The sequence below is a fragment of the Thermobia domestica genome, chromosome 4 (assembly GCF_964235325.1).
Source record: "Thermobia domestica chromosome 4, izTheDome1.hap1.1, whole genome shotgun sequence".
Classification (NCBI taxonomy): domain Eukaryota; kingdom Metazoa; phylum Arthropoda; class Insecta; order Zygentoma; family Lepismatidae; genus Thermobia; species Thermobia domestica.
The window spans coordinates 186,875,307-186,947,395 of NC_137457.1; positions in this window are offsets into that span (position 1 = coordinate 186,875,307).

Consider the following 72,089-nt stretch of genomic DNA (forward strand, 5'->3'; position numbering starts at 1 on the left):
TTAGCCGTAGAGCGAGGAGTAGGATGTGGGATAAACTCGTTCCTTGTGTTGGAATGTATATTCCAACTCTTCCGGTGATCATGCTGGTTTCAATTCACGTCACTCAAGCTCTCGCGCAGTACGTTACTTCCTGCCCATCTATTAGAGATTGTAAGACTTAATTGTTACATTTTACAATTTCATTTTCACTTTTATTCTTTCGGCAATTCAAACTATAATTCTTGAACATCGTTTCCTCATGAGTCAGCTAATATCATATGATCGCTAACAATATTATCGCAATCGATAACACATGTAAGTGCACCCTGTATAGTTTTGTAAGACTAGTAATTTGATGTTACGAGAGCAAAATCTGCGTATCATCTAGTAGCTTTTCCCAAATGGTCCGTAAAATATCACGGTACTCGCACAACCCTTAGCAATTCGGTAGTTTTGGAATTGACTGTACAGCTTCTAATCCAACCCTTGGTGAATTTAGGTGTTAAGTACTGTTTAGGATCGCAGTCTAAGGTCAAAAGGCTCACCATATAACAGTAAATAGTTCATGTCCCTGTGTGGGAACAGCCAAAGATATAACATTATCAGTTTTCGGGTGTCAAATTATACTAAAAACTGGGATTCGAACCAATATGTCGCGGTGTAAGAAAGTTAAGACATGGAGATAAGGTTCTTCTCCGTATACCCAACGTCACTGACGAGATTACACGGTACAGGTACGGCGTTACAGTAAATTTTATTGATTAATCAACTCAAATAGCCTTGGTTCGGATAATGATCATATTTCTCATAACCTCGGGGAGAAATCCACAGAATTAAATCATATTTAAGTTGATCAGTCAATGGTTGTCTAGGAAGCCAGTGCAATGTTGTACTATACTACACCAACTGCACGACAAGTAAATCAATGGAAAATTCACAAAATTATATTCAAACTTTACCTAAGATATGTTGATTAATAAACATCACAGACACATTTCAATATTAAATAAACAATAAATTACGCATCATGCACACCAACGAAACTATTTACCCCATTCAATGGATCTAACCTAATTAATTTGTATTGTAAACAATGACTTCAATGTGGCCAAACGAAAATTAACTGACGTAGGAATTATTGATTTATTGTAACACTTATAACTTGAAAGCACAAATATATACTGCACTGCAAATATGCACTATGTGGGTATTCGTAATTACTGGCCCATAATTCCGATCCATATTCGCGCGCGATTACTATTACCGGACCCACTGTCCGTGTTACGCATATATGACGGTATTGAGAATCGGTGATTGAAAATGTAAACACCATTCACTTATTTTTCCATGATAAGAAATTTACATTTCTTTCTTCTTTTAAAAAGTGTCTCTTTGTAGATGGCTATTGTCTCACAGACAGGCTTGACGATTGGTCGACTCATTAGTCTAACTCGCTTTCCTTCATTTTCTTTTATATTAATTTTGAACATGAAATGCCTTATTAAACAGAGCACAACATCGAACAATATCGAAAACACTAAATTTCTGTTATTTTCATTGTTGATAGTTAGTTTTAGTGGGAGTTATCGAAGACACTTAGCGCGGTCATCTGCTCCCATTAAACACTATTCGCGCTTTTTTAAAGCGTCGCAATTCTCTTTCGCAATGAAGGCGTATGAATATATTAAATCATTTAGTCACATGGCAATATTAATAATAACTATTTAACACAAAATATGTAAATTATAACATAGAGTCCAATGCTGCGTTTTTGCCTCGCAATTCAGCTTGTACAGGAGGGGGGAGAGAGTTAAGCTGAGCCAAATTCTTCTTCCATATTAGGCTATGCGGAGAGAAAAGTGGACGAACAACCACACACACACACATAGAAAGACTACTGAGCGAGAAAGTTCACGGCTTTTCTGATTTCCGATATTTCTATCTTGCTTCCGGGCTTAAGCCACACCCGAAATCTTACTACAGTAAAATATCTTCCAGAATTATCACATTTCCAGGCAAAGCCCCTCCTAAAGTTAACAAAGGCCTCCCCGAAACAAAATCGGAAATACACCACTGACGGTACCTTATTTTAGAGCGTTCTCCTGTAACGTGTTCTGACGAGAGGCAAGAGATGTCAATAAAACATGGAACGTTGGCGGCCCTCAATGTAGGTCAATTAACCCGTGTATTTTCCTATATTATGTCAGGGTTTTCTCTAAGGTTCACAATGCAGTTACCCGTCCAATATTTTCTAAGATATTCCATGCATTGTTCTAGATTAGCAATATCATAAACTTTAAGCATCAGCTTATGCAGGACGTCTGGTAACAAACAAATTCTAATTTTATTCATTAATTCATGTTTATTGATATGACCTCGTATAAATTTCAGGTCCTTTATTAGTATATAAAAAACTCCAAACCAAATTCATTAGGCTGCTGATTCCTCATCTCTAAACCATATTCTAAATTCGCGGTTTAAGCAATGCTACGGAGAGTTTTTGAAGTTTCACTTTCAACTCAGCATAACTTAAAGGAGGATAGTTTGCTATATTTACTTGATTAAATGCGAAGGTCTCCCCCTTGAGGCAACAAGGGAGATAATCGACTACCTGTGTATCTGACGACTCGTATATGCCCGACACTAATTCATATTCTTTTAGAAAGTTTTCTAAACATTTATATTTTACACCAGAAAATAGTTGGATTTCGACATTTGGAAAGATCTTAAATTTCTGCGGTTTAGCAAAAATAGTAGAATATTGATTGTCAACCTTGGTAGGTACTAGCTTGACCTGTTTCTTGTGTATCTTTAATTTTTAGGTTTTTCATAACTATATTGTGTGCAAGGTTCGGTAGCCGGACAAGTTTTAAAATCCTGTTCAGATTTTAAGTTCATGTTAGAACTAAGTTCAGGACCGAAAGGGGGAAACTTTAGTGCCTGCTTACCATATTTTCTATCTTTACCAGCTGGATGTTAAAATGTCTCATGTTTCATGTCTAGGGAACTATGTGAAGAAACTGTGGTTTTGCTATGTTCTGAAACGGACCTAAAGTCCGTATCACTTCTGTTTCTACTTTCTATCTCTGAAATCTATTTTGGAATAAACTCTGATGTTTCTGACCTCTCTCCATCGCTTTCTATCGTTATTACTACTAACTGATCTTCCTGTCCTCTCCCCATCACTAAATTATAATTTTACTACCGCTGACATGAGACAAAACTATGGTACTAGGTGGTGAAATAAACACAATATGTAAGGCTTCTAACTTTTCCTCTTGTTGTTACTTTTTTTTTCATTTCCTTTGTGGCAGGTGATTCGCTATTCTCAAACTTCGAAATAGATTTAGAACTAGAACGGGCTGGAGTCTGCATTTTATTGTTACTAAAATTGTTAGTTTCTTCGTTACATTCACTTTGGTGGGAAGGGGGTATTGAGGGAACATTCTTATTTTCTAACTCCTCTGAACAAATTAATGACTCACCGAATTCCGCGTATTGAAAAATTTAACCAATATCTACTTTTTTCTACTTTCAGAGTATGAATCCTTGTCTTCTTCTTTTTGCTCTATTTCATCATGGTGAAGAGAGGCGACGAAGTAGTCATTTTGCATCACTTTCTCTAAAATCCTCTGAACTGGAGCAGGGGTGTGGAAGTTATCTCTTTCACCAGAAGGAGGGTCCCAATGGTTAGAACTGAGATCTTCTTCAGAGTTTTGGGAAGGCTTCTATTCTTCTTCCAGACATGGCGCTGGAGTTAGCTCAGAACTCTTTCCTTGAGATTGGGCTGTTTCTTCGCCTTCTAACAGCTTTAGTTCGTAACCCAGCCAAGCGTCTTTCACTCAGAACTTTTGTTTCTCTTCAGTGCTCTCATAATCCAGAACAGCTTATAATCAACATACCTCCCCCGATAAAATAATTTAATTCTAAATATTACGTCAATTCTAAATATTATGAGACTTATTGTTATTTCAATGCCTTTTCTAACTCTTTGAACTTCAACACTCAACTTCCCTTTCTGTATATTTTTGCTTTTTCGTTCTTAAAATGAAACTGGTTAGATTTCTGTATACCTACATAAAATGTTTATTTATTTACTTATGATTGTATTATTTCTATAATTTTTGCATTATTGAGATTCAACCATTCAGTCATGTACCTGCAAGTTTTTAGCCTTTTCAGCAGTAATGGTTTTAGGCAGTTATTCCCTCGCAGTCGGCCGGCCTTACACTTTAGTTATAGGAAGGTCCTGCTGCACTAGAGATAAGATCCTGTGATCCCCCTGAAAGTTAGGAGTAGCATAGGCTGTTTTAGGGTTTGCTAGTACATTAGACAAGGTTGAATTATATCCTTACTCTCGCGTCTTAATTATACTACACAAAAGAACCGTCTTCAGGCAGATTGAGTCTTCCTTTGTGAAAGCATAGCCAAAATTTCATTTAATTATGACAACATAAAGCGAGAGAATATTTGAATAAGAAAAAAGTTCCGTCCACAAACCACTACCTGTGTGACGCACCACTTAATGCAAAACTACTATACTCGAATATCACAGTTGTAAGCTTAACACCTCCTGGGAGAAGTACGGCGCTGATCTAAATGACTTTACATTATATTAATTCACTGCCTTTGTAATAGAAAAGAAAACTTCGGTTATTTTATTCACTTTAGCTCCGCACAGTAACCCTAGCACTTAATCGAAAACTAAGATAAGCTTCACTCGCAACTTCCCTAAAGCAAAATTGAGATTTTCACTTCACTGGCAAAGTGATAGAGCACTATGGATTTGATTTATAGTTTCAAGAACTCAGTTCTTTACCCAGAGGCGACTCCATCATAAAATATATATTAACGTGTGCTTTTGTAAAATGTTTTTGTTTTAGTGACTATTGCCTTTCTCTTTCACCCAGTATTTCAATGTTGGTACTAATGATCCCACTTCATTTAAGCCTCAGTGCTTAGTACCTCTTTAGCTTTACTAGTTAGAACATTATGAGAATTACGCAAATAGTCTCAATAATGGGTGTTCGGTGTATTTCACAATGAAAGCATGTACCGTGATAGAAATTTACTACTATAGATAGATAGAGATATAGCTACTATAGATAAAGCTATATATATATATACTATAGATAGAGCTACTATATAAATTTAGGTTCTTTTTTGATGCTGCCAGTGATTGCTATTTAATCTAATTTAAACTGCAACTATACGATCAGCGAACGTTTTCTTTGGATGACAGCATATACATCTTACTCAAATACGCACTGTTTAATAATAATATTGATATATTTTCTTGTAATATTGCACTATAATTCGTAATTATATACCTGTAATTTAATGTTAATAATTTCTTTGAGAGGAACTGCTGACCTGATGAAAGTGTCGTCCTGAATGGAAATAACTAATCTGCTTTATAATAAGTAAATATCCATCATTATATGGCTCAGTGGCATTTCCAAGTATTTGGGACACTGTGTTCCTTGAGAAATTTGGAATATTGTACAGATCAGAAATGAAACGAAAGGCAAAGGTGTGTACTTTTTTCCCGAACTCACTGCAACTAGTATTTTAGCATCACTGTGGCTGTCTACATGTTCTCCCGCTGAACTGGTATTATTTTCATTACAAGAGCGGGAACTTAGAAACAAATAAGAACTTGATGCATTGCTTGAAGGCGACACAGTTTCTATATGTGATGTATGTATAACGTTTGCTGTTTTGCCTGTATTTCTTTAGTAAACGTAAGTTAGTGAAATCTTCTACATATCTCTCTTATACACAATAATATTTATTTATATTTTCTACTCAGTGAAATATTTTAATGTATATCATAAGATTATCTCTTAACTGGAACTTTTTCTTACATTCACAACAAGAATATTAATTTTGTATTCAGTAGTGTGAAAATTAAATTTATATCGAACTAACCAAGGAGAGATATGCAAGCTTGGAAATAAATTTATAAGTACTTCCAACCCGTTACATCTTTTTTATTTTCTGACACCTTATTATGCTAGAGTGGAACTAAATGCAAACTGCTTTGTTTATATCTACAAATCGTTTACATTGAAATGTAAATCATAAATCATGGAAACAAAGTGATACGTATATTTACGTTTTAGAATTACTTATTCGAATGTTTTGTTATGAAGTTACACTGCAGAAAAAATATATTAAAAAAAACAGGAATGCTTCATAAATATATCAGTAAAAAAAAACTGAACTTTTAATTTCCGTATTCTACTTGGTTAAATTGCATACTACACACGTTTCAGCGTGACATACTGACGTTTTCATTAGTGATGCACATACATGTAGCCAAGATTTCATAATGTGAGGTCCGTAACATGAAATACTGTGTTTATTATACAAGAAACTCGATCAATCTAAACTATTTTACTGGCAACATATATTGGCATGTTATGAGAATAAAATCAGGATATGTTAGTAAGTATTTTAATATCAAACTATGAAGAAATCTCAAGTGAAAGAATTTACAAAGAGATATTAGAATATCTATAAAAAAGATTTTACAATATAAAAAATATTTTACAATATCTACGGGTCTTCCTCTGTCCATTTAAATATTACAAGTTTCCTTTCATTATGACACAAACTATTATAAAATGTACATATCCACTAAAATAAAATGTACATATTCAATAGTGTCTTGTAAAATATTTAGCAGTATCTGCGTTCCTTTATCTGTTGAATCAATTTTTTTAGAACTTCCTTTCCAGATAACATTATGTTTTTATTGTTCTATCAATTACTGTCTGTATCAAGGGACATATTAAAGGATCAGTAGAAAATTGTCTCTGAAATAGAAATTGTGCATGCTTGACAATGCAGGAAAGAGATGATGAAAAATTATAATAAAAATGTCCACACTATTACAGAACTGCACTGTTTTCGAAAGCTCGAAATTTTCCAGAGTAGTAGCAGGAATTCTAAGAATCACGTAATTTTTCTAGAAATTTCAAATTAACTGACTTTTCAAGGATTTCCTGCTCCTTCTCCACCATGCTTGCAAGTAATTCGGCTAATGCCTTCCTCGTAAGGTCGGAGTAGAGAGGAAACAAACACAAGGGCATATGGCAACAACAGTGTGCTCAAGTTTGAGTATAATTGCGTTGATGTATCTTTTCATTTTTAACGCTGATTCTTCTTTATCTCGTTTTTTCTACTTCATCCTTTCTTAATTTTATCATTTCTGGGTAAGAAGGAGCGTCCTGTCAGTAGAGATCAGGCTCTTCGGCAGAGCATGAGAAAATGTTCTATATGAAAACTGAGCTGTTACTAGGCGTATGTAGGCATAGACGTGTTGCTAAATGTTAGTACTCCCCGTTTGCACTTTCCCTGGGCGCTGGTTGGTTAGTTGCTATGCTGGAATAAAATAGTGCTGGAATAAGGTAGTATGTTCTTGGGCGTCTACCAGTTGTATTGGATAGTTTTTACACCCCCTGCCCCAACCGAGACGAAGAGCGTAAATGTTCATGGGAGCAGACTATATGAAATGGGTCATTTGATGGAATTGGTCTTAGTTGCTAGGATGAATATCGTATTTCATGACTTTTTTTGAAAACGTGGAATGAGAAATCGGATATGCAGGTGCCCCACAGACATTGAATATGAATTGGCCTTTTTTCACGAAGAACTGCAGCATCGGGTGTTAGCCTTGGTCCTATTGTCCCGTGGATGCCTGTATAAACAAGATGAAACATAACTTTCCCTGGTCTTGAGTGAATAGTTTTATTATTTGGATTCCATTGAGCGTGATCTAAGAACGGAAGATTCTCATAGTATTTCATAGTGTTTGATTACGTAGGATGAAAATTTGTGTACTCAAGTCTTCAGAGGCTTGTTTTGCACGTGATATCTATAATATGTGGTGATGAAGTCTGTGTTAAAGCTGTGATGAGATATTTTAGAAACACATTCCCATTGTTCATTGTCATTTCTTTAGTGTGAATGACTTGGAAAAATACTCAATGCATAAATCTCATTGTAAAACCTCAGATTCTTGTTCTGACATGCTTTGTTGAAGGTATTCACGTGTGTATATAGGATGGGAATTGAATAATTGTAATTGAGAAGTGACAGAGTGTGCTTCTTCTTCCCCTTGAAAGTTGTAATAGTGAGAGTGTGTTTGGTGTTTCGCCTCCCGCTGGATTCAATAGCTGTGAATAGGTGTGATTACCTCGCGTTTTTATTAAAATAGGTAAGTAAAAAATTACCTAGAGATATTAATATATTAATAAGAATGTTATGTCCAATGATTATTCCTGAAACAATAAAATAGTGTGAATATCTTTATTTAACTATAAAGGAACTCACAGGAATAAACCTATTTACTCATAGATGTTTCGTATTTGGTAATGACAATGAACTCTCTAAACTTTAAAAACACATATACATATAAGTGAATCTGAATGAGTTGTGAATGCTTCTTCTCTTCGTTGTACATTAAATTCAACATAAAAAGGTGTTTAGTTTCAAAAACAAAAGATAAGGTAAGATGCCAGATTATTTAGTTGTGTGTGTGGATTCCTTTTCAATTCGCTCATTGCTGTCATAAGAAAATGCCTGGAGTTTTCTATAGAGCAGATGCTGAACACTGAACGAAGAAAAGATGTATCACTTGTAGTTGTATGTTAAAATAATTCTACGAATAAAGATGTGTGTTTATGTGTTTTAGTTTTGATAATAGCTTTAGGTTAAATCACAAAACATACAGTAATTGTTTCTGACATCCCACATACGAATACTCACCCGTATACTTATGTAATATAAATAAAAGTGTTTATCTGTCTGCCTGTCTGTTATTTGTGCTATGGGACCACCAAACATGATTGTTTTAACATTGAACATCTGTACCATGGTAGAATGAAGAAGAAAAAGTGAGGACACGGAAGAGCCACGAGAAAACCCATGAGCACAGTGTTTATCCACTACAAAGCTAATACGGCTCGAGCTGGGATGGAACTAAGGACCCCAAACACTGGTGGTGAACACTCTACCATAGTTGCTACCTTGCTTCAAGTGAATGATAATAGGATAATATGTGGAGCGAGAGACTACATCGAGAAAACTCACAGATACGATGTTGTCCACCACAAATTTACTCGCTCGTAGAACGAAGTACAGATCCTAAACACCATAGATAAATACTTAATTATTGAGACACAGTGTCCCCGTAAGAGAGAGAGACGTCTCGAGCTGGGGATCGAACAAAGGACTCCTAAGCACCGTAGGTGAACACTCTACCACTGAGCCACCGTGCCCCAAGTGGATGAGGATGGAATAAAATATGGAACGAGTAAGTACATCGAGAAAACTAAAGAATACGATGTTGCGCACCACAAATTTACTCGCCTATGGATCGAAATTTGTATTCTAAACACCATAGATAAATACTTTATCATTGAGACACACTGTCCCCGTAAGAGTGAGAGAGGGAGAGTCGACTCGAGCTGGGATAGAACCAAGGACCGGAGGTCAACATTCTACCACAGTTGCCACCGTGCCCCAAGTGAATGATGATGGAATAAAATGTAGAACGAGACTACATCGAGAAAACCCAAGGACATGGTGTTGTCCACCACAAATTTATTCGCTCGTAGATCGAAGTAGGGATCCTAAACACTATTGATGAATACTTTATTATTAAGACACAGTGCCCCAGTAAGAGTGAGAGAGAGAGAGAGTCGGCTCGAGTTGGGATCGAACCAAGGACTAGCATTGGAGGTGAACACTCTACCACTGAGCCGCCGCGCCCCAAGTGAATGATGATGGAATAAAATGTGGAACGAGAGAGTACATAGTGAAAACTAACGGATGATATTTTGTTCACCAGAAATTTACTCGTATGGAGGTAACACCACGGATAAGCATCCTTTTTTCATTCAGACACTGTGCCTCCTAAGGCGGAGATGAAACCTTTCAGTTTAACGTCCCCTTTACGCTAGGGGGATGCATACAGTGACGCTTTCATGTGGAAAGTTAATAATATTAAGCTCTATCTATTGCAAGTAAGTTTATGCTGATGTAACGTAATATGAGTATGTCCTTTTGCTAAAGGGAACAATGGTAAATGCAAGTGAGAGGAAACGGGAGTACTTTGTAATACAGTGTAGAAAATGACAGATATTACTATTGAATTCACGATTGCTGAGATCAATGCTGAAACTCCGCATGCACCCATTGCATTCGACTACAATAGGGAATAGGGACAGCAGGATATGTAAAACGGTCGAGATTAGTGTCAAATACATATGTTTCGTGGTCGCTTAAATTAATTGCGAAACTCTGAAAGAATAAGTATAAGAAATCACAGACAGAGTAATTATCCATCAGAAAACACACTTGAAACAAACTGTGAGGATACACTTGTTTCTTTCACGTGTTTATTTTATCGCGGAAGTAAAGAAAATAATTTTTGTACACGTGCGATACTAAAACGCTATGCTTTTTGTTTCCTTGAAAGTTTTGTCTTACTTTTTCTTATAATGATTTGAAATCTATAAGTATATATACTGTTTTATAATTATTGGGAATATATTTATAAGTAACGAAATGAATTTCTTGTTTATTTTAGGTTGAATACAAATAAACAAAGGCAAGTGTGTACTCCTTTTCTTATGTATATCCTCTTTTACATACTCATATATTTTGTTGAAATACTTATATATACCTTTATATATATTACGTTTTACATACAAACTTATATATCCTGTTTAAATACCTGCTATACATATAGGAAAATATGCTTGTTTAAGTACTTATATACGTATAGCAGGAATAAAATGGAAAACAAGCAGAGTACGCAGAGCTATTAAAAGTGGTTACAGACTTTATTAACGACATAGAAGAACAAGAACAAGATCACGTATGAAATAAAGGAACGAAAGTTTTTCTAAGGGAAATAGATGACGCAATCTGGATAGAAGAAGAAGAAGAAGAAGACGATCATCACGAGAGGAAGGAAGGAATTTATAAGGAAGAAGATGATAAAAAGAAAAAGAAGAATGGAACATATAAGGAAGAAGTAAGATTGCCAAGAGATGCCATTGCTCATGAAGAAGAAGAGGATGTAGTTATTGAAATTGAAATAGCAGAAGATGAAATGAAGAGATTATGAACATTGTCGAAGAAGAAGAAGAAGGAAGAAATGCAGTTAATGACATTCAAATAGCAGAAGAAGGACAAGAAAAAGAAAAAGAAGAGATGATGAAGTTGTAGAAGATGAAGAAGAAGAGAGATAAAAGTACTATTAGAAACATTAGAAAATGCAGGTAATAGAGTGATAACACTAGAAGAAGAAAAGGACGCATTTGTCTGTATTTGAAAAAAAATAAAAAAGTTTACAAGAAAGAGAAGGAGGAGCAGAAGAAGAAGACGTCAAATAAAGGTGTGCTAAATCTTACGTTTCCGCAGATAATAGTAGAGGCTTACAATGAGGAAGAGAACTACAGAAGAAGAAGAAGAAGAAGAGGTTTACTGACATGAATTACAAAATTGGATTAACAATTTATTCCCAGTCGACAAACAGAAGAGGAGAAAAGAAGAAATATATCAATCATTTATGGAAATATTAGCAGAGGCTAACACTGAACATGAAGAAATAGAAGTTGATTTAGATTAAATAGAGAAGAGAATAGATGAATTGTTATATTAATTTAAAGCAGAGCAAAATACAAATGTACAAGTGGGATTTGGAAATAATCGGAATGATGACAACAAAAGGTTTCATGTTATAGAAGAACGTAGAAGACAGTACAGAAGATACAATATGGAGGGTACAATGCCAAGAATCCGTTTAGCCCCCGTGCGTGCAAATGAAAGTCCTTTTACGGCAATTGGAACAAGTTTAAGTACTCTAATAGATCATTTGCTACGTAATGTGGACCAATATCACTACGTAGGAATAACAATCACAAATGAAAGAGAATTCTTCGCCCTTTTTAGTTATCATTCAGAGAAGCTAGAAATCTCTCAGCAGAAGTCTATGGATAAGTTATGAGAAAGTACTGGAAAGTAACGAAGCTTTTCTCATAAATGAAGATTTATCGTAAAGTTTCATCATGTACGCATGCCAAGAGAACAAGGCAGATGTTTGAGAGAGCATGTTATGAATACCAGTGAATATGTAAAGCAAAACGGGGTATCATCACAATTACGAACAAAGGTATTAGATGTTTAGCACATGCAATCGTTGTTGCCACAAGATTTAAAAAAAACAAGGGGAAAAATCAAACCGAATACAGTAGATATAAAAATCAAAGTAATATATATTACAAAAAGATGTAAAAGACCTGTGTGAAGCAGCTGATGTGGTTCTCAGTCATTGTAGTGGATTCCTGAAATCCGTAAGCTTCAAGAACAATTAGAGGATTATAAAATCACAGAATATTGGGGATATTCAGAAAGTGATGTTATGTTTGAAGCACCATCAAGTCATGAAGGGAGAACACGTTTAAACTTACTTTTCATACATAAGCATTACAACGTAATCGAAGGCTTGACAGCATGCTTTAGCTGTGGTTATTATTGCAATCCAACAAAGCATGAACATTTGAAACATTATACAGCTTTATGTTATCGATGACATCAGAAGCAGCAATGTGATTTTAAAGTAATCCATATTGAATTCAATGATTGAAATCGAGAATTTTATGGTCAGTCATGTTATGATTATCTCAAAACAGCTCCTTATCAAAATCTAAAGCCTTTATGTTAAATTGTAAAATATTGTGTCCAGTTTTTGAAAATGTATGTGGTGAAAGGAAAAGGATCTCACATATGTGGAGAAACATATTGCAAAATTTGTTATACTGTAGCACCTCCTAATCACGAATATTACATGAAGGGTGAATGAAAGAAGAAAATAAAAAAAGATAACGAAAAATCATCATGGAGAAAAAAGCTATGATTTTATGGTATGCTATTGAATGTACACACAATACGAAAATAGATGATGAGGACGCAAACAAATATGAACATATACCTAATGTCTTGGTAAATCAGCATGCATGTTACCGTTGTTATGAAGATATTAATATGAAAAATGCATCACTTGTGGAAAACGTGAAAATATATTTGATGGAGAAAATGTAATAGAAGAGTCTCTAACACATTTACAAAAACGACGTCCAAACATTAACACAATAAAATGCATTGCACAGAAACCGAAGGCTTATGATGCTCATTTCACCATTAAGACCATGGTTGAGAATGTGAATTGGACTCCAGTAGTGATCAAGAATGGGTCGAAAAGTCTATCTCTTAAAACAGGGAACGTAACATTCATTGATTTCCTAATTTCTCTTCCTATGCCCTTAATTAAATTAAGTGGTGCGTTGGATCTTCAATCCTGCAAAGGATATTTTCTACACTTTTTGAATTGAAATGAATAAAAAAACGCATGAAGATACACTTCCAGACATTAGGTATTATGGAGCATATACCATGAAAGTAGGTGAAAGCCTCAATGGTATACTGGATGGTATACTGCAATGGTATACTGAACATCGAAATCACACGTTTGAAATGAAAGAACAGCTCATCAAGTATTCTGTACCGGATGTCGAAGTTTTACGTCAAGTATGTATTTCCTTTATGAATACTTGAAACGAATGTAAATCGCTTACTTGAATGTATTATAATCCCTAGTGCATGTTATTTAGTGTATCGAAGAAGTTTCCTAAAGGAAAATACTATTGGTATCCTACAAAAGAACGGGTATCTGTGTTGAGATGTATAATAAATTAAAGCAGTACAATTGATAATTTGGTAAGAAAAAAACTAGAAACATTCAAATTGCATCAATGAAAATAGATGTTCAATGGACAGACCCCAATAACGGAAGAGTACACGTGTGGGAAGATGAAGTGTGTTTTACACATGGTTGTATTTTTTGCTATCTTAATGACAGAAATAACCGCATATACAACAATGCTACATATGCCATTTAATTTCGGTATGAAGCAAAAAAGAAGATTCAAAAATTAACAGATTTTGGCTATCAAGTTCTCGAAATATGGGGCTTCAATTTAAAAGAAAATTGGCAAGAAATGTAGAGTTGAAGAAGTATGTTACTAATTATCCGTACGCAAAAAGTAAGCTGAATTCTCGAGATGCGTTTTATGGTTGACGTGTGAATGCCATACCTTTGTATCATAAAGTACAAGAGTCTGTATAAGAAACAGTATATTACAAAAATGTTATTAGCTTGTACTCTTCCGTTTCTAAAATTAAGAAATTTTCAGTTCGTCACCCCACTATTTATTTGCCTGGAGATTCAAATATTTGCAGCATTCAAAAAGTAGAAGGATTATTTAAGTGAAACATTCTTCCTAAAAAAAAAACTCTCTTCCATTCAGTGCTCCCTTACAAATCAAACGATAGATTAATGTTTCCACTTTGTCATACATGTTGTGATGAATTAAATCAGGCACCTTGTAATCACAATGACAAAGACCGAATTCTACATGGTACATGTGTAGCAGATGAAGTAAGAAGAGCATTCGGAAAAGGATACAAAATAATGGATATTCATGAAATTTGGGCTCATGATGTTGTTAAATATAACGAAGAAACAAAATGTATCGGCTTATTTGCATAATACATTGACACGTTCCTCAAAGCAAAAACGAAAGCTAGTGGCTGGCCGTCATGGTGTGAAACAGATGAGCTAAAGGAGAAATATATACAGCAATTTTATGAAAAGGGAGGAATACGTCTAGATGTAAAGGAAATTAAATATAATCATTAGGAAATTAAACAGCACTTAGGAGTTTAGCTAAATTAATGTTAAATTCGTGTCGGGGAAAATTTGGTCAACTTGAGAACATGGGTCATGTAAGCATCATTAAGGACCCCAGAGAATTATATGATGAATTAGCATCCCATGATATAGACGTACATCAAATATTTCCAATAAAGTATGACATGTTATATTATATTCACAATAAACAGACGGAGTTCCTATTTCACTACCAACAGTAAACGTTGTCATAGTCGCATACACAACAGCAGAAGCAAGATTGGAATTGTACAAGCACTTAGAAGAACTACAAGAAAGAGTATAGTATTTTGATATTAATTCAGTAGTTTATGCTCTAAAACCTGGTGAATGTACAATTCCACCTCTTGACTTTTAGGTGATTAAAGAAATGAATCACTTGAATATGGTAAACAGTCATATATATTCTTGTGTCCAGGTGGTGGAATATGTACCACCTGGACACAAGAACTACACGTTACGTATTTGTGATCCCAGTACGATTTTTGAGCACAACGTCCTTGTAAAATAAGTTTCCGCCTCCTTCAAATGTCACACATGCTTTCGTGCCATATATCGTTTTAATTATCTCACAGTTTACAATAAGAAATGCTTCACCACTCTCTAAATCTCCCATTTTTGTAAAAGGAAGCAATGACGTGATATTAAGCTTATCTAATAAATTCATTGACCATGCCATCCTTAATTTGACTTTTCTTCCTTCGCAACAGCTGCTAATGGAATGATCTACACAAACACATAAGTATACGCTCTACGTTTAGTTTCCGAGGTCACCATTCTTTCATTCCCTACTTTTCATCATGTGATCCACAGCTATTCACTCAAGACCTGAGAAATGTCTATTGGACATAGCAACGACCAATAAGTAATGTTTCATCTTGTTTATACAGGCATCTCCGGGTTAATAGGACTAGAGCTAAATCTCGATGCTGCTACTGATGTTGCATCAACTTTCGCGTGGTACCCAAGGCTCTTTGTGGCGATGAACTTAAAATATAGTTATCTTTTGATCTTAATCCAGGAAAGTTGAATTAATGGGTTTATTCTACCACTTTTATCCTCTTGGTTTGAATAGAGTTAGCAATAAGAGAAGGGAAATATGTAAACGATGAAGACGATGCTTACTCAGTGAAGATAATTGATAATACAAAAACAGGATCCTTGATATTGAACTATGACCGCAACAACACAGTAACATAGAAAATTTGGTCATTGCTTACGGATGCTTGGACGCGTGACATTGCATCATGCGTCGGATATTGTACACGTGTTCATGTGTCATCTGTATCGAATCCTGGATGCAGCAGTTGGTGAGAAATAATGAGAAGGCAAAAAGGGCAATAGGTTTCCAATTTATGGACTGATCACCACGAGATTTGGGTGTGACCCGATATCCTTTAAAAGTATGAGGAATCCCAGGCCTCAGGGATTCGAGAGTCAGCCCTCAGACGACAGTGAGTACGATGACCATCGGAGTAATGACTCACTCAGTTTTACGAGAATTCAGCAAAGTACGTAACAAAGATTCTTATAGCACCATTCTTTTCTATTGAGAATGCCATATCAGATTCAACTATGTTTTGCCTCCCTACATGTCGCCGTCTATTCTCAGAGAAATTTTGATAGTAAAGTAACTATTGTCAATACTCAATAACAATCAAAGTAATGAACTGTATGTTGCTTAATCAATCATGTAAATAAAACTCAATTAATAATAACAAGAAGCTTTATTCAACCCCTAGGTTTAAGTTCCCATTAATCCCAAGTAACTCTAGAGTATTTACCAATACTTTTCTCTTGTGACAACCGCTAAGTGTTAGCGTGATCGGTTCTCCAAATATGTGGGAAAAACGAGCAAGATGAAACTAGAGAGCCGCCCATCGTCAAAAATGAGTGCTGGTCCATTTTCTTTTCTCCCTTTTTAATTTCTCAGGTTGAAAAATTGTGCGGTGCTGCTATGACATGCCTACTTTTAAGTCTTAGTATGTTGTTCATTGTTCATGTTTATTTAAGTTAATTACTAAAGTTAATTACTTAAGGATGTCAATCTGTAATTATTAAGAGAAAACAAAGGCATCGAAACAGGAAGTTTAATCTTTAGTATTTGCCAAACCGAGAAGAACAAATTGTACTGTATCTGTCACATGTTGATTTCTATAATAATAAGCGTAAACCTAGAGTAAACGAAAATGATTGTTCAACATCTGACCACAGTACTGAATCTAACATGGACAAAAGTTGTTTAGTGCCCAATAATTCAGGTTCTTTCTTTGAAAGTGATCCCCCTTTATCCAGAACTTGAAGAGTGAGTGTCCTATTTTGAAAATCAATTGCATTGAAATTCAACCATCGCGGAATTTAGTTAGAAGTGCAGAAAGTATTCTAATACCGGCTGGAAAGCTGGGTTTAATAAAACTCAGCGTCTGCAACCCCATTCTTGGAGACTATTATGTAGAACCGAATGATGTCTTACATAGATAACATAAATGATTAATACCACCCACAATTATGAGGAAGAGACAGGGTTTGCTAAACTTCCAATATTTAGCCTTAGCGAAAGGGATGTAACTGTACCCGAATCGCAAATTGTAGGACATTTGGAAGAATGTTTTCCTGTGTCAGAATCTGCATTGATATTTCCCCAGACCTTATAACTGAAGATCGGGAAAAGGTTGTAAAACTATTAAATGAATTTCAAGATACTATGGCATGAACTATAGAAGATATGATGGTAACGGATGAATGTGAGCATAGCATATAATTCATTTCGAATATCCCAGTATATTCCTCTCCCTACAGAGGGACCTTAGAGACTAAGAAGGTCATGAAGGAAGAAAAAGACAAGTTGGTCAAACAAAACATTATTTTTCCTTGTAAATCTCCTTATGCGTCTCCTATCATTTTAGTCAATAAAGAGATAATTCTAAGAGGCTCCTAGTGGATTTTCCCCTCACTGCTACGCTCTCCCGTTAATCAACAACTTAATAGAATTATTCACAAATATCCAATTCCTAAGCTCGTGTGACCTTAGATCTGTTTCTTAATCCCCTTAAGGGAAGAGGATTATTTGGCATTTTATATAATGGCATGCTACATGGATGATTTGATTATCTTCGAAAAATCTATGGATGAAAAGTTGGATAGACTTGGGAAGGTATTCACACGCCTTCGGAAACCTAATCTAAAGTTAAATCCATCAAAATCTAATTTCATGTATTCTGAATTACCGATATTAGGATTCATAGTAGGACGTAAAAACTGATCCCAAACGAATTGGGGCTACCACTAAATTTCCCGAACCAAAATCAGTTCGTGATGTACGTAGCTTCGTTGGATTGGCCAGTTACAATCTAAGGTTTATCAGAATTTTTCAACTATAGCGAAACCCCTAATACATTTAACCAAATCAATTGTACACTTTCATTTCGAGACAAAGAACGTCAAGCATTCAACATTTTAAAGCAAAAGTTGGTCACTGCTCCTGTATTACCCATCTTCAATCCGGAAGCAAATGCTACCGAGTTGTATGTATTTGCATGCGAATACGGGATTGGTATAGTATTAATTCAAGTTAACAAAGGAGAAAAACGACCTATTGCTTATTATATTAGAAAAATCTCCGATCATAAAGCTAAATCCCTAACTATCCGAGAAAAAGAAACTATGGATTTAGTGCAAGCTGTGTTGAAGTTTCATGAATGTCTAATAGGACTGCCTCACTTTACAGTATTCAATAACAGTTGCTGTTTGTGTTATTTGAGAAATATGAAATATCTAAAAGGAAAAATTAGGTTTGGTTAATTAGGGGGGAAACAAATAATTTCACACCTAAAGCAATAAAAGGTAACGAATCAAACCGGCATAGTGATTATATGTCGAGATACACCACACAGACCTTAAGTGAGAAGAGAATGCGAATCCAGAAGAAGGACTTTTTATAGAAACTATGAAAATTGACGCTAATGATAGAATTATGGCTCAGGAAGAAGACGAATATTTTAGTAGGATACGTGAGTAGTAAAGATATATTCTACCCATAATGAAGCCCGTCCTTACTTATTAGTGGATGACGTGTTATCTCGTAAGTCTGGTAAGGAAATAAAACAATGTGTTTCCCGAAGCATGGTCCCAGAAGTTTTATAACCGCACATATATCATGTTTAGAAGGCGGTCATTTTGTGTACATAGAACTATTCCTTATATTTGAGAATTATCAAATAACAAAATTCGGTGAACGATCTCTAGGACTCATTGCAAATTTTGGTGTCCCTCTAATGGCCAAAAGTTCAAATTTCGAACTATATTGACCTATTTTATCTTCTTTGACACGGCATTATTGTTGAATGAGTACTGTATTTGTTACTTTTTTCATAAGACACAGGTGTATTTGTTCACCAATCTTGAATTTTGGGAAAGATACAATTCTTATTGTCAAATCAATAATTGGTAATTATTGTTAGAGTTTCGTGGTATCTCATTCTTTGGGTAAATCATTGTCAAATATTAGTATGATCAGTTATTGTCCTATGATGGAATTATGGATCCATGACATTGGTATATTGATACGTTCTTCTTAAAGTTTGGGAAGATAATTTGAGAATTGCCAAATAAAATTACGTTATTTTGTCGTGATTATTCTCGACTATGGGCAAAAATATAAACAAAGGCAATACGTTGTACCATGTGGTTCACCATGATGAGGTAGTGTACAAGGATTCATTTCCTTTTCAAAATTCATATGAGTTATCAAATAACACACTTGTAGACAACAGTTATTTCTGCTAAGGTAAACAATTGATGGAGGTTATTGACCTCACTGAACATATAATTATATAGTTATTATTATATAGTTATAGCCAATTATATAGTTATTTAGGTATATCGAGGGACGTACGTAGGACCACTCTTTAAATTTGGGAATTGTGTTAAACAAAATTTTATTATGAAGCACGAATTTGAAACCATATTTTGAACTTTAGTCACAGCTCATAGTCTTCATCTCAAGATCATTAGTGGTGGTTGATTTTACCTTGAATTTTCAGAAATCTGGTAGGTAATCTTATTAAATCTTATGACTAAAGGCAATGTACGATATCTGATATGCTACAACACAGAGATTTAGTCACAAGGTGATGCAAAATGATCACTGGCAAAATTATTGTCGATGCCATTTGATTGGACGATCACTGTCTTTCATGCAATTAGATTGGTTCATGAATATCTTTCGTGTAATCTGATTGGTTGTTGATTTTAAGATATTTGCGGTATTCACTTTTAAATTTTGTTTAACCCGTAAGTACTATGGACCGTCTCTCAGACCGCTGCGACTTTTTCTATCATTATATTTCCTACACTCTTACCACTACCAGTGGATCTTTACGTCTACCTTCCTGTCTACCAAATAGTTACATATTGTGAAGTTTTTGTTATAGTGCATCCCCTGTGCGCGGCGCTGGAGGGGTCGCGCGCTCTCACAGACGTACTGTAGTGAGTATCTTACGGTTTATCATTCTTTCGTTATCTGCCAATTATTACCAGGTTGTGTCTTACCGTGTGGCTCGTTTGGCACCACACATCAAATAATAAGCCAGTGACTGGAAAACCTAAAATAATCATGTATTATAACATGACTACAGGCTGAGTGGATACTGTAAACTAAAAATTTCACGTCAAGTCGTCGAACAAGACGATGGCCAATGACAATTTTTTACGCTGCGTATGTTGGATGTTGCGTAAGGTGTCAATGCGTATCTTTTGCATCAAAACTAGGCTAGATCCGCAAACTTGATTTCATGAAAATGTTGGCAGAAGGACTTCTTAGGCATCAAATGGAACGAAATTTGTTCATCGAACATCTCCCACAAAGGCTGAGTTTTTCAATCAAGAGCATACTGCAGATTGAAAGTGAGCTTTCCACCATCCCGGACGAATGAGGAGTTCGATTAGAGGAAATCATGACCTTCTGTTCACTGCGTCCTAAACGGAAAGCAAGATATTCATGCCATAGGTGTGGAGTGCATATGAGCTTTCAGTGCACCAAAAAAAAGTCCCAAGTGCCTACCCGAAGAAAGTGCGTGAAGTCGGAAATGTTAGTACAGTGTTTTCTTTACCGGTGAAATGCATTTTCTTTACTTTCCCTATCACATAAGAACGAAACGTTAGTTTTATTCATTACCTTTTCATTAAGCAAAAAATATATTAATACTTTCTTGCAGGTTTGAAAAAGTTACAATTCCATGTTTTTTCTCGGTTTTTAATGTATTTTTTATTATCAGTGCATTTATAAGAACAATATATTTTGGATTAGTGATGTATTGACTACATAGAAACAGAAAAATAAATTGAACATTTCAACAATTAAAATTGTAGAATAACAGTGAAAGCCTTGTTGCAAATTTTGACTATGTTCTCTTTCTCATTGTTTTAAATATATAAAGCTCTTTTTACATCGTGAAATTACTATGCTTTATTTTTCTATAAACAACTAAAATATGTAGGATAGCATTTTTTAAAACTATATAATAAAACTACTTTTCAGAAAATGTGAAACAACGATGCGGTCTGCAGACTACTCCATAGTAGTTATGTGATTATTTTCGTCCATAGTATTAAAGGTTAACATTTATCGATTACTCTCTAAAAATCTTGGTTTGAATATTTTCGTACAACATTTTGCACTCACTGATAATTATGTGTAAAACCGTGTGTTAATTAAATAGTTAAAAACTAGATAACAGTTAATCGTAAAACGTGAAATTTTTGTTTGAAATGTTTTTCATAAATTTGTTTGAAAAATTCGGTTGAAACTTTTGTTTGAAAATTTTTTGCTTGATTTTTTTGAAAATTTGAAATTTCGTTTTAATTTTTTTGGAAAATTTTGTTTCTTTTTTCGTTTGAAAATTTTTAAAACTTTTTCGTTTGAAATATTTTTGAAAATATTTCTATGTTTTTGTTCAAAACTTTTTTTTCAAAATTTTGTTTGAATTTTTTCGTTTGAAATTTTTGTTTAAAAAAATTTGAAACTTTTAGTTTCAATTTTTCATTTGAAAATTCTTGAAATTTGTCACTCATTGGTAAAGAACTGTTTTGTAACTATTAGAACAACATTTTTCATGGTACACGTCAGAACATGGTAATGCAACGTCATCTGTCTTGCATCATATATAAGTATCTTGGTATTCATGATAACGTCATCATGGCTACTTGTTTGCAGTTTCTAAGCGCACGTGATGTGCTGAAATTATTTACCAAGATTACTGATTTACAACAGAAAGTACCCTATATAATCTCACCTTGCAAAATCATCCCTACAAAGTTTGGATTAACAATGGTACTGAAGCTTGAAAATGATAAGAATATAATTTTAACACCAAGATCTTTACCCATGCAAACATCAAAACAAGAAGAATTATTACATTTCTTAAATACTGGATCTCTATCTTTATGCTACAATGGATTCATGGGTCGAAGTCATCAATTTGAGCTTAGTACGCAGCCTCATCTATAACTTGGTTTGGTTAGCACATTCCTTTTCAATGACGTCAGCCATAGCTTTATGACTTGTGATGAAATCATCAATGCAGGTGCCAACACATTCTGTTTCAGCTTGTAAGCTATAACACTTGAAATTAGTCGAGCAAGTGCGGTTTTGGAGGAAAGATATGTACTTTTAACGATAAATGATTTCCCTTCCGGAGCTATTATCTGGTATTTGAAACAAAGCATAACATATAAACATATAAGGTAATAGTTTTTCATCCAAGGGGATAAATTGAGCCAGAAACCAAACACGTGGTACAACGTATTGCTTACGCTTATATTTTGGCAATTTTACCCATGATAGGGAACGATGTCAACCACCCAAATATATAGTGATATATACTAGGGTTCTATACTATTATACCAAATTTTTAAATTTGGCAATTTGAAAATTTAAGGGGTCGGCCAAGGTACCCCTCCCACAATTTTAAAGGGTGCATTAATGTACCCATGTCTTATGACAAGGAATGGATTCCTGTACACTCCTATATAACCACATAAGGGAATAGTACCTCATCAAAGGGGGTCAAAATCCTCCGAAATTTGAATTTTGGCAATTATTTACCCATAGAAGGGAACAAAATGGACCACCAAAATTTATAGTGATACATATTAGGTTTCTATACCATTATACCAAATGTTTACATTTGGCAATTTTCAAAATGTAAGGGGTGGGCCAAGGTAACCTTAGCAAAAATTTAAAGGGGTGCATTAACGTACCCATGTCCTATGAAAGGGAATGGACTCCTGCATACGCCTGTATAGCTATGTAAGGTAATCAGACCTCATCAAAGTGGATTACTTAACTTAAAACCCTCCGACGTTTGATTTTCTGGCAATATTTACCCATGAAAAGGAACGAGAGGGACCCCCAATACTTATAGATGTGGTCGTAGGGTACAATACCAAATTTTTAGATTTGGAAATTTCCAAAATTTAAGGGAGGTGGTCCTATTTACTCTTGCCAAAGTTTAGCAGATGGACCAAGGTTCCCTTGCCAACATCTAGAATGGGTGGTCCTAAGTACCCCTAGGTCATTGACATTAACGCCGGGGTGCCAGAATCAGGGGCGCAAAGGTTCAATTTAAGTCATGCAGTTACTATTGTAGAGAATTGAAGTTAATCCCTAAACTTGGAACTTTAGAGAAGTGGGCGATCGAAACACTGGTACTTGACAATTGCACCTTTATTTAGCATGTCTTCCAACATAGGAAAGAAATTGACCTTTCTACATATCATTTCCGAAGTTCTTCTCGAGAAATTAAATTAATCCCATCGATTAAGTAGATTGATTAAGGAAGTTGTTTCAAAAAATACAAAAATGGGTTAACAACGTAACACTTGGTTACTACCGTGAAGGATAATCTCGATCTCATTATTCCAGTATCATTATGTCTAGTTTTCCATATAACCTTAGTGCTGATTATGAGTTTCCTTGCAACACTAGAACTAATTACACAACCTGATGTTTAGCCTTTAAATTGGGCTTGGGCCAAGGTTTACAAAGCATTGATAAAATTTAATAAAATGTTACAAATCATCGTAATTTGTTTATGTTTCCAATAGTCTGTTATTGATGATAATTACCTTTAATTCAGATCACTCGATCACGATCCAGTGTAATTCTCCTTGGAAAAGGCTTACTAGTCGTGCGAAACCTAAGTTTTAAGGAAGCTGTAAAAAATGAAATAACTCTCAAAATTGACCAAATTTGTTCGGATCAACTGGATGAGTATACGCTCTTCGAGCGGTATTAACATTGGTGCTAATAGTTTGAATTCAGACTATCAAGAAAACAAGACTAAAACTTGTTTAAATTTATAGAAGTTGTTAAAATCTGTGACAAAAATGGACCTTATCATTAGATATCCCTTTTCGACGAAGACTCGAGGTGCAGTGGCTTCGCAAGTGCTGCTTATTCGGGTGAAAGGAGTGCCTTTAGATCATATAAGGAAAAAGAAGGAACTATGAATTGCGTTAGGCTCATGTGGTTAGCAAAATACATAAGGCGCACGTGCCTTTGGGTTGAGTATCAAATTGGCATTTTGTATTTTCCCTCTTTTTTCTGACTAGGCGAACATTATTATGTGGTATGTTAATGATTGAATTAATGATTGATTGATACAAAGAGGTCTGTTACACATCTAGTTTATAAAGCTATTAGGTAAGCGTCGATCTGACTTCATGTTAGTTTAGGTTTCTCTAGAATTGTCTCTCTCTTAAGACCTTCAGGCGGCAATATCTCTGGACTGGATTCTATTAGTAGAATTCTGGGATTGGAGTGACTTACCTCTAAGACTTGGCTAGTGAGTGGCTAGACGGAAGTGCTCAATAGTCCTAAAATATATAGAAAATTTGTAATTTTTCGTTTATAACATTTACATGACTTTATGTTTACATGGGTGAGATGTGATTTATAGTGCTTGAACTACTGAAAAATTAATGGAAGAAATTCAATTTATTCAAATTGTATTTGATTTCGCATACACTAATTTGATTTTTCCGCTAAAGTAATGTGCTTTCCGCTCATCAAGGGAATGATTGTAAATCAGAATATGTACGAATAGATAGAAGAATATTGCATATGAAGCTCCACTCCTAAATTCTGGTTTAATACAGACACAACTTGTTGGACTCTAATATTTGTCGAATGTCTGTAGAATAAAAATATGGGAGGATACAAAGAATAGATGTATAAATTGATTGCCAGTCTGTGAATTATATGTGAGTTACATCTTAATGTAAACGATTCATAAATGTAAACGAGAGAAAAAGAGAAAAAAAACAATGTGCATCTAGTACCTTTAGCAAGCATAATATGGTATCAGAAATTGAAAGATGTAACGGGTACACTTCAATTTATTTTAAACTCTGAGAGTCTCTCCTTCCGTGGCTAGTTGGAAATAAACTTCACTTTCACACTAGAGAATTGTAAAAAAATGTTATTTTTGTGCATGTAAGAAAAAAGTTGCAGTCAACAAGTAATCTTATTATCTATCTATTAAAATGCTACAGTACCAATTAAGAGCGACTTTTTTTTTGTTCGACGTCAGGTTTAAAGGGTTGTGCCCTTTCTTCGGTTAAGTGCTGTAATGTAGATCAATTGTCTTTATGGAAATGTAGGTGCTCTAAGGGTTGTCAGGTTTATTATTTCTTTATTAATCATATTTATATTAAACAGACATGGATTGCAATTATTCCAGAAGAAAAAAATTATTAATAATATAATATATAACACAAGCAGTAATAGGTTAATGGCTAGAAGTGAATATTGGCAGTTATTACATAACACAAATTATGAGAGGAAAAGAAAGTTGAGGGCTGCAGTAAGAAAATGAACAAATGTAATGAATGGATGAAATGCAGTGATTTGGACGTCACATCACAAGGTTATATTAGTTAAGACGAATGAAGTTATCTGCTGTTCCTAGGACGATTCAGGAAGTGATGAAGGCGGAGGATGCTCTTGTTAATAGGTATTACTGTGCATATGATTGATAGATATAAGATGAAAGTTCATGCGGTCGGTAGATTGTATAGATTTCGGGGTTCAATATGTCATAATGTAACTGTAAATGATACAATGTCATGAGGTGTTGGAGAGGGGTGTCAATGAAAGTTGGTGGTGCATCGTTGTCACGGTCGTAGCGGAGTATATCAAGTATCATAAGATGGGGCTGTGCCATACGTTTGCTGATTTAACATATACGAAGTGGTTCGAGGTGCGTTAATACTGACGGAAAATCGATCATCTCATAAAGTAAACGTGTTGGATGCGGTAGGCTTATGCGGTATGATAGGCGTATAGCATGGCGTTCTAGTATAGCAAGTTTTTGATAGAATTTTAATAGCGCAGATGCCCATGCTATATGTCCATAGGTTAATGTACTCCACATGAACGTTTTATATGTATTGAGAACCGTATGTGCCCTTACTCGCCAGGTTGTGCCCACTAATCGCTTGAGAAGATTAAGTCGAATTTGCGCTTGACCTATGAGTTTGGTGAGATGTGGAGTCCAGGTAAGATGAGTGTCAAAAATGACACCGATATACATAATTGTACTTGAAATTGGAATAGGCGTAAGATCAACCTGAAGGCGAAGTAGATTCGGGTTTCGATGCACTCGTGAACGGCGTCGACGTGGTAAAAAAACTATGGTTTGTGTTTTGGAAGAGTTAATATTTAACCTCCAAATATGACACCATTGCACAAATGCATCAATGGCTACTTGCATGGTTTTATTAAGTGATTCTACGGTGCGGCCAGATGTGTAAAATGCAGTGTCGTCAGCAAACTGAAATATTGTGGTGTTATTAGGAATAACAAGATCAGCGACGTACAGTAAATATAATAAAGGAGACAATGATGAGCCTTGTGGTACACCAGATTGCAGCAAGATAGGATCAGATAACGTTCCTTTGATTGAAATGTAAGCTAGTCGTCCTATTAAGAAGGAGTGTATGAAGCGGATGTACGAAGTTGGTAGGAGATAGTTAAGAAGTTTATATAGTAAGCCAGGGTGCCAAACTTTGTGGAAAGCCTTTTCCAAATCAACTGTTACAAGGCAAGAAGGAAAACCTGTATTATATTGATTGTAAATAGCTGTGGTGAGACGGAATAAATGATCTTGAGTAATAAAATTCGGTCGGAATCCAGCTTGGTGTATTGCAAGATGATTATGTGAATAAGGATGGTCGTGCATGCGACGGACAAGGTTTCTCTCCAAGATTTTGTAGAGACAACTAGTGAGGTGAATAGGACAACAGGATGTGACTTCTGATGGGGGTTTCTTTGGTTTAGGAAAGAGAAGCACTTTTGAATATTTCCAGTCGAATGGTTATATATCCAGTTCGCAGAATAAAGGTATAAATGGTGCTAAGAAAGAGCAGAAAAGAGTGAGGCACTTGTTTGATGAGTACATATGTAACAGAGTCAAATCCTGGTGCAGTATTCCGTTTACCTTTAAGTGTATTACTAATAGTTTCATGTTGAATCGGCATGGTTAGATTATTATTTCGTTCTAAATCATGATCAACAGACGGACGAGAGAAATTAGAAGCTGCATCGGTATATCGCTTTACAGTTGATTGCAAGCGATCTGGTGTAAACTAACCGGGTAGAGGTGTAAAGATATCTTGAAAATAGGAAGAAAAAATATTATCCTTTTCTGCACCCGTAAAGACTGCTTGATGATTATGAACAATGGGGTAAGTCGTACGATGAGAACTCTAGCTGTTAATGGATCGAATTAGCGCCCATATTTGGTAGGATGTGTCTCATTAGCTAGTGTGTTGTAAGTGTAAATCCAGTGGCGTCTCTTGAACGCAACGATATAATTATGATGGTACTGGCGATGAAGCGATGGTACTATCCTTAGGTACTGGCGATGAAGCCGAAGCGCTTCAAGGTTACCCGTAGCGAGATATTCACGGAAAGCCCTCCGGGATGCTGAAATAAGTGGTAAATGTTGAGGAGATAACTTAGGTTTGTATAGCTGAACTTCCATTGCTGGGAGGCAACGTTGTGCTGCGTCTTGAAGGGCTGTAGTAAGTCCAGTGATTGTTCGATCGAGTTCGTATTGCGTACTAGGCATTGTGAGCGTAGTTACGGCAGTGTCTAAATCTATGCGATATTGTTCCCAAATTTTCCTTTGGTATCCTCATATATCCTCATAAATTCTACCATATCTCATCCTATATTCCTACGCACTGGAGTGCTTCAAGGCTCTGTTCTCTCCCCGTTACTGTATATACTTTATGTAACAGATATGGTAACCCTACAGGCAAATATTCCCTTATTTCAATATGCGGACGATGCCGCTTTTTTGACTCTTGGAAAATCTATTCAACATATTAATCGCACTCTACAACCAGCCATAAATGCTTTTATCAACTGGTGTGACATATGGAAACTCTCCGTCAATGCCTCAAAAACTCAAACCATCATTATTCAAAAACGTCCCTCCAAAATCCATCGAAATCCTAACCTGCTACGTCTTTCAGTTCAAGGCACTCCCTTATTACCAACTTCCCATGTTAAATATCTCGGAGCGATAGTAAATTGACTTCGAAGCCCCATTTGCAGAAGATACATACTCAAGCTCCTAAACGTCTAGCTTTACTGAAAAGCTCAGTAGGTACCTCATGGGGCCTCCATTAACAAACTGTTCTTACAACATACAAATCCTTTCTCCGACCGGCACTTATTCATGGCCATACGGCATAGATATCTGCCCCACCACAACTGTATCAACGACTAGAAATCATTGAACGCCACGCTTTTCGTCTCGCTTTTCGCATTCGCCTTCCGTCCCCTACCGCACTACTCTACGAGAGAATTACTTTTCCTACCATTCTTCAACATCTCGAACAAACCCGCTCCAAGTATATAACCAAAGGCATTCAATCAGGTAATCCCCTTATTCTTGACGCCATTCGTATAGACATCCTGCTAGACACACCCTCTCAATATCTTGATACTCCTCTTCAACATCTTCTCACAATGTACTCCAATACCCTTGATGACAACGATCCTACTAAACAAGATTTTGCCATCTACCACCCTGACCATTTATCACGGAACATCTATCCATCTTTGAACTAGTACTCATCATTGTGGTTCCAGAGGCTCATCTGTACTAATTAGTTCTGAGTTGCCACAGAACAGAAGCTAACCCTGCATATGTCTGTACTAATCATCTTCCATGTGTTTGTCTTGTCCAATTGCACTGCATTCATATATCGTCTCATTATCCCGTGGATGAACTCCTAGCTTCAATTTCTCGCCACTAATAGATACCTAAAAGATGCCTTCTATATTTGAAGAGTACGATATATGAAATGGATGTCCTGAATAAATAAAGAAAAAAGAATATGAAAACCCAACTACATGAATCAATACAAACCCCAAAATAAAATGCACTGGAAATAAAAAATATATATATAATAAATAAATAAATTAAAATAAATCACTTAGCACTCACCTTCTCTCACCTATCCCTTAGCTTTCCCTTCATGCCCATCCCGAAGAAAGGGTGTACCCCTTGACCGGTTTAACCTTGTAAAAAAAAGTGCCTTCGTCGAACTGGCCACCTGGAGCTCTAACCAGGTTAAAAATAGGGTATCCGTAGCTGGCGGAGAAAAATCAGCCAGTCACTGAGTGTTTCCAACCCCATTGGTTGAATCGCGAACTTCTGTAATACGGTTGGATTACTTACCTCTCTGAGGATTAAGGAAACAACCGTCCACGGAGGCTATCACACCTAATTGAGTTTACTGTTGACGAATTTGTTATTCTCTTGGGTTAACGATTTGTTTTTGATATTCTCCTCTTCGGAGGCCTATATCACCGAAACTAATTGACGACTTCGGCACCTCCACACGATACCGATTTTATTAGTGCTTCCTCTTCGGCTTTGGCCCTAGAACTTCTCATCCATATGGCGGACTCTGGCAATGCTTCCGGTCCATCGAATCTTGTTCAAACAACTCCATTGAACATTGGCCCACATGGTCGCCAAAAAACGCAACCGCGTATTGTTACCGGCACTACACGGCTAGTACTAACTACCACTTATGCAAACAGTGTTACTACCGAACAACAAATTCCATCCAGATCTCTTTCGGACGGCGAACAAACTTTATATCCGAAGAAACAATGGCTTACACCAACCACAGATCCTACTGCTGCTAATGTCAGCACCAATATGGATTGGGCATCCAAGTAAACTTTAAATCAATCAACATTCCACCAAGAAACAATTTATAACTTCCTATTAACTGATTACGATCCAAAATACGACACAGTGCGCGCTATCTTTCAACAACTAGTAAAGTATGTTCCTCGTCCAGAAATACCAGAAATCATCAAGACGTGCCGGGATATCATTCTGAAATCGACAAATCCGAACTTCGCTACACATGTCCGCAAAAAGGCTTTTTTCGAAATTTTTAGATTAAAAGCAAAAATATCAACTTTAAGTTCCAGCGGACGCTCCACCACGGCGTCCTCCAATGTTATCAGTCGTCATACGGGGCGTGGAACCTGAATTCACTGATGAGGAAATTTACTCCGAATTACATCAAGAAGGAATACCTGTCAAGCGTTGTATACGTATCAACAATAACCAGGGTCCAACATAGTTAGTCCGCGTTCTTACTGATCAACAACAACTGATCGACCAACTTCTTCTCCACGGTGCATATATATACCGGCGTCGTTACAAGTTGGAACCATCACGCACACCAGCACCTCTGCCTGTTAGATGAGAGAAATGCGAACAATACAATTCCCATCCTACATTTGAGTGTCCGAACACCATCAAATGTGGCTACTGTTCACTTGACCATCCCACAAAAAGTTGCCCTAATCTTAAGGGGCCACCACATTGCGTTCGATGTTCTGAGGGGCACCCTACCTAAAGCTACAAGTGTAAAGCTAAAACTAAACCCGATCCACCTAAGCCAGAACTTGTTGTACCAATACGTTCTGTTGACACTCCAACACCGCCCGCAAATTCGCTGCGCCATCCAATAACTGTTGAAGACCTATTACGCTTCCTTACTATTTCTCTACAAAATATCCATCATTTTCATCGCAATCATATCCTGAATCAGACCATATATGCAGCCAAATTACTGTTTAACTAACAACTTCAAGCTACATATTCCGGTCCTACAGTTCACTTTCAAATTCAACCACTCGAAGTCTACGTTTATTATGGGTATCTCCATACTCTAGTACAATACCTATCATTATGGCTTATAACGTACTTTTTCTTAACATTTGATCAGTGTTAACACCCATGTGCTCTTTACACAACTTCTTCAAGAAGAACAAATTGCAGCCTTTGCACTTAACGAAACGTACCTCGCACCGCATTTGAACTGTTACTTCCCGAAATATCACTTACACCGACATGATGCTCCATCTGGTCCAAGAGTCTACGGAGGTACAGCTATAGGTGTTAGCCAACGCCTTCCTTCTAGAGCAGTCACGGTTTCACTTCCACTCACACTCCACCTCCCTGAGCATAATGTCACGACTATTGATTTTCGATTCCGCACTGTTACCTTCGTTACCATATATTTTCGTGCAGGCAAACCAATCAACTACGACTTCTTTCTATACATCGATTTTACTTTTCGGCACTATATTATCATGGCGGATCTAAACATTCACAGTCGGTCACAGCGGGACCAAACTAACTTTTTAGGCTTTCTTCACACTGAAACAGTTGCTGAGTTCCATGTTCTACCGAAACCTACACTACTACTCATGATGTTGTCATCACATCAACATCTCTCTCGGAGAGTATTCATATCGGTGTGCTAGATTCAATTGGTAGTGACCATGTGCCTATCAAACTTAAACTTCACTGTTCTCCCCGCTCTCAATCTAAACTACCTCCTCAGAAAGTATTCTGCTACAAACGAGCCAATTCTGAACAATATCGCTCCGATCTGAACACTGCTGTTAATAAATTGCTCATACCAACTACACAATACGATCTTGAACACACAATTCCTAATTTTACTGAATCTATTCAAGAATCAACATAACGTTCCGTTCCAACAACAGAAATACAATTGCACAAAAAAATTGCCTCCCATTATTTACCTTCTTCCGATTCTCGTACCTATTATATCCGCTTCTCGTAGAGCACATCAAGAGTATCTCGCTACAGGTAATCTTGAAGCGCTTCGGCTTCATCGCCAATGCCTTAGGATTACGCATAACTATATCGTTGCATATAAGAAACGCCATTGGATTCAAACTTGTAACACACTTGCAGGTGAATCGCACCCTAGTAAATATTGGCGCAAATTTCATCAACTCACAGGGACAGCTTCTCGCACACCATATCCCATTGTTCAAAATAATCAGGCAGTCATCACTGTATGGATAAAGCTAATACGTTTGCTTCATTTTTTCAAGATTTTTTTACAGCTCTCCTAGGTTGGCATACATCGCAACGCCTACAAAAGTCAATAACCGACTTATCTGATCCCTCTTCTGCTTTTCTGCGCCCATCTATCAACCACTCTTTGGAACCCAATAATCAACTTACTACTCCGATCCAACCAGACGACATTCGCCAAACATAGTTCCGTAAATGCAACACTGCCCCAGGATTTGATTCTGTTACGTATGTACTCATCAGGCAAGCTCCGCCTCCTTTTCTTCTTTTTCTCAGCACCATATATACTTTCATCCTCCGAACTGGATTTTTTCCAATCGACTGGAAACACTCAAAAGTTCTTCTCTTCCCGTTAGCTAAGAAAGCTCCGCCTGACGTTCAGTCTTATCGCCCTATTCACCTCACTAGTTGCCTCTGTAAAATTTTGGAACGCTTTCTAGTCCGCCGCATGCACGCTCACCTTTAATTCATAACCTAATTCCTATTCATCAAGCCAGTTTTCGATCTCATTTTAGTACGGTGAATCAACTATTACGGCTATCCACGGCTATTTATGATCAATACAACACATATTTCCCTTCTTGTCTGCTAGCCTTTGATTTAGAGAAAGCTTTCGATAAAGTCTGGCACCTGGTTTACTTTACAAACTCCTTAACTATCTACTACCATCTTCATATATCAGGTTCATACATTCCTTTTTATTAGGGAGGTTAGCATATATCTCTATTAACGGAACACTCTCTCATCCGATCTCCCTACAACCTGGCGTTCCTCAAGGTTCATCACTGTCTCCTCTATTATATTGATTGTATGTTTCCGACCTTGTTGTTCCACACAACATAAGCATCTTTCAGTTTGCTGAGGACAGCGTCTTCTTCACGGCGGCCCGCAGAGTGGAATCAATCAGTAAAACCATGCAAACTGCAATTGACGCATTCGTTCACTGGTGTAATATATGGCCGTTAAGTATTAATTCTATGAAAACTCAGGCTATTGTTTTCCTGCCACGTAGACGCCGTTCACGAATATACAGGAATCCAAGTCGATTAAACCTTCAAGTAGATCATACACCTGTACTGGCGTCAAATACTCTAACTTATCTTGGTGTCATATTTGACTCCAAACTTACCTGAAATTCACACCTCATCAAGATCGTACGCCAAGCACAAAATCGGCTCAACCTACCCAAGAGCTTAGTCGGTACAACATGGGGGCTAAAAGTTTCACAATACTTGATAGTTACAAGGCCTTTTTGCGCAGCATATTAACATACGGACACACTGCCTGGACATCCACAACGCCAAAATTTTATCAAAAATTGGCAATCTTCGAGCGTCATGCTCTACGCTTAGGACATCGCATCAGCCTACCGCATCCGACACGGTTAATTTACGAGCTGATTGATTTCCCACAAGTGTTGCATCATCTCGAACAGCTTCGTACTCGGTACTTGTGCAAGCGAATTGACCAGCAGCATTCCACGTTACTTACGGCACGATCGGGATCACGACGCACCTCCAACTTACGTCGATACTCCTCTCTAGCAATTCATGACCTTCTATTATTTACAACTAGATGCTGCTGCAGTGGATCCTGAAATGTTTCACATCTATGAACCACGTGAGCTTTCATCATTCATCTACCTATCATATTCACCGTAACTACCTATTAACATGGGCATCCTCTGTCTTTATCAGTTCCTGAATTGTCCCAGGAACAGAAGATAACTTGCATTTGTCAGTACTAAATAAATCCTGTGATGTGGCGTTCAGAGCACTGCATTCCATCTTAATCCGCCTCTCTGCCCACTGCATCCTGAACTACAATCATTCAGTTTTGCTTCGCCATAATTCGGCACGGGATGCTAATAAATGTGTTATTTTCTACAATATTATTGTGGCACATTTGGCCTCCCATCATGTTATGTTTGACCTTTATTATATGTTATTTTTCACCCTTCAATAACCTGTTTGTATGTATGTGTACTCATTAAATGAATTAGTATTAATAATGTACAACTCTTAGACCAACCACATTAAAGTGCAATCAACTTTTCTATACATGATGCGCTTACCCGAAGAAAGGGCAAAACCCTTTAAAAGGGACGACGGACAGAAAAGCGCCTTCGTTGCTATTGTAGCATTTTAATTGATAGATATATTTAAAATTGTGTCACCTTCAGAGAAACTATTAGTAATAAAATACAGGTATATACTTACAAAATCTAGTGCAATATCACAAGAAATTATATCAATATTAGTATTAAACAGTGCGTATTCGAGTAAGATCTATATGCTCGGTTCCAAAGAAAATGTTGCATGATCGTATACTTACAGGAAGTAAAATCTGACTAAATAACTACCACTCGTAGCATAAAAAAGCAAAATTTCTATAGCAGCTCTAGAGGAAACTTATCAGCAAACCCTTTCGTGTTGCTTTCTGCAGCAATTCTGAAGATATTACTGCAGAAAAGAACTAGAATTCTCTAATAAAATCCAATTACGGTAACACTGTGTGTGATATTACCAGTGTCGAAGATTAAAACCAGTTTTTTTCTGTAAATATGAAAGATTCCAAAAAATGAAAAATAACTACCTAATTATAAAAGAATTTAGGATCTCTACTTAGACTCCAGGATGGGGGTAGACTAGCAAATTTTCCGGCGTCTGGGTTCAGAAAAGTTTCCATTTTTAAAAAATATTCCAATTCAGGTGTAAATTACGGGCCCGCTATACTGAAGAAAATGGCGTTTGAACCATGATACTAGGACTAATAAAACTTATACAGTAATTTTAAAGTGTATATATATTTAAAATTGTGTCACCTTCAGACTTTCAAAAAGTTTCTCCGAACTTAGTTAATAAGACACTAGATTGATATCTTGTACACGCATTGTATACATAACTACGTTTTTTTAAAAAAAATCAGATACGTGAACGCAGGCCAGAGGGGCAAAAATATTCTGATTATTTTAGACAACGTCCGGATTTTACCTAATTTTTACATTTCTGGTGTATAATACGGACAACTGAGTCGCACAGACGGAAAGGACGCTCTATTCTTAACAGCAACAAAGCACAAATCATTATCCTATGATTTAAAGTATGAAAGCCGTAGCTGGTTAACTGAAATAAAATTTACCTGAAAAAGATTAAGCCGTAAGAGGGCTAATAAAATTATGAGATTTTCTTTCACCATGCTGGCCAATCCAAGCTTATTAACTCTCCTACTTCAAAGTATACGTCACCAGCTATTTTAAAACACTAAGTTTGTGAAAATTTGGAAATGGTGAGATCAAAAAGTGTTCTTTCTAACTTGACATAGAATGCTGGTGTTGCTAATTGATACACTCCATATATTTCAACTCGCATGCTGACATATTCGGCTGCAGTTCAAATATGTGAAGTGAAACGGATGAAATGTAAGAAATTTTCTCAGGAGAGAAATTATAGTTCAAAGATTGTGTTGGAAATAGTTTTATTTTGTCCATGTTTCACCTCACCAATGTTATCCTTACATTTGTATTATTACGTAGGTATCCAAGGAGGGACAAAGTAAAGATCAGGCGCTTTGGCGGAGCGTGAGAAAATGTCCTATTGTAAAATTGAGCTTTTACTAGGCGTATGTAGGCACAGACATGTTACTAAATGTTAGGATCACCCGTGGAAAGGTTTTCGCCGTGGGGACTCTCAATGGGAGCTTTGTTTCAAAGGTGAATATAATACTCCATGTGTTTTTGGAAAATATAGGATGAAAACTCGTATATGCAAAGTGTGACAATGGGGCAGCTATCTACATTCATCTTGCTCGTTTTTCCCACATATTTGGAGAACTGTTCACGCTAAGCCTTAGCGGTTGTCACAAGAGAAAAATATCGCTAAACACCAAGAGTTATTTGGGAATAATGTTAACTTAAATCTAGGGTTGAATAAAGGTTTTTGTTAATTTAATTAAATTTTATTTGCATGATTGATTAAGCATGTTACAGGTCTTTACTTTGGTTGTTATTGAGTATTCACAATAGTTATTTTACTATCAAAATTTCTCTGAGGATAGCAGGCGAAATGCAATTATACGACTGTCATTCTTAAACGTGAGAGTTTTATTGTAGAGAAACAAAACACAGTTGAGTCTGATATGACATCCCCAATACAAGAGAATGGTACTATAAGAATCTTTGTTACGTACCTTGCTCTATTCTCGTAAAACTGAGTGAGTCGTTACTCCGATGGTCGTCGCTGTGGAACTGTGGAACACCTGAGGGCTGGGTCTGGAATCACTGAGGGCTGGGGATCCTCAGACTCTTAAAGTGTATCGTATCACACGCAAATCTCGTGGTGATCAGACCATAAATTGCGTCAGATTCCTAAATATCGAAAAATATTGCCCTTTTTGCCCTCTCATTGGTTCTCACCAACTACCGCACCACGTTACAGATACAGATGACACATGTGCAAGTGTACAATATCCAACGCATGATGCAATGTCACGCGTCCAAGCATCCGTAAGCACTGACTAAATTTTCTATTTTACTGCGTTGTTGCGGTCATAGTTCAATAACAGGTATCCTGTTTTTGTATTATCAATTATCTTCACTGAGTAAGCTTCGTTTGCTTATTGCGTCGTTTTGATAATATCAATTGTCTTCATCGTTTGCATATTTCCCTTCTCTTGTTGCAAACTCGAAGCAAACCAAGATAAAGAAAGCAAACCAAGAGACTAAGCAAAACATATTTTCTGTTTATCGCCACGTTCTCACTGCTTCATAATTTTCGACTCTGAAAATTACCAAGAAGTGAGCGAGGCATAGTCTGAACTTACTTCTTTGGGACTTACTTTTTGAATGACCCTCGTACGTGAGAATGATAAGGTGAAACACATGAAGACACAGATGAAACACATTAAAAAGTAGGGTGTAGTGAATGAAAGTAATAATTTTGTAACTACTCTCGATATTTAGTACATGAACGTGCCGAAAGCAAAATAATCGCGATATATAAGACTTAAGATTGCCTTGAATTAAATCATAACAATGCTCAAGTACCTTACAATAACAATGATAACAAAGAAATGGGTAAGCTAAATCATAGAAAGTGTTCAATTGTAGTCATTGGTTATCATCTATCAGAAGTAATCATTATTAGTAGAAATCATTATTCTCCGCCCTTAGTTATCAAGACACTAGATTGAAATCTTGTACACGCATTGTATACAAGATTTCAATCAAGCAAGAATCAACTACCTATTTCAAAAAAAAAAAAAAAAATCTGATACGTGATCGCAGGACAGAGGGGCAAAAATATTCTGATTTTTTTTAGAAAACGTCCGGATTTTTCCTAATGTTTACGTTTCTGGTGTATAATACGGACAAGTGAGTCGCAAAGTCAGAAAGAACGCTCTATTCTTAACAGCAACATAGTACAAATTATTATCCTATGATTTAAAGTATGGAAGCCGTAGCTGTTTAACTGAAACTAAAATTTAACTGAAAATTTGGAAATCATAACAGGGATAAATAAAATTATAATTTTTCTTTGACCATGCCGGTCAATCCAAGGTTATCAACTTTCCTGCTACAAAGTATGCGTCACCGGAATTTTCATTATGCAAACACCAGATATTTACAAAACACTAAGTTTGTGAAAATTTGGAAATGGTGAGATCAAAAAGTGTTCTTTCTAGCTTTACATAGAATGCTGGTGTTGTTAACTTATACAATCCATTTATTTCAACGTCGCATGCTGACATCTTCGGCTGCAGTTCAAATATGTGAAGTGAAACGGATGAAATGTAAGAAATTTTCTCAGGAGAGAAATTATAGTTCAAAGATTGTGTTGGAAATAGTTTTATTTTGTCCATGTTTCAATTAACCTATATTATCCTTTCATTTGTATTACTACTCAGGTATCCAAGGAGGGACAAAGTAAAGATCAGGCGCTTGAGCGGAGCGTGAGAAAATGTCCTATTGTAAAATTGGGCTTTTGCTAGGCGTATGTAGGCACAGACATGTTACTAAATGTTAGGATTCCCCATGGGAAAATTTTCACCGTGGGAACTTTCCCGGGGCGCTGGGTTGCTAAGGTGAATATCGTACTCCATGTTTTTTTTCGAAAATGTGGGATGAAAATTCGTATATGCAAGGTGTGGCGATGGGGCAGATATCTACATTCATCTTGCTCGTTTTTCCCATATATTTGGAGAACTGTTCACGCTGTGACTTATCGGTTGTCACAAGAGAAAAAATATTGGTAAATACTCTAGAGTTACTTGGGAATAATGGGAACTTAAATCTAGGGTTGAATAAAGGTTCTTGTTAATAATAATTAAATTTAATTTACATTATTGATTAAGCAACTTACATCTCATTATTTTGGTTGTTATTGAGTATCCACAATAGTTATTTTACTATCAAAATTTCTCGGAGGATAGCAGGCGAAATGCAATTATACGACTGTCATTCTTAATCGTGAGAGTTTTATTGTAGAGAAACAAAACACAGTTGAGTCTGATATGACATCCCCAATACAAGAGAATGGTATTATAAGAATCTGTTACGAACCTTGCTCAATTCTCGTAAAACTGAGTGAGTCGTTACTCCGATGGTCGTCGCTGTGGAACTGTGGAACACCTGAGGGCTGGGTCTGGAATCACTGAGGGCTGGGGATCCTCAGACTCTTAAAGTATATCGTATCACACGCAAATCTCGTGGTGATCAGACCATAAATTGCGTCAGATTCCTAAATATCGAAAAATATTGCCCTTTTTGCCTTCTCATTGGTTCTTATCAACTGCCGCACCCAGGATAGGATACAGATGACACAGGTACAAGTGTACAATATCCGACGCATGATGCAATGTCACGCGTCCAAGCATTTGTAAGCACTGACTAATTTTCCTATGTTATTGCGTTGTTGCGGTCATAGTTCAATGTCAGGTATCCTATTTTTGTATTATCAATTACCTTAACTGAATAAGCTTCCTATAATATTGCGTCGTTCTGATAATAACAATTGTCTTCATCGTTTGCATATTTCCCTTCTCTTGTTGCTAACTCTAAGCAAACCAGGAGAAGAAAAGAGTCTGAATAAACCAATTAATTCAACTTTCCTCAATTAAGGGCAAAAGATAACCATATTTTAAGTTTATCGCCACATTCTCACTGCTTCATAATTTTCGACTCTGAAAGTTACCAAGAAATGAGCGAGGCCTAATCTGAACATGAGAAACTTACTTTTAGAATGACTCTCGTACGTGAGGATCTTACTACTATGTCGCTAACACTATGGATTGAAAAAGGGGGCATTCAGTTGGTAAGCGAATATGATCATATAGTAAGGGAAAAGAAGATTACAATCGAATCTAACAGTTGTATAGTTGCATTTCGTCCTTAGCAAATAGAACGATTAGTATGTTTGTAATCATATTTGACAACATATGAATAATGACATACTGTCTCCGTAAATCCTAAGTACAAGTCATAACACACCGAATGAGACATAGGTGAAACACATGGAGACACAGTTAAAACACATTTTAAAAAGTACGGTATAGTGAATGAAAGTATAGTTACATAACTACACACACTTACATAACTTCACATAACTAATCGCGATACATAAGACTTCAGAATGCCGTAAGTTAAATCATAACAATGCTCAAGTACCTTACAATAACAATGCTGAACAAAGAAATGGGTAAGCTAAATCATAGAAAATGCTCAATTGTAGTCATTGGTTATCATTAATCAGAAGTAATCATTATTAGTAAAAATCATACAGAAAACCAGAATAACCATACGTCCGTGTACATACGTGACAGATTCACACGGAGAACTAAAATTTCTCTTAATAGGACTTATTATAATAATTAATTGCAACACATACCAAACGTTTTGTTGTATTGTTAATGAATTTTGTCTTAGATGTTTACAATCAAACCAGAGATTTTAGAAGACTGGAGAACTGAAGTAATTTGTCACATGAAATATTTACTTCGCTCATTCAAATGTTGTTACAGTTATACTACACAAATGATTTGACTCTAGAGAAATCACAGTAACTACTTTTTATTGTTTAAGGACAAGGTCCTATGAGTCATGACTATATGGGATGTTTGAACATTTAGAAAGTCGAATATCCAATGGAGTCTTTGTTCGCATAGTACATGCAATGGAAACAACAAAACTCATATAAAACAACGAACAAATGAAGATTGGCTAAAACAGACCATTGGCTAAAGAATTAATTACAAATGCTAATTCTGACTAATGGTAAAAAGAGTAAAATTTGAAAGAATAATAGAAAAAGTAGAAGAACGAAATAAGTTTCCGATACCTAGTAACATAAGTGAACTCTATTTGTTAGATAAATTCAAATGTAACTCTTGTAATCCCCTTGTAAGTAGAAAGAATGGAACAGCTGCAACATATATATATCTATCATAAATGTCATTCATTTGTGTATTACAAATTCAATTGCCAGCAATTATGGATACGGAAAATGGCGTTCATGTTTCAAGCCATGTCTCATGTAAATGCCAGGTATATATATAATTTTGAATTTATCTCACAAATAGAATTCACTGTGTTACTAGGTATAGGAACCCTATTTCGTTCTTCTAATTTTTCTATTATTGTTTTACCATTTCAAATTTTATTCTTTTTACGGCTAGTCTGAATTAGCAATTGTGATTACTTCTTTAGCCTTTGGTTTTTAGCCAATCTTCATTTCTTAGTTGCTTCGTCTGAGTTATGTTGTTTTCGTTGCATGTACTATGCTAACATAAACTCCATTGGAAATTCGAATTTCTAAATGTTCAAACATCCCATATAGTCATGACTCATAGGACCTTGTCCTTGAACAATAAAAAATAGTTACTGTGATTTCTCTAGAGTCAAATCATTTGTGTGGTATAAATGTAATAACATTTCAATGAGCGAAGTAAATGTTTCATGTGACAAATTAATTCAGTGCTCCAGTCTTGGAAAATCTGTTTTGATTGTAAACATCTAAGACAAAATTCATTAACAAAACAACAAAACGTTTGGTATGTGGGACAATCAATTATTGTAATGAGTCATATTTAGACAAATTATAGCTCTACATGTGAATCTGTCACGCATGTACGTGGACGTATGGTTATTCTGTTTTTTGTATAATTTCTACTAATAATGATTACTTTTGATTAATGATAACCAATGACTACAATTGAGCATTTTCTGTAATTTAGCTTACCCATTTCTTTGTTAAGTATTGTTATTGTAAGGTACTTGAGCATTGTTATGATTTAACTTACGGCATTCTGAAGTCTTATGTATCGCGATTATTTTGCTTTCGGCACGTTTATGTACTAAATATTGAGTGTAGTTATGTAACTATACTATCATTCACTATACCGTACTTTTTAAAATGTGTATTAACTGTGTCTCCATGTGTTTCACCTATGTCTCATTCGATGTGTTATGAATTGTACTTAGGATTTACAGAGACAGTATCATTATTCATATGTTGTCAAATATGATTACAAACATACTAATCGTTCTACTTGCTAAGGACGAAATGCAACTATACAACTGTTAGATTCGAATGTAATCTTCTTTTCCCTTACTATATGATCATATTCGCTTACCAACTCAATGCCCCTTTTTTCAATCCATAGTGTTAGCGACATAGTAGTAAGATTCTCTCGTACGAGGGTCATTCTAAAAGTAAGTTCCTCATGTTCAGACTAGGCCTCGCTCATTTCTTGGTAACTTTCAGAGTCGAAAATTATGAAGCAGTGAGAATGTGGCGATAAATTTAAAATATGGTTATCTTTTGCCCTTAATTGAGGAAAGTTGAATTAATTGGTTTATTTAGACTCTTTTCTTCTCCTGGTTTGCTTAGAGTTAGCAACAAGAGAAGGGAAATATGCAAACGATGAAGACAATTGTTATTATCAGAACGACGCAATATTATAGAAAGCTTACTCAGTGAAGATAATTGATAATACAAAAACAGGATACCTGATATTGAACTATGACCACAACAACGCAATAACATAGGAAATTTAGTCAGTGCTTACAGATGCTTGGACGCGTGACATTGCATCATGCGTCGGATATTGTACACTTGTACATGTGTCATCTGTATCCTATCCTGGGTGCGGCAGTTGATGAGAACCAATGAGAAAGCAGAAAGGGCAATATTTTTCGATATTTAGGAATCTGACGCAATTTATGGTCTGATCACCACGAGATTTGCGTGTGATACGATACACTTTAAGAGTCTGAGGATCCCCAGCCCTCAGTGATTCCAGACCCAGCCCTCAGTGATTCCAGACCCAGCCCTCAGGTGTTCCACAGTTCCACAGCGACGACCATCGGAGTAACGACTCACTCAGTTTTACGAGAATTGAGCAAAGTACGTAACAAAGATTCTTATAGTACCATTCCCTTGTATTGGGGATGTCATATCAGATTCAACTGTATTTTGCCTCCCTACAATAAAACTCTCACGATTAAGAATGACAGTCGTATTAATTGCATTTTGCCGTTTATCCTCCGAGAAATTTTGATAGTAAAATAACTATTGTGAATACTCAATAACAACCAAAGTAAAGACCTGTAACTTGCTTAATCAATCATGCAAATAAAATTTAATTAAATTAACAAAAACCTTTATTCAACCCCAGATTTAAGTTCCCATTATTCCCAAGTAACTCTAGAGTATTTACCAATATTTTTTTCTCTTGTGACAACCGATAGGTCATAGCGTGAACAGTTCTCCAAATATATGGGAAAAACGAGCAAGATGAATGTAGATAACTGCAACATTGTCACACCTTGCATTTACGAATTTTCATCCCACATTTTCGAAAAAAACATGGAGTACGATATTCTCCTTAGCAACCCAGCGCCCCGGGAAAGTTCCCACGGTGAAAATTTTCCCATGGGGAATCCTAACATTTAGTAACATGTCTGTGCCTACATACGCCTAGTAAAAGGTCAATTTTACAATAGGACATTTTCTCACGCTCCGCCAAAGCACCTGATCTTTACTTTGTCCCTCCTTGGATACCTACGTAATAATACAAATGTAAGGATAACATTGGTGAGGTGAAACATGGACAAAATAAAACTATTTCCAACACAATCTTTGAACTATAATTTCTCTTCTGAGAAAATTTCTTACATTTCATCCGTTTCACTTCACATATTTGAACTGCAGCCGAAGATGTCAGCATGCGAGTTGAAATATATGGAGTGTATAAGTTAACAACACCAGCATTCTATGTCAAGTTAGAAAGAACACTTTTTGATCTCACCATTTCCAAATTTTCACAAACTTAATGTTTTATAAATATCTGGTGTTTGCATAATGAAAATTCCGGTGACGCATACTTTGTAGCAGGAAAGTTAATAACCTTGGATTGACCGGCATGGTCAAAGAAAAACTTATAATTTTATTTATCCCTGTTATGATTTCCAAATTTTCAGTTAAATTTTAGTTTCAGTTAAACAGCTACGGCTTCCATACTTTAAATCATAGCATAATAATTTGTACTTTGCTGCTGTTAAGAATAGAGCGTCCTTTCCGACTGTGCGACTCACTTGTCCGTATTATACACCAGAAACGTAAAAATTAGAAAAAATCCGAACGTTTTCTAAAAAAAGTCAGTATATTTTTGCCCCTCTGGCCTGCGTTCACGTATCTGATTTTTTTTTTTTTTTTTTGAAATACGTAGTTATGTATACAATGCGTGTACAAGACTTCAATCTAGTGTCTTGATAACTAAGGGCGGAGAATCTTTTTGAATGTGTGAAGGTGACATAATTTTAAATATATATATACACTTTAAAATTATTGTGTTATTTTTTTAGTCCTAGTATCATGATTCAAATGCCATTTTCTTCAGCATAGCGGGCCGTATTATCCACCTGAATTGGAATATTTATTAAAAATGGAAAAGTTTTCTTAACCCAGAACCCGGAAAAATTTACTAGTCTGCTTCGAGCTTGGGGTCTACGTAGGGATCCTAAAACCTTTTAAACTTAGGTGCTTATTTTTCATTTTTTGAGTCTTTCATAGTTACAGAAAAAAAAACTGGCATTAAACGTCGACACTGGTAACGTCACACAGAATGTTACCCTAAATGGATTTTATCAAAAAATACTAGTTCTTTTCTACAGGAATATCTTCAGAATTGCTGCAGAAAGCAACACGAAAGGGTCTACTGATAAGTTTCCTCTAGAGTTGCTATAGAACTTTTGCTCTTTAATGCTACGAGCGGTAGTTATTTAGTCATGCTTTACTTCCTGTAAGTATACGATCATGCAACATTTTCTTTGGAACCGAGCATATAGATCTTACTCACATACGCACTATTTAATACTAATATTGATATAATTACTTGTGATATTGCACTAGATTTAGTAAGTATATACCTGTATTTTATTACTAATAGTTTCTTTGAATGAAAACATTGACTTAATGAAAGTGTCGTCCTGAATGGATATAACTATAACTATAACTATAACTGGATCTGCGTTATAATATTTAAGAGCCCATCACTAAATGAATCATGGCAGTATTTACGACACGGCGTTCCTAGGGAAATTTGGAATATTGTACACAACACACGTGAAACATAAGACAAAGAAATTTACTGCTTCTCGAACTCACTCTAACTAATAGTTTGGCATCACTGACGCTGTCTACATGTTCCGCCGCTGAACTGCTATGATTACAAAAACTGGAACTTAGAAAGAAGAAAGAACTCGATGAATTGCATGATGGGGACACAATTTCTATATGTGATATATGTGTATGGCGTTTGATGTTTTGTCCGTGTTTTTTTTAGCGAAATCATCTGCACATTATTCTTATACATAAACATATTTATTTATCTTTTACTCAGTGAAATATTTTAATGTATACAATAAGATTATCTATTAACTGGAACTTTTTTCTGACATGCACAAAAATAATATTTTTTACATTCTGTAGTGTGAAAATTAAGTTTATTTCCAACTAACCACTAACCTGGAGACTCTTAGGGTTTAAAACAAATTGATGCGTTCTTCCAACCCGTTACATCTTTTCAATTTCTGACAGCATATTATGCTCGCTAATGGAACTAGATGCACATTGTTTTTTTTTTCTTTTTTCGTCGATTACATTTACAAATCTTTTATATTGAGATGTAACTCACATATTATACGCTGAGGGGCTTAGTTTAACGAAAATTATATATTCAATTCAATATAATATGTGAGTTACATCTCAATTCAATATGGAGTGTCCCAGGTACAATCCGAACATAACCCTTTGGACCCCGTATGGTCCAAAAAGACGTTCATGGCACGGAAGAAGTTCCTGGTGAGAAAAAAATTACAACGATACCAAAGTGTAGAACTTTGTTTGTTATTGGCTTCGTGATCAGCCTGCAGCGTTTTAATCAACGGACATAGACAAACCGTGGCAATGGACTATTCTATCGACATGGACTATTGGGCACTTCTGTCTAGCCACTCACTAGCCAAGGCTCAGAGGTAAGTCACTCCAATCCCAGATTTCTACTAATAGAATCCAGTCCAGAGATATTGCCGCCTGAAGGTCCTGAGAGAGAGAGAGACGATTCCAGAGAATCCTAAACTAACATGAAGTCAGATCGACGCCCGCGCTTACCTAATAGCTATATAAACAAGGTATGTTGCTACCGTAAGATATATCAACATGTTTCAAGCAAAATCCTGCTAGTCAAAACGAAGCCGATACCGCTCTTTAAGGAAGAGTCTTTCACTCAGTGTGCCTCAAGGGACACAATCACATTCATGTTACCTTCAAGCGATACAGATGCATAACCGATCTCTTCCACCAGTGAAGTGAAGGCAAACAGTGTCATACCCAAGCCCTAAATATTTAGAAATGATCATGTTTACTGTTCGCAGTATTAGATTCGCTAGACTTCATAAAGGCCTAATCCCTCGCCAAGTAGCTAATCCGTAAATCAACTATTAAACAAAACATTTTGTACTTCGTGAAAAGCTTACATCTATGAAAAGAATAAAATTATCCCTTCACATCATATTTAGAGGCCATGGAACAGAAAGGACATGAATTGAATATCCTCTTAAGGGAAGACCTTTCTAAGGAATCTGAATGCTAATTGTCGTCTAGAAAGAAAACCAGACATTCATTCCGTCAGACTTCAGTTCAAAAAGCATAATCGGTATTGTAGAAATAGGCATGAAATGTTACACCTCAAGAGCAGGTAACTAAAACTTGTTGAACTTAGTTATAGATCCAATGGAGGAATCATAAGGACAACACAAAATTCTACCGGAACAATATACCCCTTCACGAGAAGAAGCTGATCAACGTCAATTGGCAACCACAGCGAAAATCAGTGAAAGTATGTTGATAATTTCCAGTGCAAATTTCCATATTTCAGTGTATAACCAGTTGAATACTCACCATTGTGAATGTCGTGTATCAGCAACTATTTCAGTATTACATACAGAAGAGAAACTAAACAGAGAATCCCAATTAAATAAGCAGTACTGACTTACTTTCAATGTATTCTTTCCTTCTATATATACAATAAACTATGTTATGTACCATGTATTTATCTACGTTTTAGGCATCTGAGTAGAAGTATCGAGAAATTATTTGCATGAACAATTTTATTTTGTTATGCATGTAAAAGACCTCTTTGTGCCAATTCGATCATTAAGCACACAATAATACTCGCATAGTCAGAAAAAAGGGGGAAAAGAGAAAAAGCTAATTTGATGCCCAACCCGAGGACACATGCCCCTTAAGCATTTTGCTGACCAGATGTGGCTGACGCAATTCATAGTTCCATCTTTTTGCTTATATGAACTAAAAGCACTCCTTTCCCCCGAATAAGCAGCACTTTCGAAGCCACTGCACCTAGAATTTTATACTTTGTCCAAAAGGGATGTCTATTGATAAGGTCATTTTTTTTTTGTCACATTACTCAATGCAAATCACAATTGAATCACTGATTGGAAAAAGGGAATAAGTGCATCAGACCTAAGTTTTCAATAACGCTAAAAAACCTTCTAGAGGTGTTGTTTGTATTTGTTGCAAAAAGTGTATAATTGATTACTTGTAGCAAAACAACTAACAAACACTAAGACAACAAGAAGAACCTTGTATTGCAGCCCTGGAATTGGTTAGAAAAGCTTAAAAATGGAAAAAATATTCCCTTTTTCCAATCAATTAAAGTTGGGTGCAATTGTAATTGTGTGTAGGGTATGTAATGTGCAGTTTGATAGAAATCTATGAAAATGTACATGTTGAATGCAATGTTGTATGTTAATCTTGGATATATGTATTCGAACTATCACGCATATTAGGCTTCTAACACTTTTATTGTCACCGTTCGTTTTTCTGTACAGCACATGTTATTCGTACAGCAAGAAAAGTAATACAATAGACAACTGAACAAAATACGTAGCAAAATACCTTGTCACAGTAGAATGGGTTTACATAGGGTCCTATCCGTCTGCATCTTCTTCTTCTACAGTTTCTTGATCAGTGGTTTTCCATGAACAAATCATCCTATAAAACTGTTTGTATTGGTCAGGTATGTATTTGATGATTTGTGAAGAATCGTTGATCTTTTTCTGATTGATCGAGACTTGCCAATCGTATGCCTTTGACGTTGGCAGTGCAACGTTTGTGACATTACTTTTGAGTAATCGAAAAATATCAGTTCTTAGTCCATTGATAAACTTATGAGCTTGGACATAACCTGGAGATTCTGCTTTGTAAACAGTGTCTCTATTTACTTACTTGGAATTTCACTGTTTTGTCCACAATGCTACCTGAAGATTTCTAAAGCGGTTACCACCAATGTTTAAAATCTGAGATTTCTTCATTGACAACTTCGTAAACCTGAAATGGAGGATCAGTATTTGTTGCATTCGTAATCATGTGGTTATACTGTGCTGGTAAATAAATGCGATTGTGTCGTTTGAGTTCTGGTTTGATTACAGCAAAATTTCGGTCACATGGTAAAAACTGTGACCTCTGACAGGCAAATATTGGTGTATAGTGGGAACCGTTATGATACGGTCAGGCTGAAAAGCATTCATGTCATTGAATGATTGCAGTTTTGGCCACCACTTGTATCACTGAAAACATGTAAATCTGTAACTGATTGGAGCAAAAAGTTCTCCATAGATTGTGCAATGCAAAAAGAAGGCGAAGTATCGTAACGAAAGCAGAGGGCTCTGGTGGTTGTCTACTTACACACAGTCTCACAGTTGTGGTCGTGTCCTGTAGTGACTGTAAGAAGGAAATAAGAAACGTAGTTATTCCCTTTTTCTAATCAGCAAGAGATTTTGCCTTCTACATTGGTCACATAGAGTTGCCCAAACATTCCAATTTTCTACTCAACGATGCAACTATCTTAAAGGAACACATCTGCTATCTCAGGTTAAAATCGCAAAAAATTGTACTTATTCCCTTTTTCCAATCAGTGGTTCAATTCAAGTTCGGAACGTTGATTGTATATTAGAGCGGAAACTATCTACTAAACCTAAAATACATCAAACCACGTATAAATTATTATCGCTCAGCTAGTTTCCAAGCATGTGAAAATTAATTTTATTTTGCATATAAACAATGATCGAATCTGGTTGCCAAACGGCGATTATCATAAAAGAGTGGAATCTATCCATTGATGGGTTCCATAGAAAATAATAATAATAATGAAAACAAAATATGAGACAAACATCAAAACTCAACATTCTCGCTGGTCGACTGCCGTTCCGAATATTGTTAGTAACTGGGTTAACCTGTATCGCCGAAAAGTATTAGAGTTACTATTAAACCATCAAAAAAGAGAAGGAGAGACAAAAGGAGAGGAATGAAATTACTTCCTTAGTTTTTCTAATTACTCTTATTGTAGTTGTATAATCCTTACTTCTTTCGGTGTAAATCTACGCCTAATGGTACGTTATTTCAGTTGATTTTTTGTTTTTAACTTCCGTCTGTATCAAAATCAGTGATGTAATTATATCTTACAATTATGCATGTTTAATATGAATGTTGTGGCGGTTATATTTACTAAACTCAAATAATGTTGACAATTTTTTGTTAATCCAAGTTAGTATACGCATCTCACGAGTGTACGGTTAATTGGAACCACTATGGGTAAGAACACTGGAGCAAATCCTGTGGGAATGAGGGGAACATGTCCCCTTCAATCTTGGAAATTGGGCGAACTGTCCCTTCCCTCAAATAATCTGGTTTTGAAATTAGTTTCTTTAGAGAACGGTCTTACCGTCCCTATAATGTTGAAGACATATTTGCACCGCTGGTTGAAAGTGAAATGTTATTACGCGATTCAGCACATTAGTCATTTATTAAGAAATATAATATTAAACGTAATTTAGGTATCAAACTTTCAATACTGACGTCTTATCAAATCTATACTTCGATACTCTGATATAAGGTAGATCTGTACTCTGAGATACTCTACGACTTATAATTCAAAATAGTCTACCTGTATTGTTATTGTATACCGTTTCTCGAATAAGTAGATTATAGCATATGTGTCTATTGTCAATGGAATTGAAAAAGATAACATTAATAATATGTGTTCTGCTGGGTATGTGTAGCTTTCCGAATATTATTGTAGGTATAACTTCACACATTTTTCTTTTCTGTTTTTTTTAAGAAAAATTTTCAGAGGATACTACGATATAATATTGGGCTGGCGTTGGAACCACAGACTACCGGATATTGATCTTTTTCGTCCACTAGTGACGTGAGGTGATCGTAACCTTTGGGAAGATACACAGAGGAATATCATTGAAATTTGGCTCTTGTAGGTACTGTTGCCAGCATGATTACTTGTTATTTTATTTTTTCTTTCATTTTTTCTTCTCGCTGCACTTTCCGGAACGGTGACAGATCAGTCCATGATGAAAGAATTGACGTTAATAAATACCCAACAATAAAAAGATGTAAATTTATCAGTCAAACAACTCACCGAAATAGGCGTAGAGTGAAGTCTGAGATCTCTAACTACACATATGAAAAAAAAATACAAAAATGAGTTCTCCTACTAAATGAGGCTTTGAACTGGTATAATTCTAAAGCAAAAACTAATTCTGCACATCCTAGAAGTCGTGGATTACTTTATTTTCCATAGAAAGGTATTACCAGTACGTGGTAATGAATTAGTATTGCCTTATCTAAAATCCGAAAACAGTACAACTTTTGTCTAGGGTAACTGTCCCAATAATTGACAGTATAAGAACAGTGTTTGACAAATTGGAAGTTTCTCTTAGTGATCTCTCCTAGAGTTACGAAGGCATCCTTCCTTCATCTATATACACCATCATAAAAATAATAGACTAATAATAATTATTTTTTACAATATGTTTACGAAAAGTTAATCATTGTACCAGTAATTGACACCAAGATTTGTGAGATTCACCAGTAACTGACACCTTGTGACCCAGTAATTGACATCTCCTAATATCTTATTGTAATGAACCATATAACTTTCTACCAACTTATCAAGCTGATTTATAAGTTTCCACCTGGATAAACATGTTTATTTCTTTCGCTAATATAACTATTATAGTACTATTTTGCACTGTCCATCGATTTTCTGTTTTTTTTTTTTTGGAGAAATGGAACTTAGAGGAAAATATTAACAGTGGTGTGGGATTAACAACACTGCAAAGGAAGAAAAGGTGGCAGCATTTGCTTGTACCTAGTCCCGCAGTCTTGTTGCGTCGGAAAAAGGCGACAGTGTCAATTACTGGTACTAACTAACTAACTAACTAACTCTATGGTCTATGGAACCCGGAGGTTCAGTACCGCGTTCACAAAAGCTCTCCACTGACTTCTATCCTTAGCTAATTGGATCCAGTTTCTACTTTGTATTCATATCTCTGCGAGATCCATCTTAATATTATCCTCCCATCTGCGCCTAGGTCTTCCTAATGGTCGTTTTCCTATGGGTCTACCAGTCAAGACTTTGAAAACGTTTCTACTTTCTTCCATTCTAGCTACATGACCAGCCCACCTAAGCCTCCTAGACTTGACGACCCTAACAATGTTGGGTAAACCGTATAAACTATGTAGTTCCTCGTTATGAAGCTTCCGCCATTCCCCATTCTCGTTCCTCTTGGGTCCGAATATTCTTCTCAGGATTCTGTTCTCAAATACTTTCAGTCTATGTTCTTCCCTCAGAGTAAGCGACCATGTTTCGCATCCATACAGAACAACAGGCATGATTATCGTTTTATATATTTTAAGCTTCAAATTCCTGGACAGAATTCGCGACGACAAGAGATTTTGAACCGAATAGTAACACGAATTCCCTGCTTTTAGTCGACATTTAATTTCTTCGTGAATATGATTTTCGTCTGTTAATATTGATCCTAAATATTTGAAAATATCCACTTTATCAAAAAGTATTATTTAATATTTTAACGCCTCCACAATTTGCCTTATTACGGTCCCGACGCACTTCCATGTATTTAGTTTTCTCTGCATTTACTTCTAAACCCATGTCCCTGCAAGCGTTTAAAAGCGATCTCTGCATTTATTTCTACTGTTCTCCTATCATCCCCTATTAAATTTACATCATCAACATATGCCATAACCTGGTGAATGTCGTTAAACTCTAGGCCCTGGTTGCTATCTTTGATTTTGCTTACGGCGTATTTCAGCACAAAGTTAAATAATAATAGCGACAACGCATCTCCTTGTTTCAGGCCATTGGAAGCTCGTGGACAAAAATTTTCCTACCCGGACTTTACTTTGGGATTCACTTAAACATATCTCAATTAATCTAATTAGCTTTCTCGGTATTCCAAGCTCTGTAAGAACGTTGTATAATGTTTCTCTAATAACCGAGTCGTAAGCATTTCTAAAATCAATAATTAGTTGATGCACCGGGGTATTGTATTCCCACTTTTTTTTTTGGTCGATAGTTGATCGATTTCGTCTAAATCCGCACTGATAATCTCCAATAATTTCATCTGCGTATGGGGTCAATCTTGCTAACAGAATATTTGAAAGGATTTTATAGGATGTTGACAGAAGAGAAATGCCTCGATAATTATTACAGTCAGTTTTGTGGCCTTTCTTGTGAATTGGAACAATGATTGATTCTTTCCACTCTTGTGGCAATTCTTCCCTGTTCCAGATAAGGAGAATGAGTTTGTGTATCTTGTTCCACAATTTTTCGCCTCCAGCTAAAATTAACTCAGCAGGAATTTCATCTACACCCGGAGATTTGTGTTTCTTTAATTTCTTTATAGCGGCTTCCAATTCTATTCGATTGGGTTCTGGAAAATACGGTTCTGCGGTGTGTATCTCCTTTTCTCCATTCACATTGGTTTTTGGCTGCGAGTTCAGCAAATCGTCAAAGAAATCTTTCCATCTATTTAAGAGGCTATCCGTATCAGTGAGAACTGTTCCGTCAGATTTCTTTAATATATAAGCACGAGGTTGATAGCCTTTCTTAAATTCGCTGATCCCCTTATACATGTCCCGAATATTTTTATTTTCACTATTATCTTCAAGTTCCTTAATTTTAGCTTCCAAAAGATCCCGTTTCTTTGTTCTAAAAGTTTTGGAAGTTTCCCGCCTGATATCTGCGAAATTTTGTGTAGTTATTTCATTCGGATTTTGTAGCCACCGTAATTTTGCCTGTTTTCTCTTCTCTGCTAGTTTAATGCATTCTTGGTCAAACCATGGTTTGTTCCTACGTATTTCCGCGTTTCCCAATTTTTCTATTGCTGAACTTTTAATGCTATCTCTATTTTCAATCCAAGTATCCTCAACACTAGTGCATTCCGAGTCTTCTAAAACCGAGAATCTATTCGAATCTTCAATCTGGTATTCCTCTCTTACCTGGCTCTCTTCTAATTTCTTTAAATTAAATCTCTCCGTTTTCGGACATTGAGTATTAACTTTATTCAACGATAATCTCTTCCGTATTATCGCTGCTACCAGGTAGTGATCAGTGTCACAATCAGCCCCTCTAAGCGACCGGACGTCAATTATGCTAGATTGTCTTCTACTATCTACTAAAACGTGATCAATTTGATTAGTGTTTTTCCGTCTGGTTATGTCCAAGTGTATTTATGAACGTCGCGATGTGGGAATTTTGTACTCTTCACGATTAGGTTTTTGGATGTTGCAAAGTTCACGAGTCTAACACCGTTTTCATTACTTTCTCTATGCAAACTTTCGTTCCCTATAATCGGTTTGAAAATACCCTCTCGTCCTACCTTCGCATTGAAATCCCCTGATAGAATCTTCATATGGTATCGCGGGAGTTGGTCAAATATCCGTTCCACTTCTTCGTCTTTTATATCGTCATCCCTTATCACCCTTATCTTCAGTTGGAGCATGTACATTTAAAACAATAATATCACACCACCGTCCCTTAAGAGTAATAAAAGAAAGTCTGTCAGTAACAAATTCAACCCGTTTAATTGCTGGTAATATTCGCTTGTGAACGAAAAACCCTGTTCCTAACTGGTGATTTTTATTTTCTTCCCCGTAAAACAACGGAAAATTTTCGGAATTCTCAGATCCATTTCCTTCCCACATAACTTCCTGAGCTCCTACTAAGTCCATTCTGTATTTCTCTAACTCACTCGTTACAGATTTTAACGCGCCTGCTATATAAAGACTTCTAATATTCAATGTTCCATATCTCATTTCCATTTTCTTTTGCTGATGTCGTGCCAAGTTATCAGTCCTTGTCCGAGGCTTTTGTAAATGTTTCTGAACAAGTACCTTTTTTTTACAGGATTAGGGTGTTAGACTCACCCAAACCCCCAAGTTGGAGGACCACTCCTAGTCGTCTGTCCGCGACTGCTTATTCAGTATATTCGCAGCTAACCTCTATATCTAGAGACCTTCTCCTCGATCCGCAACCTGAGGACGCGCCATGCCGTGGTCAGTACACTGTCAATTATTGGGACAGTTACCCTACTCAGTTCCTGGATGGGTAATCCTTACGTAAGACAGCGCATACAAAAATAAGAGAGGAAATCCTATGCTGGTGGTGGCGTTCCTTGTCTTGTGCGGCACATGACTTAGCGTCCTCGTGGGTGTCGTACGTTGTCTTTGAACCTATCTCAGGTATTTAAGAAATGAAACGTTAATATGTTCCAACTCAAAGGCAAAGAAAGTAAACACATGAAGATAGGGACACTGAAATTCCCGACTTTAACAAATTTTCGTCAGTCGAATATTAACTTTAGCTTAGTAGATTTTTTGCAATACTTTCCTTTGAGCGTCGCTGGAATACCTTACAGTCGTTAGTTAACCCAGTCAGTTATTCAATTTATGTTAATGTAGTCGAATATCAAAGAAGAGGCAGATATCAAATTACTTTTGTAAATTAACTAAATTAAATGTTGATGTATACTACCATTTTAGTTGTATAATAAACTACATAGCTTTAATTTTATGTTGTCATTTCCCCTAGATTAATCCACTTTTCACATGAAAGTCATGGTGTAATTTGATTAAAATGCTTTTGTGACATCCACTAGCTTATAGTGCGAGCAGATCTCTTCTTTGTGTGTGGAAATTACAAGCTAAATAATTAAAATGGAGTCTGCACATCGTCACAAATGGTGGCCCGTCCTAAGCCTTTTCTTCCTTTTTCATTTTTCGGGACGAAAAATTTTGTAGTGCTGCTATGACATCCTTCTTTTTTCTGTTTTTGTTTTATGTTCTGTTTTGGTATATTGTTCATAGTGCATGATAATTTAGGTGAATTATGTACGTTGTAGCATTACTGCAATTGTGTTATTGTGGATTCTAATGGCAATTAGTGATCTGATTATATTGCTCATAGTGAAACACACTTCCCCCATTATTTTTTCTGATTTGCGAAAACAAAAAAAAAACTAGTCAAAACAGTAATTCGAAATGTCTTTCCATTGGTTCCCCATTTTCAAACCTAAGAAATCCCAACCAAAATTTCATGCTTGGTATATTGCAAACTCGGGTGAAGCAAGTTGCAAATATTGCAGAAAAACTCTTGCTCAGAACGCCGCGCTGTCGCAGGCTTTGCGCTCCGAAGTATGTCCTCTGGCAAAAGACGCAACAGATCTGCCCGTACAGCAAGCCAGTTTGTCAGTAGCCAGTTCCCCTACTTTACTTGAACCGCGGATAAACCATCCACAGCAGTATAGTTTACCAGATCCTGTGGATAGGCAACCGATAACACAAACGCAGCGTTATAAGGAAAATTTAGCTAACTTTGAAGAAACTTGTAATAAAATGCCATCCTTGACTCCTTTGGACAGTACACAATATAAACCAGTGGTCGCGAAACGCACAATTTTCCTTAAGCCAATTTTCCTTATGACGAGTGATTTTGAGTTTGACCCTACATTAGCGTCAACACATTTAAAGAAAGAAGAACAGCAGCAAATAGTTGAGAATGAAGTTTATTTTCCATTTGATATACCACCTCACGTGAAAAAAAAAAACTTGGAGGGTCAACTCCCAGAAAAGTCACCACCAAAATCAAGTAAATATGATTCCAATGACGAAATTAAACAATTGGCAAAGAAGGTGCTCTATCAGGAAAAGACTGCACGTGACGTGCTAACACCAAGTCCTTTTCGTATGACTCAGGCGAAGAACTTAAAGAGTTTATAAATGAAGAACCTTGTATTGAGAATCTAAGTTTTCCTACATATCCGCAAGTTGTTTCTCACCCTCCTCAAATGAAATATTCCCCCACTGTCGATAACGCACTTGAATTTTTGTTATATAACAATATTAGGCAAGAAATTTTAAATAATCATGAAGTGAAACTCCCTCAGATGATTCATTACCCTTCGACTAGAATAAGGCAATAGAAGTTAATCCACCCCCTCCGAAAGAACCCCAAGTAGAAAATAGACAAAACCTTGATGAATCAAGTGCAAGAGAAGAAAATGGAGATCGAGTAGCCAGTGTACCGGTATTGAAATTGCCGAAATTTAAAAGGAAGTCCTTTGAATCTATTACTAGATTCCTTGATGAATATCAGACCATAGTCGAGAAATATCATAATTTGGCAAACTAATTGAAGAAATATGTGTCTACTTCTCAAGAAGGTTGGCCTCTATTTGTTAGAAATGCTTGTTACGCTTATAATACTGCGAGACACGAACATCATCCTTATTCTCCTTTTGAATTGGTGTTTGGTAGAAAGGCTGTATTAGGTATCGAAGTCGAGACACCATGTCGAACCCTGTATGGGAAACTCGTGAAAAAGAATCTTAATCGTATAAGAAAACTAGCTCAAAAGACCTTAATTAGTCAGCAGTAAAAACAAAAGCCAAAAAAAATGATAAGTGTAAGAAAGCCCATACGTAAAAGGAAAATGATTTAGTCTTCATTAAAAATTTGGCAACTAAGCCGGGGTTATTTCTTAAATGTAAACGAGGAAGATCAGCCAAAGAAAGTTAATGTTGAACGAATGAAATTATATTATCTAAGTTCTCTAGTTCCAAACCTGATCGATTTTGTTAGATCATCCCACACTGCATAGTCAAATTAAAAATGTTATTTTAATAAGTTATCGCGGTAGGCGTAAGAACTTCTAACGTGAAATTCAATGTTGATGCAGGCTTTCTGAAAGAAATGTTATGTTAATACATAAATAAATCAATCAATAAATAAATAAGTAAATAGGTACCTAACCAATTAAGTAAATACATCTATGTGTATAGGAAGGAATAAATAGAGAAAAGAGTAGTATAGAGAAGTACAAGATAGTTTAAATCCATATATGGTCGGAAACCCTGCCACAAAAGAATAAAAAGAAAAGAGAATAAGAAGAATATATATATATATATATATATATATATATATATATGTATATATACAACTAAGGAAACAGTTTGATTCCTTGCATAGGTATTATATTCCTGGTGTTGACAGACAGACCGATGGTCAGACAAACAGACAGACAAAAAAAAAACACCAAGAGGAAGAAGACGAGAAAAGTGGATAGATATACAAAAGTTAAATTCTATTTATTAAAAGTAAAACTTCGGTTAGAAGGATTGAAAATCGCATTAATGAGAATATTAAAAAGAGAATAAGAATGTATTAAGAGAATAAGAATATAAAAGAGAATAAGAAAAGAAATAGGATACGCCTTCGTATTTTATACGTCCAGATAGGCTTTTGCCTTCGCAGCCTCCGCTAAGCTTGGTGAACCATTGTCTTATTGGCACGATGGAATAAAACACCTCATGAACGTTTTCGAATTAAGTATGCAGTTCTAAGAGTATGTACTAAACTGTATTTTAATATGAGTGGAAACGACATATATGAAAAGGTTTGGACCCCCGTGCTTTGGAAATTATCTTTACTCGTGAGCCAGGTCGTGTGTAAATGAAGTTAAGAGACTACTTAAATTGTATGAATCTGCTAAGGTTCAAGCAGGTTTACGTGCCCTCTCTGATGCTCCCTTGAAACTCCATAATGTGGAATGTCGTCAACCAAAGTTAAAATCAATCGACAGAGTGTATTGATAAATCGTGGAGAACAATGATATTATAATAATAAAAAGGTCGTGGTAAAAGAGGATATTATAATAATAGAGGTCAGCCGCATAATAGAGGGACGACATTCTAGAAGACGCCTTAATAGGGAGAGACAGAACAATAATGTTGGTAGAACTTAAAATGTAGAAATTCCTAATAATGCCCAAATCTCAAGTGCGTATTGGTACCCCCTCCCCTCACTGTCAAGAATTCGACAAATTTGAATTTTGTAAATAAAACAGGACATATCTTTAGAAGGAATTCGATCCACTGGACCTTAATTATTAACACTGTACATACAGATAACCTCCATAATCTGGAAAAAAGGCACACGAAAACAAAACAACACAAATCATATATTATATTCATTTAGAATATATGAAGAAGCATGAATAAGTTCATAAGTTAGGTTAAGTTGCCTTCGATTACGGGGTATTACTCCCCGCCACCAATCTATAACAGAATCTGGAATGTATGATTCGTGAGTACTATTCAAAAGACATCCGTGCACAAAAGCTAGTGCAATGCGAATGTTTAATTCAATTATGATTAATTCAAGTGGCAACAGTATAGTCTTCACTATGTATATAGTAGGCTTGCTGTAAATAAATGTATGTATATGTCAATATACATTTACTATACGTAAATCATTGTGATCATTTAGCCTGTGCACCTACTGTGCAGACTCAACTCGACAATGTGTTATTTGTAGACACCCGTTGTTAGAGTGTATAAATATATATATTGGAATTAAAGTGTTAATATTATCTGTTATAACGGTAAATATTAATTGCTTGTAAATTAGAAACGCACTTCCTTATTGCAGCATATGCCTCTATCTCAACTATGCGAGATTAGCTAAGTTGTTCTCTCTCTTTTCTATTTGATGCGACAGGAAATAAGATTTTTTTGTGTACTTGTTCGCTTTAAGTGTTCTTATGTTCTTCAAAAGTAAATGAAGTCAGTATAAATTCAATAAAGGAATAGAATATAATGTATATAATATTATTGCATAGCATTGTATGTACCCTTATTAGTTTTCGTTAGCTTAGTATAAGTAGTTCCTTAGTTATATTATTAACTCTCATTTTTATGATATGTGCAAATATAGGTTATAAATTTTATATACACTGACGACCTATCTTATTCAAGTAGTAGCCTACTACCTTTATAAGCAGATGCAATTCATTATTAGTATTCTATTAGTAATTAATTCCATAATTCTATTAGTATTATTTTACTCTAGAACATTATATAATGAAGCAGTGAGAACGTAGTTGTCATTTGAAAACAAAACCAAAGACAAGAAAAGAACACGAGCGACAACAATCTTAATTTTGTATAATCATGTTTTGCTTCCTTTTACAGATAAAATTCTCTATTAATTGCCATTGGTCGTAAGTAATTACGTCTTGTTTTGTTTGTATTATTGCAATGCAACATTATAGTATATTCTATATAAAGTATTATAGTTACATACATTATTGTATTACAAATATTGCAGATGGATGACGATTCACAATTCACCGTTTGCGTAAGCACTATAGGTAGGCCCGAAATACCTGTGTACCCCCCTCTTTACTTTTTTTGATTGGCATGAATGTAGGTATAGTACTCTGTTACGAAGCTAGGACGACTTCTTTCCCCTTTACTTTTTTCCGGTCTATTTCCGGCCTGATCCTGCAACGTTCTGTACCCTTTTTAAAGGTCTCTCTCTCCAATCAAGTATATGTTTTGTTATGTATTTCATATTTATTAAATAAAATATTGTTATATACTTCATATTTGTTAAATCAAATATTGTTTCTTTTCTCAACGATCTTACTTCATAACAATATTATCTGCTATTATGTAATAATGTTCTCTTGCATAGTTTCTGCATTCCGGAAGTAAGTTATCTACTTCCTTACTCAACTGTTATCAGCACACATTCTTAGTTCTACTATTGGAATTAGGTCAAGTTGAATAGCAGCAACCTTACCCATAAGTTTTCATGCAATGCTAATAATGCTAATACTACTAATAATAATAATAAGAGTGATAAAATACATATGATTTGTACTGTCATCTAAGTTAAATAGTAATACTAATGAGTATATATAAGGTATTCACTTTTCGATTCACCGTCTAAATTACATTTGATCCCCACTTACTTAAATTCGTTACGTTCAATTGAAGAATGTACATGTTACATAACAATTGGCCTCATTACTCTTCCTATAACAATTATTGTATAAAACAAGTATTACTTCCTATAACAAATATTATTCGAATACCTTGTTCTAATACCACTACTTCCATTGTGACTACTTGCATAGCTTCCTGTGCGTATTTCTTGTGCGCCCAATATTGAATACTCTCCCTCCTTATATTAGTGAGACTTTCTAATCATTGTAACTACCATTTACTATTGCAAAGAATTTTATTTTTCTTTGCTCCAAATACTTTTTTCTTTTAATTTTGTTTCATCACTATAAGTTCATTTTTTTACTACTTAATATATCTATATAATTTTTATCAACATTGCGTTAGGAAATTCTGCTTATACTATGGTGTATCATATCAGTCTTTTAGTTAAATGGAGAAGTTATATAGTTATTTAAATCTTTTAATTGAAAATGATATTTTATAAACTAATCGTGTTTCATTCTATTTTCATGGATCTAATTGACTTCTGAGTACGAGTTATGTTTCTTGAAAAATGGAAGAATGCCTAAGAAGAGTAATATTTGTAATTTGTAAAATTGGAAATAATTTGGAAATCCTTACTGTACTTCGGACATCAGACTACAACTTCAGGAAGTAATTGTCTTCAATGGTGTATAGTGGTGTATTTTAGTGGCGTATTTAATTCAAAACATGGCATTACATTCAAGTGTTAGAGTATTATACTATGTCAGAATATAGTTGCTACTTACCACTGGACACTTTCCCATGGTAATCCATAGGTAGGATGCTGAAGTAAATCACGCCGACGCGATTATAACATTTCCAAAATGATTTAAATCCATAACTACCCGTATTATTAAACGCACTTTCATATTTTAGTAAGAATTGTTATACTTGCATTCAATAGGCATTTCTTACTTAAACAACACTCACACAAACACCTACATTACGATCCCTTCGCGACTCTCAAGAATAAGAGTAACTGCGATGTGCAGGTCAATCCGCGAATTACCAACGTTTGACTACGTGGTCACAAGCTTTGCATAATACAAAATATCCGGCATCCACCCATCCGCTATATTAATAGACCAAAAAGAATTGAGACACCTATTACTTTCCTTATATGATGTATGGCGTCATCCTTAGAACATTAACTCGAATAAGGAGTATCCAACCCGACACTTTATTTGTGAATTATGAACACTCAATAACACTCACAATTAAGCCCCTGATTCTTGTGGGTTCCAACAGTAAAAACAAAAAGGAATATAGCATGACTTCTTATTCAGTTGGAAATTTTGTAAACGTTTTCCTAGCTGAATTGGCACACGCTTCCTGTCTATGCAAATTGTAGACAGTAAACAGGAAATGCCTGCGGTTTTACCTAATCTAAGATTGCGAATGATCGCCTGTGGCAATATACTTTTAATGCCAGCGAGAAGTTAATAAAATGTGAATGATTAAAATTCTCTAATTGGCTAAATTCGGTATACCTGATAAACGCCCTCAACCTCTAGCGGAAGCAAGAACCACTAGGTGTGGAGGTTCCAAATCTAACTAAGTATTGGTTCGATTCTCCGAAGTCCCCGACTAATAAACAACAAGGGATCCTTTTCCTTCCTCGCTCCTTTTGAGTACACCTGTAAACTTTTAAAACGCACAAAAGAGGAGAAGGGAAAGAGAGGATTATTCAATATTTCGAAGGATTACTTAAAACGAAACAGGGTTCCAATAAATTTTAAATTCATGACATGTAGACTCAAGGGAACGGCTACGAGTAAATTCAATATTGAGCTATTATTTGTTTGTTTTGTCACGCGTAAAATAATATAACCTATAGTAAAGAGATAAATTAAAATTTAAGATCATAATATCAACAGTTTGACGGTAGTTCCCCCTTGAATCTACATTGACTTAAATATTGGAAATTCATTAAATAAATTAACAAATCAATGGTAGTCAAACATTGTAATTGAACCCTTGTTGATATCTCGAATCCTTATGTAACCAAATCTCTACGAGCTATGTAACTGTAGAGGTCTCTATTTAAACCCCATTAATAGTTGACGTTACTAATAACTCATTACCAATTACTTGGGGTGACTAAATTTTAATCATTCATTTATCTTTGTAAACAACGAAACAAGCCTGTCTTGCTATGTAATTACCACAATTTATGTATTGGCATATCTTCTTTTCCATTCATCTTAGGTGCCAATCTCTTAATCAATGGTTTATGTTCTCTTATTTCATTCAATCACTTCATAAGCACAATATTGAAATTAAAATATGTGTATGATGTAATGAAATAATGCAAACTATTGTGCAACTGAGTATATTACATTGTTACTAATTATAACAATACTATTTCTTACTTATTTGTGTAGTGTTAAATTTCTAATGGGACCCTAGTTCGTTGAATATAAGATGGTACACATCTCACTAGATTGTAGTATTTAACGTACGTAACCGTATAATAATACTTACTTTTATTAAAGTTCAGAATTTGTCATTAGTGAATCTACTGTATTAAAGAAACTGAATTGAATCTAAGATAGTGTGCTGAACATTACAAAATCACCGTTAGAATGATAAACCGAACGGTTCTCTGTTATTGTCCAGTAGTCTAATTCACTCTCTGTCATTACTTTATTCTCTGTCCTTTTTGCATATATTACAATTCCAATAAAATTTGGATGCTTGTCGCTAAGGTTTTTATGCAAGATTTTTTAAATAATGAATCTTTAGAACTGAGAACTGTTAGTTGTTAATGAACATTATGTTGGTTGTTCTCCTGTTGCATTCTTGTAATCGTAGCATTTGTGACAATTGAGAAAATTGACTTTTTCTCTTAATGTAGCATGTTCAATATGTCATTGACTTTTCAACTTTAGTGTAATATTTCATTCGAGTGACTTCTGGCAAATTTTAGCACATTGAAATGTTGTTCATCTTTACTTTGACATAGTACATCGGTAATGTTATATGATATGTCAAACTAAAATATTCTTGTTAGTTGAAGTTACTCATTCATAATCACCTATATTTGCATTTAGCTGTGTTAATGAAGGAACAAAGACACCATTCTTGTTGTACACGCTCTTTAATTATTGTACAGAAAAGGTGAAATGCGACTATGTAGACAACAGGCTCATACTTATATCCATGACATATAATATCCTTCACTTGGCTAAAACTTTTTTTCCAACAACTTTTTTTATTTTATTTTATTTTATTTTTTTTACGAGGGGCACTCGGAAAGTAAATTACCCATGTTCCAGCTTTAACCTCGCTTCTTGATGATTTTCGAGGTCGAAAATTATGAAGCAGTGAGAATGTGACGCTGAATCCAAAAATATGGTTACATTGCTCTTTATTGAAGGAATTGAAACGGCTATTTTGGATTAATATGCATTATAAAGACATTTTCTCTCTCTTGACTTGCTACAAGCTAGCAACAGAAACAGTCAATACGTAAAACTTTCTGAAAATGACTAATGTTGCTTTTGCTGCGCAATTTTGTAGGAAGTTTACTTGTCGAAGATTACTCATAGTCATCCTACAGGATACATAATCATGATTTTGGCAACGTGACACCGCATTAATATGTTGAAATTGGTTATATAGATATGAATCTATAGATAAGTCTAGAGATCACGCTATTTAATTCTTCCGGCTGTGACAGTACACGTATGTACATGTGTGTCACGCCACGTATTTTGGGTGCGGCAGTCTCTAAGAGCCAATCAAAATGCAAATGAGCAATAAGTTTCCATATTTGTGGAGGTGATAAAACGGATGTACTGACGGGTGTGAGGCTTGGGTGTGACCCTCGAGAATAATACAAAAGAACCTCAAGATCTCAAACGACATGGCAGAAGTTCAGAAGTTCCAGTGCAAAGGTGCAGAGGTTCGAGACGTCGGTTGTGACCAGACAGAATCATCGTCAAAGTTTCTAGGAGTTACAAGAATACTACCATAAGGTATGTATAATCTCTTGTTGCATCATAAAATTCAAGTTTAGAGATGTCATGCGGTACTTCAAAATGAATTGTGTACCTACCATAAAATTTCAAGATTAAGAACTGTTGTCGCATACTTGTATTTCATCTTCCGTTTCTTCTAACTTAAATATTTCAATCTCTAGTCTGCCAATCAATATATATAAGGTATCAATTTATCAAATGAACTATCAGATATTCCATTACTTTTGTTGAATCACTAAATCAAATGTTGTTATATATTACCATTTACTTATGTAATAAACTTACTTCTTATAAATAATGTTGTCATTCCCCTAGATTAGAACCACCTTTTCCCATGAAAATAATGGTGTAATTTAAGTATATTTCTTTGTGACATCCGCTACAGAATTAGCGTGAGCAGATCTCTACATTATGGTGGAATAAAACGAGCTAAATAATTAAAAAGAGTCTGCACATCGTCACAAATCTTCAAATAAATTTACTGGCTAAAACATTATTTAATTTATTTCCAATTGATTATTGTTCTAAGGTAAGTGACTATTAACAGTTATCTTCAGGATAACTTAATCGGTGTACAATGCCAGTCAATCCTGTTAGTGTAATGTAGCGAACGTCCTGTTTTGCTTGTAAGTATTCTGGGAACTTGGCACTGATGGCAGAAGGTTTTTTGAAGGGAAGGGACATGATACTGGGAGTTGCTTAAGGAAATACTGAACTAGAGTGTGGGACATCGGTGAAAGTAGGGATTCTCGGAATCGAACCCTCTCGGAGAATTCTCACTCTCTTCCTTATCTTACTCTTGTAGTACCTAATCTGTGTACATTCTCAAAAATAATAAGCTTGCTTATTGCACATTCGCCTAGACTAGTACCAACCTCGACAAATGGCAATCAAGGGCAATGGCAATCCGATAATAGGTAAAGTAACTATGTTCTTTTTCAGGGTCCTAATAGGAACCACATAACTAGTGCCCTGCATACTTACTTGGTTACTGAAAGTGAAGTTGTTGGTTGATAATTGTGAACTTCTACAATATTTCCAATTAAACGCAGGGTGTACACACAGCCACACACAAACACACACACACACAAATTGTTACAAAACATTTTAGACGGTTGCCTTCAGGATACGTCTATATCCGGACAAGACACGATCGGAAATGAAACACATGTACTCTGGATAAGTGAAATTAGAAGAGACACAAGCGATAAGAGAGACAAAGCGATATTACGTGACATAGGAGATCACGTGAATCTACTAATTTAATACAATAGATTTTGAAAAGAATGTTTCTACTTCAGGTGTCACGAACAACGGAAGTTCTAAATTGAATGTTAGAGAGGAACCATTACAACGACAGTGAGATAATAAATAAGAAATTTAAGATATCTATCAAAAGTCTTCGCATAGATCTAATGATTTGTTGCGTAAAGTAAATAGGAAATATCAGATGGTTACTCAGGTGACATATCGTTTATTACAAAGGTGGGAAAATATTTCAACACTAAGCTTGAAAAAAATAAAAAAATTTAAAGTCGGAATGATAGTGATTGAGATCTGGTGGACTCTGGCGTTCCGCAAATGGTTTACGTCTTAAAACTAAATTACTCTGGTCTTGTAACATCAATAATTTGAAGTCTAGAAGATGATGATAGAAATATATATTTGAAGATTAAAAATCATTTCTACATATTTCCTTTCTAATTCGTAAATAAAAAGAAATTTCTTCAGCACCTTGTACAGTTTTTTTGGGATGAGGCTGTTATCGACGGAACCCGTTGTTTGGAAGGTTGTAGTAATTCTTTCCTGATCAAGAATAATGATGGTGTCAACGACTGGTAGGTAAATATGCTCAAGCGAATTGTATGATTTCGGAGATTTTTCGAGTCCTAATATGGAGGAATGCATGTTTTATTGGCGGAAGTTTCATTACGAGATTAAACTTATCCTAACGTTACCGACAAATTTGCATTAATAAGGAATGTACATAAATAACAGCTTTTTAACTCCAGAGGAGTGCTTTAGTTTTATGCGTGTAAAAATGGAAATAAAATCAAATAGGAATTTGTTGACAAGAGCCATGATTAGGGGCTGGATATTGTTGGTAAAAGAAAGAGTAGAGGTACTATCAGATGACACTTTTTTGTCTGTACAAACTTTGAACAACATAAAAGAATTGTGAAAAGGTAATGCATTAAAATAAAAGTTTTATGGTGTTTTATTTAAATGCACTCATATAATTTCATTTCTCATTAAATTATTTTAATCTCATATAGAAAATGATCTTCACAAATATCAAGCCTGTATCCTGTATTCCTTTTTCCTGATTTCTTGCTGCGTTCGTTTCTCAGGAGTGAGTTTAGATCAGTATTACTTAGAAACGGGAATATCACTTGAATTAAATTGGGTTGGAATTCTACAGCAGGTAAGTAGTACACGAATTGAATTTTGAAAATAAAGAGCTCCGGTTTCGTACCTTGGCCAATACGAACTTTTTATGTGTTTCAATTTAATAATTCACTCAGAGTCAGTTTTTCAAGAAATAACTTTGTTGAAAAGCAAAGACAGGTTAGATAAATGATAATGACGAAGAATCAGAAAATTATAATTAATGGAGTAAGAGATTTAAAACTTATTTCTTTTATATCTTTCAGATTTATTTTTCCAATTTATGAATATAATTTCCTAAAACAATTATGTTATGTGATTATTCTTTATTATCACACGGTTTTGTCAGCTATATGTCATATTAACGTACAACTAGCTTTGATTTATTTGATTTTTTTCTACTTTGAAAACATACTATATATAACACGGATTAATCTGAAATAAAGAATCTTAAATCACCAACAGCGTAAAACTAATTTTCATAGCCTTATCTGGCAATCCTTTGTTAGCATCTGGTGAAATTTTACTTTGAAGTTGAATTGCATATCCTCCCTGTGCGTTTGTGATTGCAATAAAAGTACTTAACCGGATGATATGTAGTTCCAACATATATTACAACTACTTACGTGGCCAACTGTACACACAGTTTGGATGTCATCTTTTCAAATGTTAGTTGCACATTTCATCAGGTACCTTATTACAATTTCAAGATATGACTCCAGCAGATCGAGGAAAAGTCAAGCGAATTTGTATTCCGGCAATTATTCACACTGTTACTCAATAGTAACACAATTTATCATTCGTAGGATAAAGTTGAATGTCACTTTCGACTGTTTCGGATTTCGCAATTATTAATTGTTTCCAGTGCAAATCTGATATATTATGTCTGCAGTAAAAATCAATACTTCATTTATTACATGCCGAACATAATTTTGTTCTAATTGGAGATAGAGGTGTGTATGCAATGCATTAGATAGACAGTATAATGTTTGATTTGGTAAGTGAATATCATAGTTATTAATTACAATACAATACACCCATTATAATTACGTAAATATATATATTATATGTATTTAAAGAAGACAAGAATTTTATAATCATAGTCTACTAAAACGTTTGTATTTATCGAAGTCAGTACTACACTTACTTTTAGTAGCTCCTGGAAAAAATCGCAAGATATAATTTAAAATTATGTAATATACATATTAGTTTTTGTAAGTTTTAAAACCTAACTCTTCCGACGGGCTCTGATAGAACACATATGCAATATTTTTCTTCCTAAATTAAATTGTTCATTACTTCATGCTGGTTTGTTGTTTATGATCATAGCTTGTTTGTACGATTATGTAATAAAATGCAGCAAAAGTAAAACCATCGTGCTTTTCACAACATTACATGTAATATTTTCTATGAGTATATATATAATTTAATACGAACAAACTATTTGCTGAGCAAACATGTCACAGCATACATGCTTGTGACAGTTTAGCCAACCAACACTTTGGCTTCATCAGACATCATAATATCTGATGAAGGCAAAATCACATGCTTGAGGTCCATAAAACAGACCAGAGTATAAATATGATTCCAGAGAAATGTAAACTGAACATACATGTATATAGTCTTTATTATTCTAAACTTTCCGTTTGTACATGCAACTTTTAGACACAACAAATGTCGTCATTTTCTTCTGAAGTTACCAAATTTTTAAATGGAACAAATTACCAATTTGAAAAGTTAATTCATGAATATTAGTTGGAGTTGTATTCGATATTCGTAATTGCTTGGCAGTGTTAATACAAGGGTTAAATATTAAGAATAAATATTATAATTTTGAATAAAGTTTAATTGGAACATAAAATAAATAGACAGAAATCGATGTAACTGAGGACCAATTGTATGAGTGGTCACTCAATTACAACAGACTAATATTGTTTTAAAAATAATTGACAATCATGATGAAGAAGCATGATGTGTCAGTTTTATCTGTAACTTTTTAAGTCGCATGTCTGGAGACAAAATATATATGCAAAGAAATACAATATATATATACACTGTGTATACTGCCTTCGTGGTAGAAATGTCCTACACAAACTCATATTTTCGAAAGTTACAGTACTAATATCTAACTATTTTTGTATTTAATCCTTCAACAGGTTAATATAATTAGTAAATTGCTAATCCTACAAGGACACAAAATCACTAACATGGTAGTGTAAAGAAAAATATACTAAAAGGGTGACAGTTCGGAAAGAAAAATATATCTGTCAGATCTCATTAGAAATTTGATGTAACTTTTTAAAAACGAGATTATTTAATTAAAAAACTCTAACTTTGTACCATTCAACTATTGACAGAGAATGTCGTCATACTCTGCAAACCTGTGCTACTTACACCTTGTCTCAAAAAGGTTGAGCGCATTTTTTATTGGTGTTTTGAGGCAAAAATTTTCAAAGTTCAACTTCGGGTATCTTCGGGAAATAGTAAACCAGGTTCGAACCTCCAAGCCAGCCTTTGTAATCGGGAAAAAGCTAGCAGCTGTGTTTTTCTTCTTTTAAATATAATAAGACTTGTTATCAAGTGTTGAAAAAAAGCAACATTGATTGAAATACTTAATGACACAATATTTCGAAACTTTGTATTAATGTCACCACATGCTTGTTTGTCATTTAGCTCTCCATACGTAATGGAACATTTAGATATGTAAACGAATCTTTCCATATGTAAAAGAATGCTCAAAGTTAAGACATAGAACATAATTATCGCCTAAGTACTAAAATAATAGTCAAAGTAGAACAAAAACAGCGTTTCTAGTGGGTATGAATGTCATAATTTTCTTGAGAACCGTTATACATCGCTAAAAGTACCTTAGCAGAAGTCCTTGTGTTAGCTCACTGGTACTCGCGTGTTAGCTGCCCAAGAGGTAACACGTCTTTTGCTGGTCGTCCGTCCAGTGTCGTATCGTGCGAGAGGCATTGAATGCGCCCAGTGTACTTTGTGTTTGCTTGGAATTTACGCTGACTTGATTACAGCTAGTACTTGATTACACTAAACTATATTTCAGTTTAGTGGTGACTAGTGAGTTTATTTAGAAATATAAAATGTCTATCAAACGTGTCAATACATTAAAATTAGGATTTCGTGCGATTCCTAACCGTCCGTCCACAATAAAAATCCATGAGTTTATTCAAACTACGTTTAAGTTAAAGGAAGAACAAATACTGAGTATTGAGTTGGATATTTATCGTAAATGTGTGTATATTAAGTTATTGTCTGACTTGTTGTGTGACAAATTATTAAGAGATCATGGTGATAGTGTTAAATTTCAAGATGATAGTGGAACATACCCCGTGACTTTAGAATTAGCTGATCGACCTTTAACCTATGTGCGAATACATGCTATTCCCACGGTATAGTGATACTGATGTCACGCGTGCCTTGTCTATCTATGGAGAATGTAAAAGTATAAAAGACGAAATTTATGACGATACTCATATTTATAAAGTTAGATCTGGACGAAAGATCGTGACTATGTATTTGTTTAAACCTATACCGTCCTTCCTGGATATTCGTAACCAGAAGTTCCTAGTAACTTATTTTGGTCAGGACCGTACTTGTTATTACTGCCAATCTAGAGATCATTTACAAGATCAATGTTTTCAGCGTCAAAAACGGGCCTTTGTTTCAACAACAACCATGGAACACACTGAAAGTGATAAGGAACGCTCTCGGGTTTCGCCAACCCAAGAAATTAATGTGGTTAAACCTGCTAATTTGCCTACTTTAACGTCAGATGTTGACTTTCCAAAGTTAATGACTGAGCTTACTACCCCTGTGATACAGGGCCGTTCTCTAAACACTACTCCGATAGTGCCAAAAGACAGTGTTCCTAGCCGACTATGTTCCGGAGCAATTAAGGAAAACGTCTCTCCCAAGGATATTAGTGATAGTAAGGACAGGACCTCATCTGCAGCCCCTCCAGCTTTACATGGTACTTCTTCACTGGCTGAGTCAGATTTTCCACGGGAACATCAAGTTGTCACTGAACAAAATAGAAAGTCGCTTTTGATAGACAGTGATTCCTCCTCCACTAGTGTTGTTGATGGTGATCAGAAGCTCGAGTGCATCTATAGCGTATCGGAAGTTTCCTCTGTAAGTCCCATTTGTCCAGTTCAGTCCAAGGAAAAATATCATCCTTTCCTCCATGTGAGTCGTCCTAGTGGGAAAAAAGGATCTGATGCCCGGAATTCCCAGGAAGCCTCCCAAGACAAGAAACGGAAGAAAGCAGGAACGGCTATAGCTCAAGTAAAACAACCTAAGAAGACGGATCAAGGACCCTTAGAAGTATCACCTAGGATCACCCGGTCGTCTGTAGCTAAATTAGTGACCGCAGTTCCTTCTTCAGGTGAGTCACCAACAGTTTCTACTCATACCTAAACATTCAGAAACACAGTGCTTGCAGCCAAATAGTGGTGTGGTATTATGAAGTGTGTTGCTAACATTAGACAACTTCCTATAACAATATTTATGTGTACTATCTTAAAACTAGCAACTATAAATATCAACGGAATACAATCGCCAGTCAAACTTGAAGCTCTCAATGACTTTCTACTTAAATCTGAAATAGATGTAGCTTTTCTCCAAGAAGTTTGTCCAAAGATTGTAAACGTACATCCATCATATAATGTATATAATAATTGTACATATAATAGCCTTGGTACTGCAATTTTGGTTAAAGAAGGCATCCCGCTTACAAATGTAGAATTACATCCTAATGGTCGAATTATCAAAGGTCAGGTTAATGATATAACTCTAATCAATGTTTATGCGCCCAGTGGAAGCCATAATAGAAAAGAACGGAATAATTTTTATGCAAATGAGGTAGCGCCGTTTTTTAGTGGCCCAAATAATGTTATCTTTGGCGGAGATCATAATTCAAGTATAACTCACACAACAGAACCAACTTACCATTATTGCCCTACCTTAAATGAATTGGTAAAGAATTTGTCTTTGGTAGATGTGTGGGACTTCAAACACCCAGATTTAAGGGGGGACACATTTATTACAAAAAATTCGAGCTCAAGGATAGACAGGATTTATGTAAATGATAACTTCAAATCCCAGGTTGTTTCTGTATACCGATATCCCACGTGTTTCACTGATCATCTCTGTTTAATAATGGAAATTAAAATTAATGACCAGAAGATTGCTCGGGGACGGGGATATTATCACATGAATGAAAGTCTGCTCAATGATGAGTCATTTTGTCAGCTCTTTTCTAAAAAGTGGGCTTATTGGCTTAAACAAAAGAAGTGGTTTAGAACATATATTGATTGGTGGAATCAATACTGTAAGGACAAAATCCGAAGCTTTTGTAGGTGGTATTCCTCTGAAATTTATGCTGATAAGCGAAAACTTTATAATTTCTATTATAAATGTCTATTAGAGGCACAAACTGAAGCGATGACAAATCGCTCGGCCCTTATCTCTGTACGTAAATACAAAGCCAAATTATTACAATTCCATAAACAGAAAATGGAAGGGATTAGGTTACGTAGTAAAGTTCCAGGGTTTCCGGAAGAAGAACAATGCTCTCTTACACATGTGTTAACAGAAGCCAAACGTGGACGGAGGAAACTTATCACGTCACTCACAGATGCTCAAGGCTCCATTCAAACTACTCAGGACAATATTCGTAACACCCTGTATGATTATTACTACCAGTTATTTGGGGTCGCTGCTGCTAC